This window comes from Corvus cornix, chromosome 2 (assembly GCF_000738735.6).
Source record: "Corvus cornix cornix isolate S_Up_H32 chromosome 2, ASM73873v5, whole genome shotgun sequence".
Classification (NCBI taxonomy): domain Eukaryota; kingdom Metazoa; phylum Chordata; class Aves; order Passeriformes; family Corvidae; genus Corvus; species Corvus cornix.
Window position 1 is genome coordinate 66,523,422 of NC_046333.1, and position 72,089 is coordinate 66,595,510.

Sequence of the window (72,089 nt, forward strand, 5' to 3'; positions counted from 1 at the left end):
TGGAGCAGGCTGCTCCTGAAGGACTGCGCCCCACGGAAGGGACCCTCGGTGGGGCAGTTCATAAAGAACTGCAGCCTGTGGGAAGGACTCACCTTGCAGAAATCCATGGAGGACTGTCTTCCATGGGAGGGACCCCACACCAGAGCAGGGGAGGAATGTGAAGCGCCCTCCCTCTGAGGAGGAAGGACTGGTGGGGACAATGTGTGATGAACTGATAACAGTCCCAGTTCCCCTTCCCCCTACATTACTGTGGGGAGAAGGTAGAGAATTTTTGAGTGAAGTTGAACCTGGAAAGGGTAAGGGAAGGTGGTTTTGAGATTTAGTGTTTAATTCTCATTATCCTACTCTGACTGGTTTGGCAATAAATTAAACTAATTTTCCCCTTGATTGGCAATAAATAAAACTAATTTTCCCTAGATCAAGTCTGTTTTGCCTGTGACAGTAATTGGTGAGTGCTCTCTCCCTGCCCTTATCTCAATCCAGGAGCCTTTTGCTATATTTTCTCTCCCCTGTCCATCTGAGGAGGGCAGTGATACAGCAGCTCCGGTGGGCACCTGGGTCAGCCCACCACATATAAGTTAACATAAGTTAAAAGTAAGCACAATTATGATTCAGGGTACACCAAATTTCCACCAGGTCCTGCCTATCACTTAAAGAAAAGTCCTAGGGAAATTCAGATAAACAGAACACTTATAAATGTTTTGTAAAATTTTGTAGAGATGAAAATGCAGTTGCATACCGTGTAGTATACAGGAATATAGGACTATAGGAGGATAAAAAATCATATATATAGGCTATCCTCTATTATTTTGTGTGAGTGTAGGTAGATTTCCGTTAAAATGTGAGTGCTTAATTTCTATGACATTAGTTTTGGTACAGGTGATGTTCAAGTCTTGGCTAATCACAGTGGGAGAAAAATCCTCACAGCAGATTCTTGACATCTTCTACCTTAAAATAGTGTGGTCACTACTCTCAGGAAAGCTGACCAGACACCTCTGCTAGCAGGCTCTGTGCACGCAGGAGTCAGAATTCCAGTTTTAATACTGAAACCTGCAATATGTTCTCATCCTCACTAAGGCAAATTTTCCTTGCATGATGCTTTTATGAAGATCAGCAACTTGAGGAAACAAACATTGCTCTAAGCTTTGGCAATGGCTTGTCCAAAACCCTTCAGCAAAGAACCAGTCACAAAAAACAAGACAATAATTCCCTTGTGCTGACATCCACTTGCAGTCCTTGCTGTAGCAGCAATTCACCTTCGCAGTGTTAAACACATTTCCATCCGTAGGCTGCCAAAAACCAGCATTTACTTTGAGCAGAAATGAACAGACTTTTGAGCACAACAGAACTTTTTTTTCCTTTTCTGTGTGGGTGTTTCTTTACTTGAAAGAAAGCTGTATGAAAGACAAGGAAAGTGTCTTTGATGTGTATGTGCCATTTTAAAATAAAGGCTTCCTCTCACATACTCAGAATTTTACCAAGAAGTAGCAATTACAGGATTATCTGTGACTTCAAACATGAATTCTTTGGATGCTGTTCTTGCCTTGCTTTGTTACATTAATAATTATGTTTTAAGCTGTCTGGGATTTTTTTTCATATTTACAAACTATAGTTTGGTAATAAATGTGCAATCTCAGGATTGCTCACCAAAAGGGGAGTTTGCTTTCTGTCTTGTTATAACAAGTTTCAGCAGGTAGCTAATTAACATAAAAGAAATCTTTCTTCAGTCCCTTTACAGGAAGAAAGAGGGTAGACATGCTATGAACTTCTGAATGAGGTTTTGGGGTTTGGCTTTCGTAAGACCTGATGAAGTAAGTGTGCTTATTCCTCCATAAAATTTGCATTTGAAATTTGGAAAAGCTCTCTTCAAGGCATCCAGAAAATCATGCAAGCACTGATCATCAGGCCAACTACCAGCTGTTATCAGCACTCATGCTTTGCTCAAGAAGATGGGAATTTTTGTTCAAATAGCTGGCTAAGTCTAACAATAACCCCAGTCAAGGCATTTAGAAGAGCTGGTGGCACAGACACTGCTGGGGAATGGAGCTGTGCCAGGTGGTGACCTGCACCAAGGAACAGAACAGGCAGTCTCTGCAAAGCCACAGTCAAACATTACAGAAAAGGACTCAACAATTGCCTCCTGAGGTGCCCTAAATACACATCAGGATAATAATATTCACCAAGGCCAAGACCTAGAAAAATGTTTCAGTACTGGAATTTAACACAGAAGAAATTTTGTCACTCCTGGGATTCCTTGGGAAGCCCCAGGAGAGGAGACACACAAATACAAATATCTATAAATCAAACTGGAGTCCAAAGGCTGCAAAGGTTGTTTAAAGTCACCTCAGCTTTCTTTTATGCACCTTGGTCTGTAAGTTCATCTTTCAAAGAATTTTACTGTTACAATAAACTCACACACAGTTTGGCTGAAAAAAAAATATGGGGGTTGGAACAGGAAGTAATTGAACATGTCAAAGAGTAGCTGGGGGTTTTTTTCTGACAGAGCTATTTCAGAAATGTTAAGGGTTTCACTGTCTGAAATGTAAAAACCATTCTGCTTCAATATTTTCTAGAGAAAATTGGTTTTCCCAGAAGGACAGTTTTTATTTTAAAATTCACCTATGACTTCAAAAAAATTAAATATTTAAAAACAAACAAACAAAGAAAAAATCAAAAACCCCACATTTATACAGCATGATGGAACAATTCAATATATGCTGGCCAAAGCACAGTGACTGATTGGACACATTCTTCCTTTTAATTTTTTTTTTTTTAGTGAGAACTGAAAACATTCTGTGCTGGTTCAACCCATGAAAAACAACATATCCTTTATTCACAGCAACAGTCATAACACCTGTGCAAGCCACAGAAATAGTACTGTTCTCTTCTTGAGGAAGCTGAGCACACAATAGGCCAGTGACTTACCTAAGATCACATAAGAAGTCAATATTATTGCAGAGAATTATTCCCTTCCCCTTTCCTTGTTAGTGAAAAGTATTAACAGGGGCATCAGAAAAAACTGTCATCTCATCCTGCCAGTCTCTGCAAACAAAAAGCCTAAGTGAAACAGGAGTTGGAGGTAGATCCTATCAAAGCCATCTTGCATCTACCATACTTAGAATTTCATTCTGAGAGTGCAGGTTTTTTGTGGCTTTTGATTTCTAAAATCTGTGAAAGCATTGAGCATATCAGAACACTCAGCAACACTTCACATCAGACTGAAGCCTCCCATGCTTTGGTTTTTCCTTTAGAGATTCCCAAAGCCATATTCCGTCTAAAATACTTCATGAGAATTTATGCTCGGTTACTTGAAATGCACACCACCAACATCAGACAGAATTTCTTTACTCTTCAATGGCAGCTGCCAGGTGATCCTGTAAAAACAGTTCTGAGCAGAACAGGAAGACCAGGGTATTGAGGACTCCTTGGGATTGCACGTGCACTCAGGAGTTTCAGTGCATTGAAGACACACAGCTCTGTCTCTCTGCTCTAGTTCACCCTGCATGTTAAATCTCTGCCCTGCAGGAATACCAGAAAGATATTTACAGAAGGAGGTCTCTGAACTATTTCATCCTATATCTAGGGAAAAATGGAAACCCTACTGCTGGGTGAAACAGTGCTTATACAGTTGATTTGCCATGATTGCTGCTTTTGCTGCTAAACAGCACAGCTTTGTTGTTGCCCCATGAGCACCAGGCTTGTACAAACCCCAACTTAATTCCAGATTGTGCATCTTCTACCACCCTGAGATTTTAGTTCCTTCCTGGACTCCTGCATTTCACTACTATTTCATAAAGAAGGAGGAACAAAAACTACCTTATCTAATCAGATTGAAGGACATCTTTTATTCTCCATGAAGAAGCATGACCACGATGCCTCAGAAGTAGTTTGAGTCTTTTATATTTACATTTTCAGTTTGAGCAAGCAGAAAATAATAGGTTTAGCTTTTGTAATTCCCTACATACCTCCCAAAAACACTCCAGTTCTATTATGACCACAGAAGTCCTTGCTTTCCAAATACAGGCATGTGTTAGATAAGCCTGGATAGAAACAGGACTAAAATGAGACCACAACATTCATTTTTATCTTTGACTCTTGGCACTGAAATGTGGGTCTAGAGAGATGCCACAAAGCCATTTTGAAAATAGTTTCCAGAGGACAAAGCTAAAATCTGTGTTTCATCCCACTTTGTCCTGCAGATAAAGATTTGTCCTAAAGTGTTTACAGATTGTAGAGAAAGCAGACATGCATTTTGCCTAAATATGCATGAAAAGATGATGGCAGACTGAGGAGCTGATCCTGTTATTCCAGTGTGCCATACAGATTAACACAGAACACTCTCTGCATTTTTATTTGCATAAATATTTTGCCTGTCCTGTTGAGGTGACCCGGAGTAAGCAAAGGCCACAAAATGTGCTTTTTTCAGTGGGAGAGCATCTCTTGAGAAAATAACAACGTTTGCACTGCCAAAGATTACGATAAAAAAGAACTCACTCAAACAAAAAGACTCCCACACAACTCTAGTACTGTTGGTACTCTTTTATAACAAGAGTTCTCTTGTGCAGAAATAGGAGACTGTCCTGTCACACATCCCAGGAACTGTGCACGATGCCTGTCTAGTTTAACATCCCAAAGACAACCACATGTAAGGAAGATGATATTGCACATCCCTGAATATTATGAAGGACTGCAGTGAAGACCAAGACCCAAATTACTGCTCCAGGAATGGCAGCCAGTGGTCAGAGGGAGGCGAAGCACCACTGACCTTGCCAGCACGTCTGCACAGAGTTGCACCAGTTGTAAAGCATCACAGGGGAAATGCCTGAGGTGAGTAGAGCTGCTCAAAGTACTTTGCAAAACGCAAAGTGTTATCATGGCCAGAACTTCCTGCAAAGCCACATTTCCGTTTTCTATTTTGCCAGAGCTGGGCTCAGGTACTCTACTCTAAACCAGACACGTGCACACAAGAAAGCTTTAAACAATTTACTTTTTGTAATTGTTGCGGGTTCGGTTTGTACCCGGGCGGAAACACCAATTTCGTGTAGTGGCTTGGTCCAAAATACTCATTACTGTTTATAAAAAAAAAGTCTAAGCCTAAGAATAACTATGAAACTAATTTCTGTTGTAGCTCCATCCTAATTATTGCCTGCCTGCTTGTTGTCTGACTCTATGCAGCAAAGAATATGTAATGCAAGACATACTTGATGCATGTTTTTAGAATGTTGAAGAATTATGTTCATGGGTTTCAAAATCAGTTTTTATAGGCAGCATCCTGCACTCTTTCATGACAACTGCTATAGTTCATCAGTAGTGTGTCAGACCTCCTGTCACACTCAAATGAATTGACAAAAAATCCCATTACAAAATGCAGAAAAGAAGTGCAGTTTCTGCCTGTAATCATATTTTGTAAGTATTAAATCCAGACTATGCAAAGCAAATTGTCAGCAATAAATTCAATACAGAAATTTAATGGTTGTAACAGACTGCAATTGTGTTTCAAATATTTTCCTAATTAATTCATAATTGTATTCCACAGCTTCCCTTTTTCACTTTTCAGTGTTAAGCAGTAGCCCCATCTATCCCCACCCATGGCATATCAGTGAAAGAAACGTAAGAACTGCATACTGAATCATATTTGCACTTTGAGAAGTTATGGAACATTGTCTGAAACACACGTCTCAGGACCCAGAAACACCACCAGGCCTACTGATTGAGATTTAGCCATAAATACTGAACATAACACAAGAAAGCAAGAGGACACTTTGCTAAAACAGCCTATTTGTTCCAACATTTAATAGTAGTATTTTTTTGTTTTGAGACTGCAAGAGCCTTCTATTACTACAAATAAGCCTTTTCCAGCAAACATCTTAGTGGAAAGAAAAGAAAAATCCTATAACTTCACATGGTAGCCAAAGTACACTGCAAGACTTACAGACACAGCCTTGATAAAATTCCCATCAGAGGCCTGCAGATTCAGGCAAAAACATTTAATGATGGAGACCACAGGAATCAGGGACTAAAAAGATGTACTAGAGTACAAGAGCCAAGTCCCCCACAGACATGTCACAAGAAAGTGGGTGACCCACAATTTATCAATATGGAAAAGTTGTCAAAGATTATGTCACAACAGGAAACAACAGTGGGGTGAGGGGGCAAATCATTTAGAACATAAGTCAGAAACAGCCAACATTGAACCTAAAGTTGAGAGAGAGATTCCCACTTCAGGATTAGGTGGTCTCAAGATGTTCACACACCCAGCTCTAAATCAAAGCAAAGGCTCTTAAGTGACTTACAATTGTCCAAGTTACTAGGAAAAATGTGGTAGAGGATACTAATATCTTAGAAAAGATTAAAAAATACTTAGCAGGTAGCGTAGTAAAAATAAGCAACAATAATAGACAGTAAGTAGGAAATCATGTGAATGTACTCACATGGTATCAAGCTATGATTATACACGGTACATAGAACAGTATCAACCTGTTCAATAACTAATTAGTCCTTACTGGGCAATGGTTAACTCATACTAATCATTTTATCAAATTTTCTTTATATGAAATGTGAATGCAAAAGTGCTGGTGGCAATCCTGGACATGAGAATAACTCAGTTAACAGGCTGACACAAAAATCCAAGGAATATCTATGAAACAGGGAGCTGAGCATAAATTCTATGATGTAAGCCTATGAGTTTTCAATGCATTAGGATTGGTCAGCAGGGTCAAATTTTTTTTTTTTTTCATTAAAAAAAAAAATATTTGAAGAAGCTTCAGACCTAAAGAAAAAGTTCCAGCTAAACTCAAGATGTAAACAAAGTAATAGATTACAGGAACATCTTCCTGTGATTTAGAGATTAGTTACCAGTTTCCAGTTTAGGAAGAAACAGAACATGGGTCCAACAAAATAAACAAAGAAAATACATTACAGAAGCGAGTAAGGTAACAGAGAGGTGGCAAAATGTACTAAATTATGTTAGCTAGCCAAAGCTAAAGAAGATTATTAGGGGATTTAAAAGGACCCAAAAACTCTAGGGCACCGTGTATTTGAAATTCAACACAGAAAAGGAATATTAATTTCTTTGGAAAGGAAAAAATTCTTTGTTTCGCACATGCAAAAGTAGCTACTGCATTGAAAAATAAAAGAAACCTAGAACACTGCAACAATAAAAGGAAAACAATTTGCACAGCTGTGTGAAGGCATCATAATCTTGACCACCTGCCTACATGAAAACTTAGTACAGGTTCCATTTATGGAATATCAACAACTAAATAGTAACTTTTGAAAATTATTACATCTCTTTGCTTCTAACAGTAACTTCGTTATGATAAACTCCATCTTAAATAAAACAGAGCAGTTAAAGAAAGGGCACAGAACTTAGTAGTGGTACTGAAAAACTTCCCCAGGAATAGAAATAAGGAAGTTTAACACTATTCCATTGAAAGAAACACTGACAAGAGTCAATGTAATGGGGAAAAGGATGGGTACAAAGAGGCAGTTGACAGTGTAGCTACTGGCTTAGGGTAACTGTGACTCCCTTTCCACCAGTCTCAGGGAAATTCAATCTTCACTCCCAGTTTGTTCACACACAGGTGCTGGAATCTGTTCTGCAGACATGAGCATGTGCAGCTGCAGCACGAGAAGTTTTATTCTTCCCTCTCTACCACCAACCCTTCCCAATACTTGGGGTTCACTGATGTGATATATGACTGCTGACAATCCTAAATGGATAGTTTTCCATCTTTATCATTGCATTTTTGGGACAGTGTTTTATGAACAAACAGGCTTCTTTCATGTATACCATCCTCTGAAATACCTGAGCACACAGCGATTGGCAGAAAAGACGTGGATATCTGTTTAGGTAATTATTTTTTTATCTATTTCATAAACAGCATAACTGTTATTAAGAAAATATTTATTGGCTATTGTTCAGAAAATATTATCTTTTAGTCTTCTACTATTATTTGAAACAATTCCCAAATTCATTAAGGTATCCTTATCCACAAAAACATTGAGGATTCAGAAATTCGGGAATTTCTGAACTAGCATGATGTAAGGACCACAAGACCTGGGTCACAAACAAAGTCTTTTACTTCCAAAGCAAGCTTCTATTACTGTGGGCACCGATTCAAACATTGCCTTAACAGGCAAGAAATGATGAGTGAGTTAACAGCACAGAATTGCCATGCTGAAAGACAAGGGGAACTGTTCAGTGCAGGTGCAAAATTCCAGGGGCTCGAGGCACATAATGTCAGTTCTCATAAGTAATCATCTTCCAACACTGCTTATTATTTCAGGTGCTCCTCACTCTTTGCATGGAAAACAGTTGTCATTATTTCGTCATCTGACCACTTTGGAGAGCTCTGTAGGATTTAGACAATGCTTTTAAAAAATTGCATGGATTATTGAATTAAACCAAATTGATTTGTTGGCTTGAAGAAGGGGCGAGAAAAAGAGCCTTATTGCCATTACTCAGTAAGTTTCTTACAGATTGTTCACTAAACAAAAATTACAGGCTTTGTTTGCATGTTGTGTGACAAACTTGAAACTACAAGTGTTTACATGTGCTGCACGCATACACTTTGGGGTTTTAATAGCTGGTTGACAAGAGATTAAAGGCAGAAATATGGCATTTTATTAAAGCAAACATATCAGTATGCCTACCATGATAAAATGATCTAGTTTTCTTCAGACACAAAAGTTTCTGTTGAGTGATACCTTTGAAATTCCTTGAGGGCACCCTATTATTCACTTTCCTCAGCAGAGAGCAGCTGCAAATGGTCTCCAATTTTCAAAGAGTATTGCCTGGTCATTCTTTACTGTCAAAATGAAGAAGAGCATAAAAGTTAAGTCAATAAAGTAATATGAAATGCTTAATATAAAAATTCAAGAATGAATGATTAACCATTAAAAACTTACAGTAGCTATTTCAGCCAGGAAAAAAAATTAACATTTCCCTTGAAACCTATTAACATTCCTTGTAAACAATATTCTTTCTTGAAATATATGACCTTTCCTAATGCTCTCCATACACATGGCATTTTTCTTACATCCACTTTACCTTCACTGATATGCAGCTGAATTCCTCGGGAGAGGGTGTTTAGAGCCCCTTCTTCTGATGCACTGAAAAAAATGTATCCTTTGATTGCATTCCCCTTCACAAATACACCTAACCTTCAGCTTTAGATCTTAAAATCCTTTCCTCATCTGAGAGTCCTGTGGCCTGTTGTGGTTATGACATGCCTCCACCATTCCAGCCACAGTCAAGCGTCGAGCATAAAATCGATCTCACTCATTTGAGTCACTGGTAGCTACATGTATGTACAGCAGGTGAAATGACACTACCCTGATGCATGTACCTGAACAGTACATTTTAAAGTCACACAATTATCTCAATTTCTTCTTCAAATGCTTACACTGAGCACGGCTCGTACAACCTTCTGCACAGGAAATATGATCCAATTTTTAGGAAGACAGCAATTCTCTCATTTCTGGGATTTCTTAGCCTCCAGCTTTTCCCTAAAAGTGCTGAATGTGTGAACTACGTATTGTGCAGGTGACCCTGAGGAAAAAATGACATGGAAAATGCCCATATTTTGCATTTGAGACTGACAGATGTATTGGTCTAAAACTACCAAAAGACAACTTTAGGAGTACACGTGCAGGGTTAGAACCTGAGATTCCACAGGTTCCACAATCACAGTGCAAGCTAAAGCAGTGTTAAGGTAATTTGTAGCTTGCTGGAAGCAGTTACATTATTAGAAAGTGTTTGTGACAAAAATGATTCAAACAGAGATGGGATTGGTAGGTGCAGAGTAGAGGTGAGCATCCATGATGCATGAAGTCCCAATATTCAGTCTCCAGTTGAAAAATGTGAAAGAAAGGGCTGGCTTCCTATGGGTCACTCATGTACTGCCACTGGGGCTATGATCTTCATTTTCTCTTTCTTACTTCTTCTTCACCTTCTCCTTCTAATTTATGGGATTTATGGAAACAGACCAACAGGCCAACATTCTGTGCAAGGCAGCACATCACAGTAACAGTGACTCCAGCAGACTTCTGGATTTCATGTCTACTGGACTTTGCAAGTAGTGTCTGACACAAAAAAACACACTTGCAGATCACTTCAGTTAGATCACCACCAGATGTGTGGGGGAGGCAACACTAGAGAAACACTGATTAGGAAAGTCAGGGTAACCACGGCTTGGAAAAATGAAACCAAAAATAATAAATAATACCACCAGTAAATTAAAATCCTTCCATTAGGAAAATACTCTCTCAAAAGCACAGCAGATCTCACCTCAGATAATGCAGATGACACAGGCATCCACTTGTAGTTGCAGCAGTTCTAGAAGGACAAGTAATACAGGTTATAGGGAGTTAATTGTATGCATCATTCAAGAGGATAACTTCATTATGGCTTTAGGCACAGGCGTCTTAATACAGATATGGACATATCCAAATAAAATTTCGGGGCCCTTCAAGGCAGGCTGAACAGGGCTCTGAGCAACTGGGTCTAGTAGAAGGTCATGGCAGGGGGGTTGTAACTAGATGATCTTTAAGGTCCCTTCCAACCCAAAACACTCTGTGATTCTATGATTCTAAGTTTTCTGGTTATCTGGGAAACTGGAATTCCCACTTCACTAGCTGTCTGTGAAATAGACACAGAATCTGTGAGAAAAAAAAATACATAAACCAAGGGTCATAAGTCACACCTCAAAATGTAGTATTTGGAAAATTGCACTAAAACATGGGACTCTGTCATTACTGCATGGACTGAACCCACACCAAAATAATCACAAGGCTAATTTACATATATCCGTAAAGAGCTTGAACAACTTCCCTGAAGTGCTGTTCAAATGTATCTTCAAATAAAGGGAAGATGCATCTACATTTTTCACTGCACAACTAAAGGTGGCCAAAGGAATATCATCTCACACCAGGTCTACAGAAGTCAGTGAACTGAAGCGAACCCCGCATTAACAGGCTAAAGCAAGGCCTTGCTTCCATGTTACAAACCTTAATGCAAACTGTTAATAATTACATGCTAAATAGATCTTTCAAGATCACAACTTAGAAAACAAAAAGCCACAAACATTAGTGATAGATATTGCATTTGAAGTCACATTTAAAACAAGGATGGTAAAATCTGCATCGTAACTGGTGAATCCTTTGATCTAGTGCTGCAGTTACTGCATTTACTCTAATAATCTTGGAAAAACACACTTTACATATACTCTGATTTCAAATAGAAATAGTAGCAACATTGGATATTAAAAGCCTCAAAAGACTTTTCCACAAAGCAAGGAAAAAATTCAGTGGGGTGTTGAATTTAATATGAGCATTTTAATCAAAGTAGTCTTAATTCAAAGAAACAAAAGTGAGGATTGCTCAGACCGGCTTGCACAAACCTATTGAAAATCTTGTATCTCTGCTTAAACTAACATACTTTGTTAAGTCCCACTGAAATTTTTAGCTCTTAGATGAAAAAAATAAGTCTTAGTTTCTTCATTTTCCTGACAGGAATCTCAGTTTTCATTGTCTGACATCATTAAAGAGTGCCACTCCCTCCAAAGAATGATTAAGACCACATAGTTTAGACCCTTATGGGTCTGGCCTTAGTGAAAACCGCAATGACCGGTCATAGGCCACTCAATCATTCCAGATTTCTTGTTGCAGTAAGAAATTAAACTCACCTGTGAAGTAGACACCCAATTAAACGGGATTGCATCATATGTATAGTAAAAGAGTGAGCAGCTCAGACATATGTACTGCTTAAACTTCACAAAATTTAGTAAAGCTTTAAAGTTGGAGGTCATTGAAACCACTGCACACAGATGGGCACTTGCAAGAGAGGAAGGAAGCCCCAAAAATATGACACAGGATGTGGTAGGCAGCAAATAGACAAAACACTCTAATAGAAAGCAAGACAGGTTTAGAAGTGGTGTGTGGTAATAATAAATTACATATAGTCTTGAAATGGAATGGAATAAGTATTGGAAAAGTTTAAAGGCAAAACAGAGATTGAGGATCAGATACATCTGAATAAAAATAGATGTGGATGATGCAGACCTGTACATTTGAGCTCACTGTCCAACGACCCTCTTATATAGACAGTGGTTATCTAGCCATGAAATAGCAGCACAATTCCAGAAAAACACATCTTGTCTTGGTTCTTACTGTAATTTTTTCTCCTTATACAGTATAGTAGAAGTGCAAGCACACTGTTACGACAAAATAAGTGTGCTCAAAAGTTGCTTTCATACCTTATCTTCTTGAAGATGTTCTAAACACCATCTACACTGAATAAAATGTAAGACCAGAAGTTGCTGTTAATCAACCTTTTCTGAAAACTTCTAACTCAGACTTCCTTCTCCCAGAAGAAATGTATCAGTCAGGCATGAGTACCCAGGATCATTTTGATTGTTTTAAATGCAGGGTTTTTTTCTAGATGAAGCTTCTGTGAGTTCTAGCTAAAAACTAAATTACATCCCTTAAAACTTATTATTGGCATCTAATTTGTGCTCATGAATTAAATTCCTACAGGTCATTTTCCTTATAAAGGAGCATTATAGAAATAGAAGAAAAATGTTAAAGGTCTGCTGTGACATATTTTTATGATTTCCTGTGATAAACAGCAGAAACCTTCTATACTTGAATCATGTTCCACTGCCAATCAGGCCACGTCCATCAGTGAAAACAGAAGCACTAATTTGACTGTTATCTAAACAAAAATGGAGTTGTCACAGAACAGAGCATTTATTATCATTAGGCATTTACTGCAAGCAAACTACTCCCAGTTCACTCCCTGTATAGTTTCTGTTGTTTGGCAGGTGGCCACCATCAAGACTGGTGAGAGTATGAACAGCTCCAGCACATTTGGGCATTCTACTTTACTCTTTTTGATGACACACCTTTATATTGCTTTGCCTCATAGACATGTACTATTGGGTGTAATTCTAAAACCCCAAACCTAAGAGCACTGAGTGAACTTTTCTCAATTTTAAACCAGTCTCATGGGTTTAGAGGGTATGGTCGGACACATGAATTCAGCAGGTGTAGCGCCAGGAGGGACACTGCACTGCAGCAGATGCTACAGATGTCAAGGCACTCCTGCATAACTAATAGCAGAAGCCCCATAAGAATTTTTTAGGATGCTAGTAAAATTTTCCTAAAACATTTTTGTAGCTGAGACAGTACAGTTCAACCTTGATGAGTTCCATTTTAGCTTGTCTTCCTCTATGTATTCATTTGTGATTTATATTCTTTGCCTCTGCAATGAATTATGGAGCCCAGTTCAGGAGGAACAGGACTGTACTCAGTGGAAAGTCACAGTTCTAACATACACTTGAGATGAGAAGCAAATCTCTAAGACATAGAAAACACCAGATCCTGAATCACACTAACCTTAAGCACAGCCTATTGCATTCCATTTTTATGGTACCTGCCCACCACAGCAGAAGCACTCATAATGTGAGAGAGTTTCTACAAAATGAAATAATCTCAGGAGAGGGCACAATTCTACTCATTGACATTTTATTCTAAGCTTTCTTCAATCAGCCTCATAAAGCATAGGATAAACTCCTTCTTTCCCATGAATATTCCATTCACAGCCTTTTGTAGAAAATCATTGAGAGCCGTCCTGATAGAGGGTGACATCTTGATCTCACATTGACACATAACATTGCATCCCATCTTCTTGTATCATAAATGAAAAGAGAGGCTGCATTCCACAGTCTCTGAATTCTTTCAAGACAGCTCAGCAATCTACGAGTGAAAGGTAGGATAAATTATTACAGGAGACTTCTCAGCATGGCTGTTCTAAATCAAATGCTGTCAAATAATTTTTAACTTTCTTTGATCTGCACTCAGTCTCTGTGTTCTTTGCTGACCTATAGCACAGACTCTCCTTGACTTCCACTCCTTTCTTTTTCAGTCTCTTTGCTCATAAACTTTTATTTTCCCTTTTTTTATCATGTACATGTAGAAATATATAAAAAAACCCCCTAGATCCAATGGCTTGGTGACTTCTATTTTATAGTTGCTTGGAAAAAAACCCACCAACCTAGTAAGTGTGGTAGGAACCTAAAAAGAAATGAGAAAAAGACAGGAAGTTAAATAATCTTGCAAGAAGGAAAAATACAATATTTTGGGCTGAGAAAGTATTCTCCCTAAGGTGTTTTATGGTTATCACACAAACTCTGTATCTGCTGGCTCCTACAATATATTTTGTAGGAGTAACAACTACAACTTAAAAAGCTGGACAGAGAGGAGAATTGGGCAGGCAGGAAAATAAAAAAAAAAAAAAAAAAAGAGTATTAATGAAGAAAACTAAATGAGAGCTAAAGGGGAAGCAATATAGACAGAGTAAGACAAATTAAAAAGGAAATTATGTGGATTAAGAAATAGCATAGTAAAATTAAACACATGAATCCACAGTAAATGCTGATAGCATTGATTGTGATTGCTACTGAAATGGCACCTAGGGGCTCCAGTGCAGGGTCTCGTTGCATTACCTTCTGCATTGCATTGTATGAACAAACTCCAGGCATGAAAGACACTCAGCTGTCTTGCCAGGGTGTACTAGATGAATGTGTGGACAGAGATAAAGAGAGAGGACACAAGGTAACAGTAGGTCAAGACACCATCAGTCTGAAATGTCACACTCTTCTGTTTATTTTGAGGAGAAATATGGAGCCTAGTCCATATGCCCTGAACAGAACTACTGTTCAGCTTTGCACTTCTTATACCTGAGCAGCTTCACACGTACTCTGAGATCCGGGAAAAGCAAACGTACTTAATTCCCTTACCAGTTCCTAAACACCTCTTTTGTAACACCTGGATTTTCAAGTGCCTCATCTGTGGTAGCAGAGCACCGTCACTGCTATGCACTGACTCTTGATTAACTGAAGCCATGAGAATTTTTTGGTTTGGGACATGCCCTCCTCTCCAGTTCTCAAAAAGTGCAATGCAAAATATCAGAACTAGAACAGTTCTTTGTTTTGCACTAGAGCAGGTAGAACATACAAGCAAGAATTTTTCCAACCTCCTTAAAAGTCTCCACTGGCAAAGACTGCATAACCTGCCATTCCAGGGATTAACTTAGTTACAGCTAGAGTGTCCCTCCTAATACCAGTCATTTTTGTTGATAAATGAACAAACTGTTTCCTATCATGACTTTGCTGGTCCTGGAGATGTGTCCTTGATACATCAGAAAACTTCTTTGAGTCTCTGCAAATTTCTTTTTTTCTGGAAAACAAGAGAAACTCCTTTTTTTAAAAAGGTTTTCCTTGGTGAGTTCTACATCACAATCCTTTTCTTTTTTTGTGCACTACCTGTTAGACTTCTCTTGAACACCCCACAGCCTGTCCATATTTATTCCTAAAATATAATTCCCAGAACTGGGCAAAAGCTCTTCCAATTGAATGACAAAGATGGTACAGGTATCTGACCTTATATTAAAGTGTGTTATAAAAGTTCATGCTTGTTACTTAACACAGGCATGAACTATCCCAATTAAATTCTGTTTAAATGCCAACTCAACTACAGAGCATCCTCAACAGCACCTCACCCTGCTACTGAAACCATGTTCCAAACTCTCATTGCTCACTGCTCTTAATACCAATTTAACTCCATCATGAAGTTACAGGAAATTTGCAGGACAGGCAGAGATGGCAACTCTAATTTCTTTTTAACAAACAATCATACATGAGAGCCATGACAAAGGAGGAATAGCTGCTATTTTACATTAAAGAGGGTGGTTGGATGCAGATACACCCTAATAGCTTGACTGAAAAGTTACTAAAAAGGACAGAATTTGGAAGTTGGGTTGTTTTCAATGGCCAGTGCATAACAGAGTCTCAAAGAGACCTGGACAACATCAGCTATGAGAACATACTGTGAACTGTACCTCTAAGAATTGCTCATACCCTTTTGTTACATGAACAAGCATCTTGAGGCTCCAGTCAGCAAAGAACACAGAAATCTTTAGGAAGTGTTTTCATAGTCCAGACTTACTTCCTTTCACAGTTTTCATCCCTTCCAACTTGCCCCAGGAAAGTTACAGCTACTGTTAAAGCAATGAAGTTACCATTGTTCAGCTTTGCACTGTTTAAACCTGAGCAGTTACTGGAGTTCATATTTTGTTTTCCATATTTCTCCTCTTATGCATTCAAATTCAAATTGACAAATGTCTTTGTATATAATTTTAAACCCTCCCCATCTCTAATGCATCAGTATCTTGTTACATTGCCTTTGATTTCATTGCTTGCAATGCTACTATCAGCAGCATGGAATTGCCAAGGCACTAAGCAGCCCAATTTTTCTTTAATTTCTCAGAAAATTGACAGCTTTATGAACTCTCTCTTTACCTATGCCCCATAAACATGTCAGGCTGTGGAAAACCATTCTAATTAAATCCCGAGGGATTGCAATGGAAGATTATAGCATCTTGGCAGGTTATTAAAAAACAGTTGTTCATATATACACAAATATCTGTACTAGAAGCTAGCATTTGACAGAACAGCCAAGGAATTAACCCCACTGGCAACTCCAAATAACGCTCACCAAAAAAGCCCAAAATAACAACAACAAAAACAGCCACCACCAAAAAAAAGGCAACAAACCACTGAAAACCAACACTAGCCCATAAACCACGAACAAAAGAACCCAAGCCAACCAAAAAAGCCAAGGAAGAACAACCAAGTTAATTAAAATGGAATTGGGTAGGGATAAAGGGGGGAGGTGCCTTTGTATTTGATTCCTTTCCAAAAGCTGCTAATTCAAACTGTCATCTGCAATCATCACCTTTCATCCTTGATTACAAGCATCTGATATAAAAGAAGGAAGAAAAACACTTGTAAGGTCCATAGACATGGCCCTGCTGACTCCACAGCCTTGAAGTAAGTATATTAGGGCGGATGGATAACGCAAATCATTTGATTCAGCATAATACTCCTTCTGTCTGCTCTGATCATCCAAGGGAATACATACGAACTTCTGATGGTAAAATGTTTGTTAGAGGTCAGTGTGTGTCCTTCCCAACAACTTCCTCAAATAATGATGCCTTTGAGAGTAACGCTTGCCGCCCCTGCTCTTGCACCTGAAAGAAGTTGTCCAAGCTCTCACCTCAGCAACAGATATTCAGGATTTAAATACCGAGGAATTTCTGGGAGGCTGTACAGAAATTTTATTTTGTAACCTGTGTCTGACTTTTTACAAATGAACAGTTTGCATTGTGAAAGCAACTTCCAAAATGCTGTTTTGTTGAGAGAGCCTCTTGAGCCACAGTTACAACACGCAGCTCTCGTCTCTCCCCTAGGCCTGCTATCTTCAAGGAGAGCAGCCTTGTTACCTGAGAGGAGGAAGGGAAAGGGAACAAATTGAATGTTATTGCACCAAAGATAGCTATGAAGAAACAAGTATAGCATCACTGAGCCAGCTGTGTAATGGGTTTTGCAACTAACTGGACTTCTGAGGAGTTACAAATTATTTTAGTATTTACTTTTTTGAAACATGTTCTGGTGTCAGCAAATATAATCTGTCATGCAAATGTTTAGTACATCACTACTTAGATTTTCTGGTGTTCCACGTTTATGTGAAAAGAATTTCAATCAACATCAAGTATGAGAAATATCCAAGACTTAAAAATCCTCAAAGACTGACACACAAAGATGCACTGATTTCACGGTCTCTGAGATGACAGAGAATCACACTCAGAGAACTCAAAGTTTTTATCCGAAGAAAACTATTTTAGTTGCACTTTACATAAAAGGAGCTTTAAAATAAACCTGCTACTCCAATGATACATGTGTGAAACACCAAAAATTCTGTGTATCAAACTGAAAGCCAAATGAATAAAGAACTTACACAGAGGTACCTGAGTATAGCACCAGATTGACTCAAGTCAACAAACTCAGAATTAAATATATCTGGTGTCATCTTTTTGTTGATGAAAATCACAGTGCTACCAATGACAGTGAAGAATCAAGTAAAGATAAGAATTAAAAGTTACATTTTTGGAGTGTGTAGGACCTGAGAGATGACTTTTTCTCCCTGCCATTTACTTGATTTATTCACTCATATAAAATACATAAGATATACCACACCTTGTCTGTTACTCTGCTAGGAAATTATTACGTAATTTAAAAAAATACAAAAACCTTCTCCAATGTTCACACGGTACATTAAAGGTACAGGGTGGCTACTGGCTACATTCCTGCCTTACGGGACATCAGGGCTTTATTGTTCTGCCACTATAAGGAAATATATTAACAGATAATGACAAGTAGAATAAATATTGAAATTTGAACCCTGATAAGGTTTTTTTTTTGGATAGGTGAATTTATATTCTAAATCACTTAACAGCTTTCAACAAAGTACCAATCTTCCTGTTATTGGTTTAATTTAAAAAGGGGATTACTTTCTTACTCTTATTGGAAAAAATATGACAGAGTATCTGTTTGACTGTGAGCAAGGACACTTTCAATGTGATAGGGACATTTTCCTCCACAAATTAATACATTTAATTTTGAAAGCTATTCTATCAGCCTATAGTTTTTATTCATGGTTTGTCTTGTGTCATGCTCATAAACTTCATGATAAAAATGCACAGATCAAACTATTTGAAGAGAGAAAAACCAAGACAGAAACCATGCTTGTTCTCTATTAAAAAAAAAAAAAAATAAAAGTTAATCTGCTTTCTACTTACACAAGTTCATTTTATTCAAGATGAAATGGAGTTTTTACATTTTTAGATAACTAATTTCATTTTTAGGCTACTCACAGTTAAGTGGTAAAAGTCTATAGCTACCATAAATGGTAAAATGGTGAAAGTCTATAGCTGAAGAAGAAAATTGAGAGGTGGGCAAATGCTAGACAAGGATCATGGTTACATCAAGTCACACAGTGGGGACGTCACAGCATGAACATCCAAGGGAGGAAGTACCACTTACAAAGGTAAGTCCTCACCTCTACCTACCTGAAACAATGCCAGAATCAGACACCTGAAACTCCTTTATCCTTTCGTAGCATCTCAGGTCTTCCTCTGAACCAATCAGCCACCAATTCACTGTATAGAATATGATTTTACTTGGAAGACACCTAATTTATATCTTCACATACTATCAAAAAAAGAAGACTACAGTCTTCTGAGAAAAAAAATGGGAAACAGTAAAACAAAAATATCCAGTATTACCTACTCACTTTCATATTTTATATTTACAAATTCGAAAGGGGTGGAATATTTGACTTTGGAGTAACTGCACGTAACAACTAACAAATAAGGCACTGACTGTATTGACTGCAGGATCCCTTCTTTTTCAGGGGAGAAAAAAAATCTTCAAAAATAATGAAGCCACTTATGTCTGAGTTCTATAAAAACACCCATCTTTCTCCAAAACTTAGTGCTAGCTGAGATAAATCTGCCTTCCCTGCTTTCTAATGGCTAGGTTTTGTTTACTGGAAAGGTGTGTGTGGGGAAGTGATTTTGATTTATGTTCCTGCAATCACAGGATGGAGAAAAAAAAGTCTTGAACCACAATCCCCAGTTCTCAAAAAGAATCCTTTGCTGGTTATAGTTGAGTGGAGACAGATTTACCACAGTCTAAAAAAAAAAGATTGCTTTTCAGAAAAATATTTACCAAAAATGCATGTTAAACTCATTTCTTGCTCCCCACTACAGGAAAGAAAACAAAAATGGGAAAGACATAACATTAATTATGAAATAATTCAGCTTTCTGCCATGTTGTATATCAAATCAAAGCTTAATATTTAAGAGTTAAGTCAGGACTTTTATGAAGACACCAAGGCAACAGAGTGGCATGAAACCTTGAGCAACATACTGAGCTAATTTGTAAAAAAATACAGACTTCTTGCATAATAAGGTGTACCTCCATCACCTGGTTGTCAGCATACCTCTCACAACAATATTAAAGGAAAGGAGAGTATAATTTAAGAAAGAGAAAAGGTGTTTGAAGCACAGAAGTGATCTTTAGTTTTACCAAAGGTGAATGCACAACCAGAGATGAAGTCAGAATTACTTTAGACTTTTTTTGGCAGTAACACACATTTATAATTAATACTACTATAAATTAATAATTATGATTGGTTCTCTGAAAGCTCTAAAATCAGGTTCAATCCTTCCTAAAAACCAGTGGTGACTGAACCTCTCCATGTTCATTGGAAAAGGCTAAGGAAGTTAAGTTAGCCTTTGCCAGAGGCTAGCAGTGTGAACATGAACAGTTCTTTTCCCTCTTTAATATTCATTTATACAAGTCAAATTCTGATCCCATTTATAATAACATAAATCTAGAATGACTCCCTTGCAGTCACTGGAGTGAGTTTAGATTTACTGCAGACTCTGTAAATAAGAACAGAATTTAGCCCATACACATTTAATTATCTTGTCTAACAGACTATATCTCTTGATGAAAGGAAAAAAAAAAAAACCAAGCAAACTGCCTCAGACTTGGGAATGAGCAATAAAAAAGGTAGCACTGACCAGCTCCTGCACCAGCAGGAAGGACCCCAGGAAAGTAGGTAAGTACAACCTAAGGGACAAACCTATTTCTTTATGTTTTCCTGGAGATCTTAAATTCTGTCAAAAGTATATTCAGCTCTGATAAATCGTAAATATACTGTAGACTTGCTCCATTTCCTAGGTGTGTTGCTGATTGTTAGTAATTTACACTCAAGATATAGCAACGATTTGCCATTGGCTTGGGGGAAATTGTTTTGCTGCCTATGATTTATAGCTATGATTTGCTTAAGAGTTTTATGAGGCAGTTTCTCCTGAATATGCCCTCAGTGAAAGGCCCCCAAGCAGAGGCAGCTTACAGAGACCCTTAGACAGTATCTTATTTCTCCTTCACCCAAATAACAGGAGACTGTTCAAATTTTGTATTACTTTCACCCTTCTTTCTCTTACTCAAAAAAAAAAAAAAAAAAGCACACCATGAGGCAAGGCAATATTGATACTCTATTGACTGAACACTAGGTTTTCATGGATTTCATGCTATGTAGCACATGTAGCACATGCCTGTCTCGGAATGATATATCACAGCATTCTCAGTGACAGTGACATATCAGTTAATCTGGGCAAGGTATAGTACTTGATATCTCTATGATACAAGTGATATCTGGTTACGTCTGCATCTCATGGGAAGGCATGTAGACCTTACAAAGCAGGAAGGTCTGACGATGGGGGAAAAGTGCCAAAATCTCATTTCTGAATACTGGAAGCAACTGTTAAGAAGAGTCCATTTACTTTGTCAAAAATATGCCCAAGAGGATGATCTGTGGGCTGTTACTGCTGCGTACCTGACTAGGGAATACCATATCTCATCAGTCATGTTTTGAACCTAACTCATCAGAGGGCTCAGAACAGCTCTCAGTACTATGACCTTTTTCTGTAAACTATTTCCCTCCCTTTTTTTCTTTGTCACATATTTTCTCCAAAAGTTCTAATCAGTTTTTGAAAATACATATGGCCAAAAAGTTGTCTGGATTTCCACAGATGTTCTATATTTTATTTAATTAGCAGATTCCCTTATGCTATTGATTACTTTTTATTGCTGTTGCATTAGAACTTCTGAAATAATGGGATCCCATTATTGTGCTGGAACTTGGAAAACATAGAACAGACTAATTTATTACAGCTTAGATGTAGTTGCATGTTAAACTTCCCAAGGTCAACACCAGAAACGCAGAAACCAACCTAACAATTGCTTATTCCATTTCAACACTTAAGTGGATTTAGAAGTTACAAGTAATTTGTTCCAAAATTATTTGTCCAGATCCCTGTCTTGCACATATGTTCTCAAAACATTCCATAGTGACTAGTGACACTCAGTGGCTCATTAAAATCCTCTCCAGTGACCCAAATAATCACGTTATGAAGGCCAGATGATGTCTAAGTGTGTCACACTGGAATGCCAAAACCTAAAGTACCTAAAATCAGCACTGTAAGCAAGAGGATGACTACACACTGAATGTTTCTCTTGTTTTGTTAGGTCATAAGCTAGACATATAAACCAACCAGGTTGCAGATAAAATATCATGCATGTTTTCTGGCAGAAACGAGGAATCTTAAGGATATTACTTGTCAAGCAGTATCTCAAGTACGTGTTTGGCATCCTACTTTTCTCAACACTACCATTCTGTTTTGTAACCTGAGGTGTGTCACTCATCCTCCAGACCCACTTAGTCTTATCTTGCCAGCATACAGGCAGCAGCATGGACCTGAAACATCCAGCAGAGAAGGAAGCATTTGCCTAATTCAGATAGCCTCAGGAGAGAAGTTCACAGGCTGGACCATGCACCTCCCTACATGAACTATTCAGCACCTTCTCAGAGTTTTGCTTTAGTTTCTGCTTGTAGTTCAGATTTCATGTTTAAACAGAAGGAATGTTGATTTGCTTATTAAACACAAATTTCTGTAACTTCAACGCTACGCAGTCTTTGATCACATATCATTCCCTTAAACTTCTAAATATAAAAACTTTTCCAGATGAAAATATCAACTCTTCTTTTATTTCTGAGATAACAGAGACATTGGGAACTGTCTAAAGCCCATCTTTCCACTTTGATCTTAGTGGCTGAGCATCATCGTTCTGATGGTTGGCAGAGCTGTGTGGGAGCACAGTGTTCAAAAGACCACTGGACACTCGTTTTGTTGCTATGCAGTAAAATTACTTGCTTTTATTCACTTATTGCCATGAAGGCTAAGGGAAAGTAGAGATCTGACATTTGTCAGTAATGCAATTTGTACTGTGCAAAACAAACCAAACAAACACAAAAATCTCTTCTCATGACCACAGAAAAAACAGGGGAATACAGGAAGATGGAACATTCTGCAGTGGTCACCCAGCTCATGAACAAGGGCCATAGCTCAAGTCCACATTGCAAATATTGACTTTTCTTTTCACAGCAAGTTGCTGCACTTGCTCAGCTGAGAATGGGCAGACAGCATAAAACGTAATGTGGTATCTGCCAGAAAAATCTTAGGGTGTAGATTTAAAAGAATCAAAGCAGATGAGGTTTAGGAATAGCTGTGAATACCAATGTTGTCTGCTACTGTAGATGAATGCAAGAGAGGGATGAACTTATGCTGAGACTACATATAGGTTCAGAAATTTATAAATTTCTGAACGCACTTATAAATATGTGCGTCATTCGCTTGTGTAAATCCTATTTACAGTAATGGTTTAAGGAACTACCCTTTTCCTTAGAGGAAATACTGCTTTACTAGAGAGCAAGAATTTATTTTTCATCGTGCCATCTCAATAGTATAAAATGGGTACTCCCAATTATAACTTAACGCTGTTTCTAAAAATATTTGCATAAATAGCAGTTTGACAGATCAAGTGTAAATGAAGAGCTGTTGGGCACATCAAGACACACAGTGCCACATGCCTGGGTTAATCCACATGCTTATAGCCAGAAGAAAAAAACAAAGATGAGAGTATGTTCCAGTAAATATTGATGCTATCAGCTCTGAATGTCAATTATATGTATTTCCCTTTAAATAATTTATAATCAGTGGTAAACCACAAGTCACCTCCAGCTACCATCCATAAAGTATAGTTTTCTACACTCGGTATGCAACAAATTCATTTTGAAGCATGTCTGAACTTTTTTGTCATGAGCATCAGACTGAATGCCTGTAATAAAAATGACAGGTAAATAAGAATAAATGGTTTAACGTTAGCAAGAAATAGGGCTCTGCTGTTTCACCTCTGATGACAGAATCACAAGTTTAGCTCTCCCCTGAAGTTAAATGCAATGTTCTCTCGCATCAAACCTTTAACGCCTCTTTTTTTTTTTCCAAGATTGCGGCAGCCCAAATGCAATTTGAGCGAATTCACGAAACGCACTTTGTAAACAGATATTTATTGCCTGCAAGATAAATAGTCAAAATACATCAGATTTATTGATGCCTTGGGAATACGGTATTATGGCAATTTAGAAAGGAACTGTGAGCAAAACCACTGCAGGAACTGACTGTGGATCGGTCTGCGCTGAGAGCGGGAAAAGCAGCAACACAGGAAATATACAGGACACATAGTGTTTAGGATAACATGGCTAAACCAAATGCACTGCAGTTTTTGTAGCAAACATTTTCAACAGGAACATGTACATCAAGTGCCTAGAATTTATTTTTTTTTTAAAAAAAGTATTTTATACATTAAGGGAGAAAGAAATACTTTTGCAAAGAGGAGGGGAATAATCCATTCTACTTGTGCACTTTGGCAGGGAAAGTAGTGAGATACTTATATTTCAGCAAGTGAGATTTAGATACCAGTGAAAACTTTCTAATAGTAGGAACAGTTAAGCTTTAAAATAGACTGCCTGGAGTGATTGTGGAATCTCCAGTTCGAGGTTTTCATTGGGATATTGGACAAATATCTGTCAAAACTAATACAGATAAACTTGATTCTGCTTCTTGATACTTCTTCTCAGCCTTATTTTTCATTATTCTATGAAACATTTGCAAATTGCTTTTTTAAAATCATCGTTAGAATTGTATTTCACATTTAAAATAACACATGGAAACTCTAATGCTGCAGAATGAAAACAACTTGGATTTATTTTATATATATTTTAACTGCCTCTAAGACCACACAAGAAGTAGTACCCTTATTGATTATACTACATATCACTGAAGTGCAGAAGGCTCTAACCTGTGAGTTGTGAAGCAGGTGTCCTAACGGTGAACCTATGGTGTCCGAATACAACAGGGCCGATACGATGACCAAGATTTTTTGATATTAAGAGGTCTGGGACACTCCTAGCAGTGAAGGAGTGGTATGCTGCTGTGTGAGCTTGATCTTGTCACTGATACAAGACTTTAGAAGAGCATGTGAGCTATATTTTGCCCATATGTGTATATATAGATACACTGTATATACACAATATATACGCATTGTACACAAGTGCAGAAAGCACACTGTAACAACACTGTAGAAATTCCTATCCACTCACCTCACTTACAACATGCCTATCATCAGGAACTGTCCTCTCCCTGGCTTGTCTAGTCTGTATAAAATCTTGTCTCAGATTTCCTTGATTTTTCCAATCCACCATACTGCATTCAGCATGTAAGTATACACCTACCTGTTGTTCATTTGACTACTATTTTACTTCTAAAAAATGCTTTAAACATTGTCCCTGTAAGATAATGTCCTTAAGAATATTATGTACAAATGTTCATTTTAAACTAGATATATCTTCTTTACTGCCAGGTTGCAAAGACCTTTTGTTTTAACAAGCACCCCAATAAACATTTATCTAGGTCCCATGGGTGCATATTACAGGTTGCCAGTGCTTCTGAAAATGCCTGAGGTTTTTCAATAACTATTTACAATATTCTCTGACCCATTTTAATTTTTTTTCCTGAGTTTCCTAGAGCATGGTGTCTCCATTTTTAAATTTTAGGGGGATTAGATACATTTAGTATCTTATGGAGCATCAACTAAACCTCAGTGCCTAACAAAAAATCCTTACCAGTTATATTCAACCCCCCTTCTTGTGGGCCAACAAACATGATGTGGAAGAAGCATCTTAACAGCATAATTGAGCCAGTGTGAACTCAAGCTGGTTGGTATCCTTATTGTAAAAGCTGTTCCTACCCTGTTCACCACTAAGCTAGGTGTCCTCTTACCAATTATTCCTTTATTTGAAATTTTTACATGACAGCAAGAGCCGGAAAACTCTCATGTTGCATTTTGGAGGTACACTCTACACAGAAAAGAATTTGTGATAAAGAGTCACTTCAGTACAAATAATACTGAACTGTTCACTGCACACAACAGGGACACATGAAGAGAGTATGCACAGCCTAACTTTGGGCAGCACAGTCAGCTAGGCCAGTCGTCAGCAGAAAGAAATCATTCACTTCATGGGACCACAAAGCAGGCTCCTGCCCAAGATGCTTTGAACTGTCCTCTGGGGCAGTTTCTTTTTCTACCAATTAGAGAGGAACCCAGGGCTAACTAACTAATAGTTTACTACCTCAGTACACCATATAATGGGTCTAATTTTCATTCAGATTTTTACAACAGGTTAGAGATGAAAAGTTATCAACAGCCATGGCTTCCTAGAAGACATTTCCTTCTCTTTCTTCTGCTTGACTCTGAAAATCATTTCCACTCTTGTAACACCTGATGTGCGCAGGCTCCCCAGGACAGACAAATCCATGTGTAAGCAGACTGTTTGTTTCGAATTAGAGAAAAACTTCCTTGAGTCATTCTTCATAAACCAAACAGATGACATTAAAGGAAATAGTGGATAATCTCCTTTGGCTTAAAAAGGGTAATGAACAAGTGCCAAATAGATTTTCACTGATAATACAAACTGATTTGAAACAGGCTGGCTGCACTCTGGCCTGCAATGTTCTGGTTGGTGTTCACTGCTGTGTACTTAATTTATGGACCATCTCCTAATGCCTAGAAACTGCTCTTCATGGGAAAAATATCTATGCCTACTTTATATCTATATATACCTAAGAATCCTTTAATGAGAAGCAATTCAGAGAGGCTTGTATCCACAGGGGTGGTTTAGAGAACTCCTCCAAAACTTTCTGCAGCTCAGGACTTCTGACTTGCCCTGTCAGATGCTCATCCTGTTCAGGTAATGTTTGCAGCCCTTCAGTATTGCCTCACCAACAGTCCTTCCTGTGCACCTGGAAGGCGCTTTCCACCTGTGAGCAGAAGCTGACTTACATCATCCAGCTTTCCACAGCCAGCCTGATAAGCTCCCTGAACTGGCTCAGAGCTGGAGCTCAGAGATTCAGAGCAGCAGCACAACTTTTGGGAAATCAAACCAAAAACCAGGCAAAGATACCCCTACAATGTCCTGCAGCTTAGATGATCCAACTCATCAGGAAACAGGGATTTATAAGTGATTTTTTTTAATAGAGTTTTTATTTTAGTTTACAATGAGCAAACAAATTAAGAGTCTGCAAATTCACTGGGTTAAAACAATAATCTTGCCACATAGCCATCCAACTTGAAAGTGACCTCCAATTGTTGTTTGGGTTTGGGTTTTTGGTTCTTTTTAAAGACCCAAGACTCAACCCCTGACCTCCCCCCAGTATCTTTAAAGATAAAGATATCAGTAAAGATAGAAGAGAGTAAAATTTGGAATGTAAACCAAAAAATAAATTAATAAATAAAGAGAGTAACACCATGTTCCCTCTACTCCTCAAGTCCTGACCTGGCTAGCCCGTCTCCTGGCTAGCCAAAGCAACTGCCCAGGTATATCAATACAGGGAAAAATCCTGTTCTGCATAAGGAGTCCCTTCACAGACAAAATTTTGAAGACGGAATCTGTGATTTAAGGGAAGTGAAGACAGAAATTTAATTTTTTAATCATTTCTAGCTTCTCTCTTCACAATGTCACTTTAAGACCCTTTCGTTTTCTTCAGTATCATTCACCTTGAGGTGGAACCAGAGCAGGAAGCTGAAATGCCAAATGACTGGAAGAAAAACTGTGCTTGTGGTACTCCTGACCACACCAAATGCAAAGAGCACAAAGAGCTCATTTTCTTAATTCTCCCAAACCCATTTCCACTCCAAAGAGCCATAGAAAAGCCTCAGATAAACATCCAGATCTTTGATTGTTTATGCAAACTGAACACTTCACAGGTTTTTGGAGACTAGCCCATCACTAAAAGGAATAAGAAAAGCTTTCCATACCCGGAATCCGAGAGCTTTTGTCTCCTTCACGGCTAAGATCAAATACCATTTTTTTTTCCTCTCTTATTTTCAGATTTCCTCCAACAGACAGAAAAACAGACAAGTGCACTCTATGATTCAGGTAAGGGTTTTTTTAAGAATTTACAGATTAATATAAACAAAACCAAATTATAAGTGCAGACCAAACAAGTCACACAAGGAGCCCAACGCTATAGGTCAAATTCCATTCCTGCAACAATTTTACCCAAAACAGATGTATAACTAACCTTACAAAAACATGTGAGTCCCTATTTTGGCTGCTGGTTAAGAACCTCCTGTGCAGTCTATTCCTGTCAGGGACAGAAGTAAGATATTCCAGACAAAAAAAGTGACCCTCAGAAGCATAAATACAAAACTTATTAACTGCCTCTAATTCTCTAAGCACACAGGGACAGTGAACATTATTGGTTAGGGATATTCAGCACTTAAAATATTTGGTTTTCCTCTAGCACAGCTCCCCATCCCCACTAGCCTTAAATGGAGAATGATGCAAAGATTCAAGCCCAGGATTATTTTTCCACAATGCACTAGATTTTCTAGACTACTCTCAACTCCCAGATGATGCATGTGTCTCAGAATACAGTAAAAGACATTTTAAAGTTCTGATTCCTGCAAAAGTTACTAAGTGAAAACCTGAAATTTCAAAAACTATAAACTGGGAAGACCTGTAATAGATAAAACCAAAAAAAAAAAAAAGAAGAAAAACACCAAACAACAAACGAGTGAAAAAGAGTTTATTATGGGCTTGTCTTCAAAGTATCACAGGATATCTTCTGTCCCACCCTACTCTCACATCATCAGCTCACTAAGAGGTGAGTTTCACTGACAGGCTTCACAAAAAACACCCAAATCCACAACACAGGCAGGCAGAGAGAATCCTCCCCCAGGGGGCAAATTCCTTCCTCTGGGCAGGGGCTGATAAAAGCATTAAGAGGCCCAAGAAAGTTCTGTGCTGTGAGTGCTTTTGGTGTATAGTCCCAGGCTGGTCCAGAGGAAAAGTTTAGAATATCTCTGAAGTTCTGTTAATGTTTTTATACCTCCACACTTTCCCCATGGAAACTGAAGACAGCAATTGATAGGAAATAGAGGGAGTGCAAAGTATCTCATGGATGCCTGTTAACAAAGGTCCCAGGTCTTGTCTCTCTCAGAAAAATATAAGGAGAAAATCCTGCATCACAGCTAAGACCTCTGTTTTATCTCAAAATTAGATAACCTGGAGTTAAGGGCTAATGTGGCTTTTAGGCAAAACAAGTTGAAAGGCAGTTGTCCCAGCTCAATATGTATTGAACTGGAGAATAAAGATCAGTGAAGCATGAAAGGTATAGCATAAGAGTAGCCATGAACCTAATTACTTGAGTAATTGAATGAGAATATACCCCACCCTAATTATAAGGAATAACATTTTTAAAGTAAACTAGCTATAAGATGTCAATATATGATAATCAAAAATATGCAGCATAGCTCTTGGATTTTGTGGGATCAATACCTCTCCTTCTAGTGGCATTCTAAATTGCTTCCTTTGCATGGATCACTATATCATCATTTAACAACCTGCACCTAGTCCCACTAAAGAAAAAAGAAATCTGAATTGACTGATGTTCATGATTCACTCTGCCAGAGTGGCACTTGGTACGCTCCTGTCCTCCCAAGGCGTGGATCTTGCTGCAAATCCAGGTGCACACAGGCGTCCCATGAGACAGGGTTCTTAGCCTCTTCTGTGGGGTTCTGTGATCTTCCTTCAGGAAGGAAGATCTTGCATCCCTATTGTTACTGCTGACAGTAGAATTTCTGTTAAAGATGAGCTTTTGTTTGTTAAAAATGAAATAATTTTTTTAAAAAAACTGTTTCTCTTGTACTGACTTTGTTCAAGGCCTATTACACACACAGCATCTTTACAGCCATGCAGCAGAACCATACAGCTGAGACAAACCCGTCTCCAGAGCCTGGGCTGTCAGTTCAGACTTCTTTCCTTCTTTCCCTCCTCATGTTTTTATGTTTACTTTATTTGTGAGTGCAAGAAAGAACAAGTAGGTGGAGGGTTTAGCTTGGATTGGTCAGAATCTGCAAGGGTCAGAGGTTTCAGATCTTCTCCTAATCGATTTGTGTGTGCCGAGTTTCATAAGGGACAAAATGTTTTATGCTTTCTCCAAGTGGCGCAAAAGCACAAGCCTGGTTTCCTCGAGTAACAAAGATTGTTTCTGAGCAGCTTTTCCCGAGGCACCGAGTGATGTAAAGGATGATTGGCAGAGTGCGTGGCTCTGAATAAATGAATAGCACACATATGTTCTTTTTTTCTCTCTTTTCCTTTTCCCCGCTCTCCTCCGAGAGGCTTTTCAGCCCCGTTTCGGAGCGTGCACTTGCAGAGCAGCACCTGCGTTTTGCTGGCTTCTTTCGAGAGACCTGGCGGGCTGACACTCCCACGGCGAAGGGCTCGCTTAATAAACGCTTCTGAGGCAAAAAGCCATTTTTTTGGGGCTCGTTTCCGGCCCGGGGGGTCGGCGGGCGCCATCCGCACGCCCACACTGCCACCTGCCGGCACCGGCCGAGCACATCCCTCTCCTCCCGGTACAGGGGCGAGCAAAAAAAATAAATAAAAAAGGGAAAATGAAGTTACCCTTGTTGCTTTAATAGGTGGAAATCTTCGTAGTAGTACCCCGAAAAGAGACAACTGTCCCAGCACATCTGGCCAGAAGTTGTTTTTTGCTGAACGGTGTTGGTGACCCAACTTGCTGACTGCATCCAGTTGAGACAGCCCGGCATCCTGCTTTGTGCCCAGCCCTAATGAGCTCCGACACTTCACATTGGGTTTAGCAAATAGATGGCTACCAAAGAATCATTTCCAGTTATTGTCAAACGTGGTTGGAGACCATATTTACTTTTTAAAGACAATTATTGATCTGCAGTTGCACAGAGGCCATCCATTTCATTTATCCCCTACACCACTAAGAACTGTGTCACAGGTTCCCAGTTTAATGGAATTAGATCAGTTGGGCAACTCAAAGTTCCACATGAGTTACTTTAACTCCTCTACTGCCACACTGCCCTTCCCATGCCATGACTTACTAATACTCCTACAAAAGCTGCTAGATCCTAGCACTGTTCTGAAGTAGTGGTGCCTTCTCAGACACCAGAAGTCCAGAGGTAATTGTACCTTAGCTCCTGGTCTTGGAACAATGATGCATGAATCAAACCATGAAGAAAAACAAAAAAAAATTTTTTTTTAAATCCCAAACAAAAACAAAGATCAGAAGATCTCTCACCATCTCGTTGCCACAGTCACATTCAAGACTTGTGCACAGAGTTGAAGAACCATAATTGAAAAAGAGCACTTGAATTATCACTGAAAAAAATGGCCATGGTTTGAAAATAGAATTTTATTTTAAACATGTTAACTGATCTTGTTTTTTGTGAGCCTTTCTGTGAGGAAAATTTCCTCCATGCAAGTGTTTACAGTAAACAAATTTGAGGCCCAGTACTCTAGTTGGTTGATGAAAAAACAGAGTGGTATTCCACAGTGAATTAAATTCTTTTTGTAGGGAAAAGGAAAATTCTACCTTCCTTTTGGGATGAATACCATAGAATAATGCTATGTTTCTGGCCAAAAAGTCTTAACAAAGAACCCGCTGAAAAAACATACATCAAATTATTCTGACAAGTCCAGTAGACCTTCAAGGTTTACAGAATATACAACTCATTGCATTTAAGCTGTCAGATACAAAAATAACATCAATACCATGTAATTCAGGTGACCAATCATGCAGCCAAAGTATCTTAGCATTTCACAGGATGACAACAGGGACAAATCAGGTAATGATTCATGGGCTAAAATGTGTTTTATCTTTACAGTTAAAGCAGCACAATGGGGAAAAAAAAAAAAAAACCAAAACATAAAATAGATAAAATAACCCTCCACAAAAATCCCCCCAGAAAAAAAAATTGCAGGAGAAACATTCTAAACATTCTTGAACCAGCTTTAACTATGACTTTTGTGGCTGTTCCTGTGTCAGAAAACAATGCTAGTGGTTCTTCAAATGATTTGTGTTCAGGTAAAACACCTCCATCAGTAAAATTCTCACTGACCTCAGCCTATCATCCCTAGTTACAGGGACATCAGAACTACCCATGCCCAAAAGAGATTTCTGTATCAACTCCAGGTTCTTTCTGTATCAGCTCCAGGTTCTTTACACTGTACCCTGCATTCAGCGCCTCCAGAACTGGACTTAGAGGATATTAAGCTGTAGGAATTTCATTTCCAACTCATTCTGAAGATCCCTGTAATTCTATTAGATGCTCTACAGCAGTCCACCTCACCCAGCAGCTCAATAAGAGAGAATTTTTTAAAAAAAACGGTAAACTGTGCAGGTTTTTACTTGTCCTACTTGCTGAGTAGTAATGCAGTTATCCAGGGAGGTTCTCTCTGCACCCTCAAGTTTTGGAACTCCTGTGCAGTCACATCAAAGTAGCAGCCTTGCCACAGCAGCTCCTCTGCTCACACATGGACTAAAGGGCTCACAGCTATTACAGTAACATTTACTGTCCTCACAGCCATTACATACCCTGGAGCCAAGCAAGCAGACCAGATGAAATATCTCCTTTCTGTAATCACATGAACTTATGTGCCCTCAAATTCCCAAAAAAAAAAAAAAAAAAAAAAAAGGCTAAAAACACAACTCAAAATTAATCACCACCACCATAACTGTTCAAAACTAAACTCTCACTCCAAAAATTCTCACCATAACTTCTGCTGGTTAAATCCCATGAGGGTAATCAATATTTCTTACTCGCTTTTAACATGCTACTCTTAAATTTCATGAGCTAACACATGTAAGTTTGAACTACGGATAGAAATAACTAGGGCAGAGAAGGTAAGTAATTCCATGTATTTGCAATAGCAATGTTCTGGGAGTTTCACTGTCTGAAAGAGAGTTGGTGTACAAACAGAACATAATAAATACAGAGATCTCTTGAAGATCACTATATAAGAAAGTCCCTAATAAATGGTAGACAAACCCTGGGCTCTCAGTAATATGCCTGCTCTGAATCTCAAATCCATTTTGGTTACACGATATCAAAAATTATTCTTTTCTTGAGCAGGCCTAACAATATCAGTAAAATTACATGGATTTTTTTTCCATATGAGACCTTCAAAAAATGTGTGAAGCATTTCAATTTTTATTCTATAAAACTGTCTCAAGTATTTGAAACAAAAAGTTTCATTTCCGTGCTAAATGTTTTAAATGAAGAAAAGGTTAGCAATATTTTCACTTTACCAGAGCTATCCTGTCTGTTCCAAGACCATAGCATATTGGAAAATGGACTATTTAGCAACTGATCTACATTCATTCTTAATTAAAATTTAAGTGAAAATAATCAGTGAATATTTTAATGAGAAAAGAATATGGGTCATTTTTGAAATCTAGGTAACAAAAAAAACTTTCTCCCAAAAATAAAGGGGAACAATGAGTTTGTCAATTAAATTTACCCATTAGTTGGGTTTTCTTTTTTCAAACAGCTTCAGTAGAAGTAAAATTACTCATCAGAAAATCTGAGTATTATATTGCCAACATTTAACTGAACAAGCCTGTATTCTGTTAATTTCCCCAATCATCTGAAATGACCTCATATTTCAGTTGACAGAAAAAAATGTTTGTTCTTAAGGTTCCATAAAATGTTTGGGCAATTTGTGTTTCTACACTGCTCGCTGAAAATTTCACCAAACTCTTTGCACTGCAGAAATCAGCAAACTAACATTTTCAAGTCCCAGAATACTGAAGCTTTACAGGGGCAGTGCTCACTCCTGCATGGGAAATGGAAGTCCTCAGAAGCAGCCATTAATATTTGTAGGCAACAGGTTCAAAATTATTGGTATAAAGGGAATATTCCATGTCAGTTACTTTTCAAAGCCAAAACCTGCTATAATTTACCTGGGCAACACCCCTGCAATACACACACAATCAGTGAATGACACAGCCTGTTTGGGGCAGAGCCTCTGCTCCTGCTGCTCAAGACCATTGCAGGAAAAATGGGGCTCATCTGGAGATTTCCCTGTTCTTCACCTTAGGTCCCCTGACTGCCAGAACTGCAGAGATGAAGGAAAAAAGAACACGGGGTTCTCCAGTGTTATGGCTCAGGATTCTGAGAAAAGGTGCCTTACTACTAAAGACAAGGTGTTCACATCATTTGCACCATTGCTTAATTTGGCCCAGGTACTTGTTTTCATCACTATTGGGTCAAATTGGACCCCACATCAGAAATATTTGATTGCTCTTTGATGATCCTCCTTTTAAAAGGGCATTGTAAAAATTGGCAGCAATTATTTTCATCTCATAACTATGAATGATTCTTTTAACAGATTCATAACAAAATTTAACACAGAACATATTCCAAAGCATAACTCATATCAAAAGTGCTCAGTAGCAAATGAGCATACTGTCTCACTAAGCCTGACTTTCCTTTGCTAAGAAACACAGCACTGTAAACTTCTCTACAAAATACTCCTTCTGAGAGCCTTCTAACAAAAAGGTCCACATGAAATTATTCTTCAGAACTAAAATTTAACAGGGATCAACAGTATTATCCCCACTGTTGTTTTTTAGCAGTATCAAAAAAATAAAAAAATCAACCCCACATCTTGAAGAAACACAGTTAATAGGAAAAAAAGTTTCATGATCTTGGAAGAACAATATTTCTGCAGACATAATTAGATGCCAAATTCACAGTACACAGACATTAATAATATTCATAGCTATATAAAAGTGTGACACCCCTTGGAAATCAACAAGATTTTGGCTTATGCACAAAGTCAGACCTCTAAATACTTGTAACCAGTCTGATTTACTCATTTACACCAGTGAAAGATCTGAAATAAGTAATATTATAAAATTTGGAAGCACAGATAAGTTTATCTGGAGCATCACAAGTTCAGGTACTTGTTTTACATTCTTAATTCAACCCTGCTTCAACCCTGAAGTCATGAATGCATCAGACTTAATTATTTTAAGAGATAGTTAAAATGTTGATAACGCCTTGGTTACAGAGGATTACCAAAACCATGAACTTTGAAGAGTGCCCCAAAAGCTAGAGGGAAATGAAAATAATTGATTTCAATCACAAATTTATAATTGGTACTGTTACTTACAGACTGTGGCTGCTGGTACAGTTGGGCTACTACACACCTAAGTGAGATGGCATCCTCTCCCTTCCTAATGAAATATGCTGCCCCGTGTCTGTGACTAAACTGCAGGTCCTCTCCCTTTTTTCACCGTGGTCTGGGTCCAAAGTATGCATCCTTAGCATACTTTAACTGGCCCTCAAGTGTGAGGCATCCTTGCATGGGTTTCCCTTAGAAAATAGCCCAAGTGGTAGCTGAAGACAGATTATTGCAAGCTGTGGTAAATATGCTGGCCTGCATAATCTATGTATCTATCAAGATTAAAGCCCCAACAATAACTGTCTCTGCTGCAAAGTTTAGACAACTTTTTCTGTAAGTAACTGAATAAAACTAATGGGGTCTGGATTCCTGTAAACTTGTTGAATCATCTAATGGAACCCAGAAGAACACCATAGTGCATTTGTGATGCCTTTCTCTTTTGCAGATTCCCAAGAGTCCAATATGTGAGCTCAGCTTGCAGTCACTTTGTCAGCACAGCTGCCAGCATCAACTCCCTCTTCTTCCATACAGTCCTGAAGCCCATGGACCCTTCATTCCTTCAGAACTGCTACTCTTCTGAAAACTTTAGCTGAAGATTTCCAAGAATTTGGATGTCATGAGGGTGGCCAAGAAGAAGGATAAACATAGGCAGAGACAGACACAATGACCACCTCAACTTCCTCCCTAGGAAACCAAGCTAAAAGAGAAAACACATTTTCAGAATTATGCGCTGAGCTTCCTTCTGTCAAGTGGGTGGCTCTTAGTTTTAATGTAGAACACTAACTGAATTAAACCTGCTTTGATTAAATACAGCTAATTTTGAAACCTGTGTTGGAGCACTGCAGTGCTGAGTGCAGAGTTTTTAAGACACTGACAAGAACGTACTGAATTTTTTTTCCAATCTATTTCAATTACACTTTTATAATGGCAGAATAATGGCAAGATTAGTCTGTTTTATCATGATTAAATCTTGATTAACATATTAAATAACCATTGTACACTAATTAACTCTATTAAATACAATGTCCAATACATTGTTCTACTTCTGTAGACTTCCAATGAAAAAGTAACTATCATTAGTATGGTTATTTCTTATACAGTGTTTTTAGGATCTAACACAGAGTTTCACTATGGACTAAATACCTAAAGGTATGATTTTGATAAGCTGTTTGGGAAGACTTTATTTTGAAAGAAATTTCCAGATAAGTTACAATATGAACAGGGAAAAATACATTATTTAAGAGAGCATTTCCAAACATGCCCTATGCAATCTGAACACTGAGGATATAAAATTTAAATCTATACTCTTGTAAGGACAGCATGAAGTTGAATTTTAGATAACTTTCCAGTTCAATTATGTGAAGTGGCATTACAGTATTTTACAGGATGCACAAATGAAAAGCCATTACCAAGGATTTGTCATTATTTCACAACTGTGAACAACTCTAGGCAAGGCTTTTAACCAGCAGTTAAAAACTCCCTTGTGTCTACATCTTGCAGTAACTTTTTATTCCACTGGAAATACTTTAAACATCTAGTTTCCTCTGTCAAGAGCACTCACAGGAACTCAGACATCTGCAGTCTGATTTCCTTGTATAACAAACATCCTCTCAAAATACAAAATGAGAGCAGCCGTCACTGTAAGCCAACACATTTATGCCAGGTTTTCAGCCAACTCTTAAATACAGTTCGGGGGTTTTGTGCACAAAAACATATGGAATGAACTGACATGAATAAAAAATAGATTTTTAAAATCTGCCTATCCGCTTCATGAGACATTTCAAATGTGCAATGGGTGATGATGCAAAGTGCTCAGACTCAGACTTGTCTAACTCCAGGCACTGAGCTGAGGCACCTCCACTTTCTTAAAGGTCACTGAAGGGACTCATGCACCTCCACACACCAGTTTAGAGACTATGTGTAAAAACAAAACAGTAGTCCCTGCTGTGATAGAAATGAGCAATAGTTGCATATGTTGCTTCCAATAAAAGGCACAACTGTACTTCAAGAAGCATAAATGCACAGCTGGGATTTGTCCACCCCAGTACTGTGTCTTTTCCTGCTTCTCTTGGTTCAAATCCTGTAACGTAACAAAAAGTACATTGTAAGACAGCAAGTAGACTTCAGCTTGGTGCTATGTAGCACCTTTCCAGATAAGTGCATCCACACAAGAGAAACTTAATGATGAGCAGAAGCCAACACTGTGCCAGGAAGCTGTAAGGTTCCAGCTCTTAGGCACCAGGAGCCAGGAGCTGGGGGTGATAACACAGCTGGCAAGGGAGGGTTTCACCAGGCAGGTGGCACATGCCATTGCTCTCAAGTAAAGCAAGGGCCATGGATGGTGGCCAGGTTCAAAGTGGAGATCAAGAGGCAATTTTGAGGTGATGAGGCAGGTCTGAGGTCAAGCTAGGAAGTCAGATCAAGTCCTGTGGGGTAGCCAGGACAAGACAAAGCCCTGTGGTCTCTGGGAAAGGTCCATGGTGACAAGTCAAGTCCAACGTCAAACCAAGGAATCAGTCCATGTGCCTCAGTTCAGATCAACAGGGCCCTTGGCCAGGCACAGACATAGCTGTGGCTGAGCTGGGGAAAGACACAGTAATAGCTCAGGCAGATGCTGAAGATCCAGGGATGGTTTTAAACAGAACTGCAGAGCCCACAGGTAGAGGATATGGTGTGAAAACCCAAATGCCAGTGTTTCACATGTTGCGAGGACAGCATTTTGTCTCTCCCCAGAAATGATGCACCAGACATCATCTGCCCATCACTTCTCCATCTGCCCAGAGTCCTGAGCACAAGAGAGACAGAGGTGCCAACAGCAGGCAGGTCACCCATGCCTTATAGCAGAGGATTGCCCTCAAGAACAGTCCTGCACCCCCAAAAGTCCCAACCAGCACTAACACAGCTCTGTCTTATCAACTGGGTGCATCCAAGGGGAGGGTCTCCCCCTTGTCACACCATCACACAGACCTGTGCTCACCCTGAGACCAGATGCCTCCACACCTTTTCCTAATCCAGGAAAAACTGTTGCACACATTGGGACTCCAGGACACTGAGAGGTCTGCCCATGTAGGATGCAATTATGTTGAATATTTTCATATAGCTCGACAGAAATGTAAATATCAGCAACAAATATCTTTGTCAGATTTCTAAAGAATGAACAATTCTTTGTATGTACTCATTCACGATTGTTTCTGAACATGATCTCTGCCTTCAGGCTGTAGGACAATGCCTTTTTAGTGGTCTCCATCAAACTTTGTTTGAAATTATGTTAGTAATTGGCAGAATTTTTTAATCAGATCACCAAATGACAACATTAATGCACAGGATATACAGTCATTGGCTTTTACTTTGAATTTCTTTTATTGTCTAGAGTAAAAGAATCAGCAAGAAGAGGAACTGGTTACTACAAAAGCATGATAACTACTTCAATCCCTTGCTAGAAATATACAGTAATTAATCAATTAATGCAGATCACATACATCAAGGAAAAGATACAGTATATAGGATGAAGTCAGCATAATCCTTTTGTGTAGTTTTATGAATGATCTTGTAACTCACTCAAGTTACTTCAGATTTACAGGAATATATAAGCAGACAGTAGAATCAGAACTAAATGAAAGAGCTGGTTCATATTAATAACATTTTAAAAAAAAAGAAGTAATGGTTTCTGGTGGACTTAAGAGATTTTGATTTTCACCGTGAAATAAAAATGCAACATGACTTTCCACAGTCAGAGTTGAATCAGAAAAGCAAACTTATTCAGCAAGAGCCCTTAAAAATTAATTATGTATTCATGCTCATGTAGCTTTAGCACGTGTTTACAATTAACCATTACCTTGAATGCATTCAGGAATAAGAAACAAATTCTTCTGAATTTAAGAATAAGTTAAAATGGTCACAAAAACGTTTGATCTCTTAACACTCTTTTTAAAATTGAGCTGTATCATAAAGGACATTTTGGACTAATTAACTTAACTACTTAACTACTGCTTCTGAAAGGGAAGTACTTTCAGACCCTCTAATGAACCATTTCATGTATTACCATTCCTTGCCATCATTTGCATTTCCAGTACCCAAGTCTTTGTTATTTCTTCATCAGAATGTTTGTGCATTTATGTATATATGCACATTATACAAAAAAATTTATTGTTGTCTGCAGCTGTATAAAGTTTAAGAAAAATTAGCTCAGCTCAAAAGTCTTTTTTTAATTCTCTCATTCTTTATAGATACTTATTAATGTTTCAACTCACAATCTGGAAGAAAAAGAAGCCAAAAAAAGCCATATATTGAACTTAATTTTAAAAGGAAGTTATTCATGGGAAATTTGAGGGAATAAACCCCCTTTTGATAACAGCTTATGTTTTATATTAAAGTGTGTGTTCACCAGATAAGCTCCCCTATCCACAGGTTTAACTGTAAGTCCATGAAAATAGATTATTTGATTCCTTGAAAACAATTCAACTGAATCAATTTCTAGTTATCTTTGGTCATGTTCTTTAAATTAAAAGAAACAAAAATTTTATTATTCTATAACTGGCTTTTCATCTGAAGAAAGTATCATGCATTTATAATTTTGAACACTGCTTAACTTCATATTTTTATCTGAAGGCTTTCCCTGATGTTGTGTGCAGTTGTGTGGCATTGATTTCAGAATAAGCTTCTGAGTCAAGGTGTGATCAGTTATATAGACAGGCTCACTGCACTTTCTTATATCTGAAATATCCCTGGAGGCTTTTACAATTTCTCAATGTCATAGATTTTAATCTTTATGGAGTGAAATCCAAAATTATCAAACACAAAGTATCTCTCACTTCAAGTACAGTACATGGTAATCACAAGAACCCCATAATCCAAAATACAAGATGCATATAGAGACTAGTCCACAGTCTATTGAGGTCAAAGTCCATCCTAAATTATATTATTCCAAGATCATGAGTTCATTCATTTGCTATGAATCTACTCTCAACATTCCTTCTTGGAAGGCAAAAAAAATATATTCCATAACAAAAACAAGATAATTAGATCTCAAACATATTTCATCTTAATGTGTAGTATTTCCTTAGAAGTCATAATAATACAAAATAAATTAAATCCCACATATATAATGAAGCCAAATCAATTTTTTAATGTCTCTGAATGCAATCATAAGTGAAATCTTTATGTTTTTAATACCAAAAGAGGAATTAAGACCTGCTTAGACTGGAAAAACAAATGTTGACTAAAATGTTGGTAAGAATTTTAATACAAAACTTGTGAACTCATGCCTCCTGGACACCCACGAAAACATCCCCTGTAGCTCAAACTGACTCAAAGTTCTGTGACTCAAAGCATTTCTGCAGCAATGAGATTAAATTATTAACCTGAACTGAGTTGCAAAACACAAGCACCTGTGCAGTTTGACCCTAATCACGCTGCTTTTAGACTGGAACTAGATCTTACCTTGCTGACACCATCACAGAAAATGACCGAAAATAAAAAGGTTAAAAAATCCCAAACTGATATTAACAATAAGAAAGTTAAAACTTGTTGAACTCTCCAGAGCTTGTGAGGGAGGGTGAGACAGGGAGATACAAGTGCTTCAATAAATCATAATGGATTCATATTTAAAGTTAAGTTGACACTGCTGCTAAGCCACCGGATTGGGATTCAGGTCTGGGCTTCACTGCTGCCTGTGTCATAGACACATAATGTGATTTTAGATCACCCGCCATTATCTTAGTTCATTTAGATATGGGCATACATATTTACAAGAGATTAATTAGGTGCTTATGTGAGGCAGGTGCTTAAAGCACCTTCCTCAGTCAGTGCAAATCTTACTCTGTCTCCAATACTACAGCATAAAATGGGAATAAAGGCATCTTGCATACACATTTTCCTCTTTGTATTTTCCACATTTCAAGGGCCCTTACCGATTCCCTTGTCCCCCGTTCTCTTTGTACATCACCTAGCACAAAAACTCAGGATTATTATAAAGCCTGGGGACCTTTAAATAGAGTGATATACCAGTAAGTACTTAGTACACTCTCAATAAAGTCTCTACCAGAACAATTTCTCACGGTTAGCAACAACCTTTGGTGAAAGACAACATGTCAGTGTACTCTCAGGGAATTTGGACAGTTTTCTAATTAATTTCTGAACATTTGTAGCACAAACCAAGCATCCATAAATTATGCTTAGAGTATTTGGAACACTTCCAACCTCATTTACTTCTCTTCTACCTCTTCTTTCACTAGAAGAGTCAGATATGTTTAAAATCATACAACAAAAAATATTTCTTTTTAGAACACTTGCAGCAATTACCATTTTTATAAAGCTTTTTATTTTATGCTTAGGGTTTGTCCTCAGCTGATCTTGTTTCAGGTCAAGAAGTGACCCAACAAATGCAAGAAGCAGATACTCTAGACTTCCTTCTCAAGTGTAGCTCAATATAAGGCATGTTAATGGTAAAGTCTCTTGAGAGCATTTATGAGACAGAAACACTTGAAGGAATTATTCATACACTTGTTTACATTAGTACTTATAGCATTACCCTGAAAATGAGCTCTTCACCACATGAAATCCACTGTACCTATAAAATGTTACATCGAAAGCAAACCAATCAAATAAACAGTGCAGGACTATTTCAGATTATCTACTTGCACTGTGGCACAATCCTACTTAGGTCTGTCAGTTTAATTCAGGACTTAAGTGAAAGGTCTTGGTAAGAGACTCATTCGAAGTCCACATTGCATAGCTCACAGCATATCGACAAGACTTCTCCTTTCACAGTGCTGTAGGAAGTAAGGCCAAGGTTGTCCTGCTGTGGGTCCCAAGCACATCAGTTTTCTCAAATGACCCATTTTATTTGCAGATTTGAGAGTTAAGGGGGAGCACCAGGTACTTTCTGGAAAATTACTTCATCTAATTGTCAGGTATTTCATTAAGAAAAACACCACCAAGACAAACTCTCCTCCCACAGCTGGTTGTGGGGGCTTCCTTCCTAAAACTCAGAGGTCGCCTGCCCTGACAGCCACAATTATGTAAAGTGCTGCAGTATAAAGCAAAGACTGAGGCAGTCAAATCAAACAACCAGATCCATCTAACACAACACCACTCATTTCAATTCCACATCTATATTAAACGTCATCTTTACTATGGTCTAATGCTGCCTTCACACTACACCTCCTACACAGCAAGCACTTTCCCTAGCTCAGTTACCAGGCTCGGTGTATAGACCCTGTAAAAGTCATTATGGCAATGTAATTTCTAGTACTTGCATTGTCACTATAGCAAAATCTCACAGGGATCAGACCCACTTATGGTCTTAACTAAAACTAGCCATCTGACTTAATTAACGTTTAGAATTCATCAAACCTTGCAGGGCTCATACTGGGCTCTGGGGCAGCTTGGCAGTGCTCACATTGGACTCCTGCTGGGTCTACATCTCTGGTAGCAGCGTTTTTCCACTGGATGACACACTTGGTGTTAAAGCATAGGAAGAATGAAACTAAAAAAAAAATCAGTTTCACAATATCTCCACATTATGCAATGCACCAGACAGCACAGGCAGAACAGGAGGCAGAAATAGTAAGAGCAGCAGGAACTAAGAGAAACTCACATTACCCATATATATTTGCTCCATAAGTTGTAACCCAACAACAGTTGTATCTTTGTTAAATACCTTTCTGTGCAATACAAATTCTGAATGTGTTTTTGTTTCTCTCTATATATGCACATTGATATTAAAAGCAGCAAAAAGATTTGTTTCTGTGAAGGTAAAAGAGATGATGGAAAAGTTTTCCATAATTAGGAGTGATGTCAATAGGGAAACAGACTTCCATTTGGGCCATCCAAAACATCTAGATTTTTCAAGACCAAAGTTCTATGCTCAGAGCACTGAACACTGATGGACAGACAGCTGCTACTCATGGTCTTGACTGCTTCAGGTGGGTCTGGGGCAGACCTGTGGAACTAGGTCTCTTTATAACCTCTTTTTCCTTTGTGCCCTCATAGCACACAGTCTTCACACAAGCCTGCTTTGCATTTCTTCCTTCTTTGTACCCAAGTGGCAAGTTACCAAGTAATACTCAAGTAACCACCAGAGACACAGCATTCTTTCAGTGACCTTAATGTGTGATGGCTTGATTAATTAAACTTTATGAAGTGTTTTATTTTTCTGCTCTATGTGAAAATGTGGTTGAATGTAAAAAACCTGTTCATTAAGAACTATCATGAGATTAAATACTTCCAAAATGTTTAAACACAATGATATTGAGAAAAGAAAGTGTCAGCTGTATAAATATACTTTTCCAATGTGCAAGGTGCAATATAAAGGCAAACTTCAAATATTGAGCATGAATTTCCACTACAATTTGAGTTTTTACCTTCCTAAAGCTTCAAAAATTATTTTGTACTTTGATGTTCTCTGTTCCTCAGGGAATTAATTTAATTTTTTATTATTATTATTATTATTTATTATTATTATTATTATTATTATTATGCAAAGCACCTTAAGTCCTACATTTGGTGATATTTGAAGACTCTAATATTGTTAAGACACAAAGCCTGTGCATTCTTTTCACTGCTTACCAGTGGCTGCAGGCACTGAGAAGGAGCAATTCAAGTGCATGAGAAAGACAAAAATATGAAATTTCAACACAAGTCTTTGCTGAGAAACTATTCATTTCCTACAGGACAAACAACATATTTGGGGGCAGTGAAAATATGACAACTCTATCTATCAATCCAACCAAGTTTATCGTGAGGTTTAAGCATTTCTTAACTGTCAACCTATAACACAGACCAAGAAATAATAAACTACATTCTGAACCGTCTGCCAAAAGCGCACAGGGAAAAAAAAAAGATACAAAAGATGACTTCCAAACCATAAATAATATTTTTGCAGTCATACTTGCATCCTTATTCCTGAAACCAATTTAGAAAACAATTGGACAGGGCACCCTGGGAATAAAGAATCATTTGCCATTAGACTTTAATGTGTGATTACTTAGCAATGTAATTGAAAGCATGACTGTAGCTCATTGCCAGCTTTCTATTGCCAGGAGATTACATCGTAAATGATACAGAGCATTTAATGTCATTTTTTTTTATTCCATACTTTTTGTGACAAGAAGTTTTGCTTAATATTTGAATTTGTTTTTCTTTCTCAAATACTGCAGGATCAAGGGTTTGTGGGAAGGAGCTGCGGTGAAGGAGAGGTGATAGGTCTCATTTCATCATTAACATGAGAAAACATAAGATGCTAACTAATTGCCATGATTGCATTGGCAGATTTGTGGTAGAGGCCAATGTCTGAATTTGGGCATATAAAACTAACACAGTGATGTACCTTTAGGACTCTATTTTTGGCTCTGATTCTGTGAATTAGAGTAAAATCCAAGAACTAACAGTGCAGCCTATATCTGTTGGAGCAACTTCCTAGAAATGTGTTGTTATACTGACTGTACCTCCTGGAGACCTGACCCAAATCATCGTACTCTACAAAGCCTCATGGTGTTTAAATGCTTGGTCTTCAACCAAGGTAGCCCAAAGCCGGGTGGGCTTTTGGAGGAGTTGTGTCCTTTTACACCTGCAGAGACCCTAGACCTTCATTAAGAAGCTGTACTGACAGCTAAAGAAGAGCTACAGAAATTCAGGGCTCCCCTTTGCACAGAAAGCATTGACTCAGCAGAGTTTCCCTCACTTGTCTTTACACCCTTTCCGTCCAAGCGTCCTGTGACTTTAACAACTCTCACAACAAAAGTTCCAAAGGCTTTGCTGGTAAGGGGAGCTTGTTCTCCCAGATCATGGCTAACATGGCTAAGGCATCCTGACTATGTAACTCCTTCCTTCTCAGAGCCCATCTAGTTTGCAAAAATGACTCTCAAGAGAAAATAATTTAAAACTTCAAGGGTTTTGGAACCCTGAGATTTTTGCCCAGATAGACTGGGGTACAAACCATGCCTTGCTGGTCCTTGTATAAAGAACCTATGTCACTCCATCCACATGAGCCCCATGTCCAAGGAATTTGCCCAGCCCAGCAGTCCCTCTATACATACACCATAAACAAACACCATCAGACAAGTTCAGTAGAACCGTGCTGCCACAGAGCAATCATCAAATGCTATAGCATTCATACTTGATTGTTTGACGCCTTCAGATCGCCTGAGACATACATTTCACATTTTAAGGCCAGGGGTTTCTGGGATTTAAAGCCCACTCTGACAAGAGAATTCAAGAGGGAGTTGTGAGGAGTTGAAATCCACAGTGATTTCCTCTCCCTTGCAGCCCATTCTCACACGTTTTTCATCAATGAGCAGGGAATGGAGCTTGAGTAAGGATTCTGGCATTTGGCTCACAGGCTTTGTTTTGTCTTTATCCTATTTTGCTGAATGTCAGATGACCACTGAGGCAATACAGAACTCCAAGAAGAGCAAATGTTTCAGAATAGGAATTATCATTCACGGGCAACAGTCTCTCTCCTCTGTCACACCACTAGTACTGAAACCAAGAAGGAAAGAATACAACATTAACTGCAAGGTGGAAAGCCTTCCTTCCAGAGGCTGATTCTGTGCTAGCTTTCCCTCCAGTAGAAAACATGACTGCATCTTGAGAGGGGCCCTTCAACTACAACATGCAATTAATTTTTCAAGAAAAACTTTTTATTACAAGAGTTCTTATAAAAATCATTTGCTTCCCAGCTGCTTTTACATAGTTTCTTAAACTGTTTTCATAGTTTGAGTGATTGGAACAAACCAGATTACTTCCCTCTAATTTGTCCTAGTGACCTACTGTATACATTGATAAAGGGGTATTTTTTTCTGCCTATAGCTCTGTTTTCACTGAAGAAAGCTATGCCAGTTGCATTAAAATACTTTTAACCTATTCAATTCATGACAGTGGAAGTACCAGAGCCTTCTGGGCTTTGTAATGTAATAGCATCCCTTTATCACGTTGAATAGTTTATTGGAACCAGCTTGTACAGATGATTTAGTTCACCATAGTGAGGCCACAACTGCAGGGCTCCAATCTCTGTTTGGGGACTCTTCTGTAATTTTCAGTGTTTCTAGTTTGGCCTTCAAATGGGTTTTCTTTTTGGGGTGTTTTCTGGTTGTGTTTTTTAATGGCATTAGAGGGGTTTGTGTGGTTTCTGTGGGTTTTTTTCTCTTTGCTTCCTTTTAACTAATTTTTTCATATAAATTCAGCCAAAATTTTCAAATTTTGCCCTCTTTCTAGATATATTCTTAAGATAAGACCTGATTCAGATAACATGCATTTTGTGAACACATGATGGCCACTCATTTTCATCAAAACAGGAATTGGTTTTGTCCAACACAAGGCAGAAGCATTTGCTAGCTCTATTTTATATAGAAATACTAATATAAGAAATATTACTAGGACAACTGTCCTTACTCTGTAGAAAAGGACAACCATATCAGAGATCTGAGACTGCACATGGACTGGGTCAGCTAACGAACCTGATGACTTCATGTAGCAGCCACCACCAATCACGTGCACCTAGCATGGCTCCTAGCATAAGTCTGTGAATTTTAACCTACTTTTTGCTATGACAGGCACAAATGAAATATGATGACACACTTGTCCCAAAAAATCACTTTTCACGTGCTCAGAGTAGTAGATGGCCAAACTATGCAAATAGCCTGTTGATCATCAAGCAGTACTAAAGTGTCCGGAGTTGTCTGGAACAAGCAGACTACGAGCACCGCCAATAGAATGTGCATCTGTGAGCAAAATCCACTTCACCTTTACACTATCATTTGGGCTTAAACCATGACTCTTTGGCAGAAGAGAGCATTCCTTCCAGGGCATTTAATGGAATCCGGGCACATGATAATCTGCTGCTGATCTCATAATACGATTCTGTGTTTGGGTATATTAACAGTCACATAGATAAAAGACTCTCTTTCAGCCTACAGATGAGTATGCAAAAAACATAACTTTCTACAATTTTTGTTATTACATTTACATACGAAAGCATTTTAATTGCATTACAAATCAAGATTTACCATGAATATATAGAAAACATCCAAGCAGTCTCTGTGTTGCTTCGAAAATTTTTCCTAAATGGTAGGCTTTCACAAACTCTAGTCCGAGGTTTGCACTGGTACCAAAGTGAGATTCTTACCTCAAAAATATGTAACTGCCTCCTCTACCTTGAGCTGCTAAGCAGCATGGATTTGACTCAGTTTCATTTGCCTTTGAAGATTTCCTAAAAACACTTGCCTAGTGCACTTCTCCATCTCCTTAGTAATTTTGATAAGGGGAAGGCAAAATACAGGGAATTTTGCATCGTTTATGTAAAGACATTCCATGATAAGAAAGGGGGTTGGGGGGTGGAAGAAGGTAATTTTGAGTCTGCTATTTTTTCCCCTCCAGAAGAAAATTTGGCAGTAGAAAAGTCTGAGGCCAAACTTATAAGGCTTGCTAAGCACTGCAAAAGAAAGGAGGAGTGAAGATGAGATGAAGGAGAAGACACTAATTGGTGGTGACTTTCCAGATGCGTGCTGGCAGAAAAAAGAGAAGTCCTGCAATGAAAGGACAAAAAGCAACAGTTACAAATAGCAACAAGAGAAATTCCAATTGTATATGTATAAAAATATTGCTCACAATAAGCATGGCTAAGCACTGAAACAGTTGCCCAGAGAGAGAGAGAACTTTGCACCTTGAGAATTTCCAGATCCTTTTCTAAGTGCCTGAACATCCTTATCCAAAACTGAACAGGGGAAGCTGAGCAGCCTTGAGCAAGCAAGACTAAATGACCTCCATAAATTCCTTCCAATCTGAATTTTCTATGATTCTTCTATTCCATGTCTACACACTCTCAGAGGAAGGGTGATAGTAGGGGTATATGGTTACAGGCTCTACAGTCACTGATACAAAAGTTAGTGGGTACTGTCACCAATACACAGTGTCTACCGTGGCTGAGAAAATTGAAGAAATTCAGCCAAAGACACCAAATGACAGACCCCCAAGAGAAAAAATTATTTCTGCTGTCTGGTGTACAATAATTATGTCCTGATGCAGAACCAGAAGAAATCTACACTGCTCTTGGAGAAGATATTGTTCTGTGTCTTAGAAAATGCAATCACAGCAGGCACAGAGATGGACATTCACTAAACCCAGAAGATGAAAAAAGAATTCATCATGTGTACATTAAAGAATTTCAACAGCTGTCCTTTTTTATGAGAATATTCGCCTCACAGTATTGTCACATCAACAAAGCTTTCAGTGTCTACTGTACAAGTACCAGTTGTGACCATCAGATACCCAGATCAGAGCTAATTCATTCTGAACTCCTGCCATTCTCTTCCTCTGCTTGACTTCTCTGGATCAGAGGATGCAAATTGCCCTGGATTCCATCAAATCTGAGTAGTTTGTCTAATATGGACAAATTTCTTCTGGTGACATCCTGGTAATTGAGACCACAAAACACATTATTCTATTGAGCTCCCATCACATATGAATCCAGGTTCACAGAATTAGAAGGCAAAGACACAATTCCAGTTGACCACGGAGCCTCCAGTATGTAAATTAGATTTGGCTAGTTCTGTGCAACAGAGCTATCAAGTAAACTGGTGAAACATACCATAAGAAACCAGATACAACAGCCTGAAGTAAACTACAGTTGGTTTGTCAAACTTTATAAGTACAGTTATGCTGACTGAAAAAAATTATCCCTGCCAGTTAGTCCAATTTGGGGAATTACTGGGGAATGTTAGCTCATGACTCAAAAGTTCTGCCATAGTTACAACACATGGAACGTATTAAGTGAATACTCCAAAATTCTTGTGGGATTCATTTTTTGTTATAGGTCATGACAGGATTTTTTATTTTCTCCCTTACAGCTTTTTGTCTTTTACTACCCGTATCACTGTACACCAAGTATAGACTGGTCCTGGAGAACTCTAACCCCTCTTTCTAAACTACAATGCATCAAACACCGCAACCTTCCCCAGTTCAACACCTATAAACCCACCAAAACCTCAGCCATACTACTTTGTGCTGATTTATTTCTCCCACATCTGAAGTGAATCAGTACTTGGCTGTCTATGGAAAACAGTCTTACTGCAAAGAACACATCACTAATTAAGCACTGGTTGATTTTAATTATCTGGACAGCTACAGAGAGGCAAAGTAATCTCCTACAGTACTGGCATAGATGTTCATAGCCCAATATGGTTTATCTATATCCACCTAGCCCCATTGAACTCTACAGAAATTGCTCTCACTGAAGAGAGATTCCCTCAATTTTAAGATACAGTCAAGATGCCCAGAATATTTTGGATTATCAAAGAGCCTTCTGGCACATTTAAAATAAGAACAGCAACATTAGTTTCATCACCATCACTAAACGCGATAGTGGGAAATTACATCTAGGAGCTGGAACTGCATCAAAAAGAAATTCCTGTACAGCATCACTGTATACTCTTAAACCACTGCTAGCTTTTGCCCCAGAGACAGGATATACTTCAATGATGTGTGAAGTAATCTCTGTATACTTTGCACTTAGGTTTACAATTCTCTTTGTCATTCCTCAAGATAAAATGGCACTAGCCAGAGGAAAGAGGACATTTCAAGAGTAGGGTGGTTTGTGTTGGTTTTTCAGTTTTGTTTTGTTGGGGTTTTTACCTCTATTTTTTGGTCCATGCGTCCAGTTGGTGGAGACTGGTATCTAGTCTTCCTTCTCTAAACAGCCTTCTATGGAGTTGACTGCTATGGATAAATGCTCCTCATCCTGGTATCTGCCAGCAGCACATAGACAGAGGTTTTCCCCATTATCATAGAAAATTCTCTGAGTAAGGTTAGACTGGATATTGGTAGCTTCCTCTCTGCAGTTCCACTCCCAAAGCATTAGAGGAGTCATCCCCGTAATTGTTAAACAATGGAATAATTTCCTAAAACTGTAGCAGCAACACTTTGATGGACACTGTAGAAGCAAACTAGCATAATGTGGTTTTTATTTTTTGAAGTTCTGTTACATGTACTGCAATAAAATATCCTAATGAGATCTCTGGAGACATATATCCTATTGAGGAACATGTGCTGAACAAACCACACCAAATAGTATTCCTTCAGTATGCTGGAAAAAAGGGAAAACATTTTTCATTCATTCACCACTCCAGTTCAATGCTCTATCAACTGGCTGCTATTGGCATGTCTGCTCTGGTAAATTTTGCCTCTACTTGTTCCTGATACCTCTGCTACATAAAAAGCCCAAGCACAAATTTAAAACAAAGTAAATATCTAGGTTTCACACCAGATTGGTCTAACACACTTACTTCGAGCACAATTATCACCTTTTATGATTTGGTTTAATCTCCTCAGAAAGAGGTCTAAGGTTGGCCAAAATCCTATGAGCTACATACAAGGCACTGGGTACATTCAGAGACCAGCATTTCTATAGCTGATAAAATATTTCCACACAGCCAAAAACACCACATATTGCTGAAACCACGCTTAATGTTAATCCATTTTACAGTAAACTAACAAATGATACAGATGTCTTCCTTCATCACACCAGTGTTAAGTGTGTGATTAATTCATATGAATTTAAAAGTAACTTCTAAAACACCTTGGTTAGCTCTAACTTTTAGCCAGTAAGTCTCTTCAGAATATAGTTGCCTATGGAGCTATATAGATCCACACTATGTGGAGACTTTCTCTCAGGAAGCTTGGTAGACCTCAAAAATTAAGATCAAAACCTTATATTTGGTATCCACAAAACCAGTATTAAGAGTGGCTAACTCTTAGGACTATCTCCCTTTGAGATGGATAGACACCATTTTTTGGTCAGGGTGTCTCTTTAGAGTCCTACTGATGGCATCAAATGATGACTAAAATCATCAAATTTCAAATCATCCCTAGCGCCGCACTGCACAAGGTGATGAGCAGCTATGATGCAGCAGAGGTGATATAATGCAATATCTGTCAAAGCAACATTTTTCCAGCCCCTATTGACACTGCTTCATTAAAGTAATTCTCTCCTACTGACATTACTGCAACAGTGGCAACCATAGAGAGCTAACATTTGCCAAAAAAAAAAAATCACAAAGTCACCAGTAGACACAATGCAAAAATAATTCACAAAATGTTAAATACTTCTGTCCATCAAGAACCTGCACCCTTTTGACAAGGACCTTATTTGAAAAATACTTGATGGTCATGATTTGAGTTTGAAAAATGGCATCTTTTTTTCTTTCCCTTCTAACTGTGTATATGCATGTATCAACATCGATGCATCTGTTTCAGAAGAAAATACAATTAGGAATCCCTGTGGAAAGCTGCCTTCAGTTGTGTCTTCACAATTTATGTCTTTGATATAGATTTTAGTGACACAAACAGTATTATTGATGTTACCATCTACAACAGAGACCAAGTAAAATATTTTAAATAATGAAAAATGCTTGAAGATTCTTTCTTGTATGCCATAACCAGAAAATCAGCATTAAATTGAGAAACTCCTCTCACTTCAGATACTCCTCTGCAATTAAAGTGTACTGTCTCTAAATGGAAGAAAAGAATCAGTCAAGAATAATCAAGTCTCTAACAGGTTTTGGAAAGGTACAGAGCTGCTGTAAAGATTCAATTATGTATTTTTTTTAAATAAAATGGAATCACTTAAACCTGATAGTGCATGCTGACAAGCTACAGCAGATTGACAGAATAGTTTGGACAGAATATCAATCCAAAGGTGTTGAGGTGAACATTGTCCTTAGTAGAGCAGGCAAAAATAATTTAGGAGACACTAGGATTTCACATAGAATCTGATCAGAAGTTTTCCAGTACGATTTTTTAAAAATAAAACTTCTCTTCAAAAAGGTAAACTGTCAAAACAAGCAAGCTTCTTTGAAGGGAAGGAAAGGTTAAAATTATAGTTTCATTATTGACTTTTTTTAATATAGTATCCTGTGAATTTTCCTTTCAGAGTGAGGAACTGAAAGGGGTGAAACACTGCAGTGATTTGGGAATTTGATAGAAGTGCACTACTTCAGAAGTGGAAATAAAAGACAGCTGTTCCTACCCATCCTGGCCCAGGACACTTGGACATCCTCTTCCTATCTTCCCTGCTGTCAAAAGTGCAGTGAGGGCAACAATACACTTGCACCAGCTTCAGTGTGCCAAGTCACAGGCAAAGAGAAAAGTAGGTAAGCAAGAAAACAAACAAAAAAATCAAGAGCACCAACTGCCTCAGGGAGGGAAGGAAAATTAGGCTATTGTTGTTATGAACTGTTCCTAAAGATACTTCAAAAATGTGCTTAAGGGTGTGGCATAAATCCTTATTAGGCAAGAAAATGAATGCCATAATCCTCTGAACACTGCTTCTTGGCTACAAACATTTAAAACCAAAACACATTTTTTTCACATTTTTATCTGCTTCTTACCTGGCCTAATATACCAATAGTTAATGAGAAATTAAAGATCTGTGCCTTTGGTTGTTGTTGCTAATTAAAGAACAAAGTAGAATATTTTCATCTGCATCCATGATTTAAACAGTAGTTGAGCTTAAATAGGAATTATCTAAGGATTGCAGGGTTTGTCCCACTATGTTACCTATAATTACTCTTAACCTACATAAGTAAGATAACAGTATCCCCAAAGTAAATGAGATGTCAGCCTTCAGCTTGTTTCAACAGCCTGCTCAACCCATTGAAGGTACCGAAAATCTCCACTGACTTCAATGGACTTTGGATCAAACCCGTAAGTCTTTAAAGTATTTTGGATTAAAGTGGATTTTGGCAGTTCTCCAAAGAGAAAAATACTTAAGAGCAGCAGAGGGGTTCCTGGGAATTGTTAGATGACAGGTTTTCCTATAGCAACAGTCTTTCTTTACAGTATAAGTGTACCAAGCCTGGCATTCATTGAAAAAAAAAGCAGTCCATTATAGGAATCTATTTGTTTTAGCATAAGTATTGTGCCTATTTAAGTGTCTGGGTATTTATCTTTAGGGGCGAGAAAAGCTTTATGGATAGCTAAACACACTCTTAATGCAGGTTAAAGTATCTTCTCTTTAATGTTTTTAAGGTTTAACTTTAATGTATGGCATTATTACTTTGTCGAAGAGAAATTAAACATTGTGCAGTGGAATCTAATGGCACATGATGTATCTAATCAAAGCTTAAGAGAGAGAATAATGCTTTATGGATAAGAGCTGCCACTCAAATTGCAGCATTTGGTATTCCTTTAAATGAATAGATGTTAAGATAATCACCATTTCATGACTGATATCTTAGTATTGTATTAACAGTCACACATATATGCAGGTCACAGCTTCAGGGCTTGTGTTCCCCACCTCTGCACCCCCTGGACTGTTCCAAGTTCTGGAGAGAAAAGTGAAGAAAGCACCGTGTGATTTGTAAGCCTTGAAATAAGAAAATTTCTTTCATTTGTTTTTATCATTCAATCTACATAATGATTTTCAACAGGCCAGCTTCTAGATGCTGTACGGTGCTTACCTCTCACTGACAGCAAGTGGTGGAGATCCAGTGAACGTCAATATTGTCAGTGATTTCACTGGAATGAGCTGTAGGAGCATTGGATTGGATGACATTTTCCAGGCCACCAAGGCTATCTCAGCTGCTAAGTCAGGCAACTGAAGCCCAGGCATGGCCATTACATTACTACTATCAACTTTTTTCATTCTAACTTCTAAAGGATTTAGAAGGTTTTGGGTTTGTTGGTGTGGTATTTGTGTTGATTTTTTTTTCACTCCCACTCTGCCTATCAGAGAGATGTTCCAGAACCTAAGTTCTCGTATAGAACAGAAACGTCTTTCTAATTTCCATTCTATTGAATTTTTGGCTGTTTTATATCCATTTATTCTTATGCCAGTGTTGTTCATTCTTCCTTCCTGGCTTTTATTTCCTGACATATAAAGACAGCACTGATATCTCCCCCCAGAGCTTTAGGCATAAAAGGGTGATTGTGCAGTAAAGTCTAGAGCTGAGCAGCAGAAGATACATCCACTGCTGAGCTGTTCATCTTTCCTTAGGGTGGTGGTGTGCCAGCTTCAATTAGCCAACTTAGTTATATACAAGAATACAAATCAGTCCTTGTCTAAAGATGTTACATTTTATATTGTCTATATTTCTTTAAAACCTACTAGCTTCACATCCTTTTTATTTTGCAGCTTTGGGCGTTTTTAGGGGCAACAACTGACAAATTTCTACAAGAAAGTATTAGTGTCCATGTGATCACAGAACATTTAAAGATGAAACTAAAATGTAGAAATTTCTCTGTGAGAGAAGAAAGCAATGGAGAAAATTGACATTTTTTGTTTTATTTCTTACCAGAGATGAACAATTTCACTTTTCTATTGGTCAGTACAGCTGTGACTGAGGAGTTCCTGCTTCATCAGCTACCCAGCCTGGCTAATCAAGTGAACAAGGACCATTTCCATGTTTCTGACTTTCAGAGGTTATGTCATACTTACTGATATGTAGAAATTAACATGAATAGCTAGAAATTAACATGAACAAAGGAGAAAGTGACACAGTTCCAGCAAACACACCAAAAAACTAACAGAAGAAAAATCCCCAGCTGCACGCCTCTTCAGGTGAGGTTAAATGCAAAAGAAACTGTAATCAAAGTCAGAGGAATTCTACTCATCATCTACTAAAAATAGTATAATCATCCAAAGATCTAAGGCCTTCATGTTCTGAAAAGCAGGACACAAAACATGCTAAATCAAAGACTGTTTCCTTGGAGCACACATTTTAAAGTATTACCTTTAAGGAGGCTAAAAAGTAAGTTTCTTATTCCACTCCATTAAGAGATCCTCCCACTGGGCTGCCATCCAATTGCAATTGATACCCCTTATAGTTCAACACCTTGACCTTCTTGACACAAAAGTCTCTTGGTAATTCTGTTTTAAGAGATGCACAGATGAAAGAGACCAGGCAAAAAAGAAGTGGGAGGGAATTGTACACTAAGCGTCAAATGTCACTTTATTGAATCTGGGGAAAGTGTAAAATTTCCACTTCTTTCCTCAAGCCTACATTGCAGCTGGAATGAACAAAAATGAGGATGTACCACTTTTTTAAGAACTCAGTACTTGCGTGATGCCTGCCAACACTGTCTGGAAAGGCAGTAGTCAATCTGCTGAGGTGTGCTTCCCTAAACAAACAAACAAAAACCAGAAACACTCACAGAAACAAACAAACAAATCCTCCCCTCCTTCCCTCCTGCCTCCCTCACCCCCCCAAAAAAACAACCACCAAAAAATTCCACCACCCATTATGAGTTTGTTCTATAATCCAGAGTTATGGATGTATTTATGGCTTTAAAAAGACTGTATAAAATCTTTCTGAACAATTCAGCAGATCAGTCAACCCATTGATAAACTTTCAATAACGTGTAAAAGGGTTATGGAAAGACCTTATATTTTCAGATAACCAAGTAAGAAACAAAACCACAACAAAATTAGTAGACTGACACACTGGCAATGTGCCATGAACTCAGGCATCAGAAAATTTTCCTCCCCACTCTTCCAGATATTTATAAAAATATGCAAGTCAAGGATTCTTACGCTCATCTAAGGGGGACCTTTCTCAATGTTCCACTCACAAGTGGATGAATACATGCACAGTAGGAAACAGGCTCTCAGTGGTTTTATCCCCTTTATGAATACAGTGCCAACAACTACCTAGTATCAGACTATTAGCAATTATTATACCATCTAAATATAAAGAAATTTCAACCAAGAAATAAAATTCAATAAGTAGAATTAACCTTTTAACCACTACATAAATATATATACATATGTCTATAAATGTTTTTTCTTATTCTAGTCCCTCAGCTCTATTTCTTATGAAGCTGGATGAGTCACCTAAGTGATTAGCAATTACATTTAGGCAATAGTATTTCCCACAAGTGTATTTCAAACTGTTTAAGTGTTTAACTTAAAAATTCATAAATCTACCCATGAACAACACTAATACACTACCAGCTTTACTAACAGGCAAAGAGACACAGAAGATCAATTTATTTAATCCTTGATCAAGCCATACTCTTGGAAAAGCCAACGATATTTTGGTGCAATAAAGGTGTATACACAACTTATCAGATAATGTTAAGCATATCTAATACCACCCACAAAGTCAGTGACTGTAAATGTCGGCAAATGTACAGAAGTCTGGGTTTTACCTTAGTACCCTGAGTAAGTTGAACTGTATAGCTCTAAGTTCTTAAATCACCTGGCAGGCCATTTGTACTTCAGAAGGGTGTGAATTATGATTCTTTGACTCCTTATGTTTTCTTCCTTACTGCAGAGCTGCTCTAATGACTTATATCTTGGGCACTACCACAAGATGGATGTTTTAGAGCATTTGCAATGGGAAGGGAATGTAGTAGTGATTCTTAAATGACTGCAAGAAATACTTTCAGTGTTTTAGAGCATGAGGATGAAAATACTTAACAGGATTCTTTAATTTTTTTTTCAGCTTTCCTATTATAAAACACAATTAATTAAACAAAAGGACCTAAATCGGCAATATGGAAAGTGAAGGCTACAGAGATATCTTAGTACTGATGTAGCATGTTAATATAAATGCAGCCCTTGCTAATATTAAAAACGTGCTTATGAAATATAAATGATTTTCTTTACATATAGTAGTTACCCTTGTAAGTATCCAAATAAGTGCAGAAACAATTTTCAAATAACACTTTTCTTGAAATATGTACAGTAAAAATTATGATATTTGTTATTTGTATTGTGTTGATTCACATGTCCTTTACTCTCTACCACAAATTTAATATTATCCATCTGTGGATCCATCTATTTTACAGGTGCAACTTGTTCTGGAGATAAGGCAGAATCAATTTCCATTGTACAAACAGCAAGAGGGAAGGAATGAAGAATGACTAGGAAAAAACCCTCATACTTTAGAAATTGATGCTGGAGAGATTTGCAGCTTCCAGGAACTAAAGTTCACTGTGAGTTTCTTTCCAAAACAACTTCCTTCAAACATCATAAATTCAATGCAAGACAGGCTTCGGAAACCCAGGTAAAGAAAGGTTTGTGGTCTGAACTAAATGAGAGCCAGACAAGGACCATCAGTAAGGATTGTTGGTATTTGCACTGTGTGCCTAAGTTGCTCTGCACTGGCAGCCTTACAAGAAAAACTAACAGTTTACAAGGAAAACTGAGATATTTTGTCTCCTAGAAACATCCAGTCTCTACCTGCTCCAGACAGAAGCAGGGAGCATGAAATGTGAATGTGATTTCCCTTGGGACTACATATTACTACAAAAGACTGAGGCTAGATTCTTGACAGCTTTCTAGGATCTCATCACTTCGATCAGCTTAGAAGATTTCAAATCTCCTTGCATGATGAATTATAGATTAAGAACAGTATCTCCCATTTATTTTGTCCCCATTTATTTTGTCAGATCAGACCATGACTCTACCTCATATTTTCAAAACAATCAAAAGAAATCTTGGGGAAAAAAAGAAACCAAAAATATTAAAAAAATAAAGCAAAACAGGAGAAGGCCAACTAAGCCATTAATCTGTTCACCATAAAACAAAAACAGTTCTTAGGATCTAAAGTCACACGCAGCCAACTAGAAGAATCATAAATCATTGCCTCATAAACACTAGAGGCAATGGCTTGGTTGCACTGAAGACAGCAAGGTTTCTGCTACTGATCTTCAGCTACTGAGGTTTCACCTCATCTTTTGTGATCTCCTGGAACTAGTACCTCATATTACCACACTAGTCTGTCTAAGACAACATTTCTGCAAGCAGAAGAAACCCATAATTCCTGCTCATTCATAGCAACCACAATTCAGTTAGTGTAACAGATGCCAGGGTTTAGCTAGGTTATCATCCGAAACAGGTTTAACATAGAGCCTATAATCAGCAGGATTCTTGGGAAAACAAATAGCCTTGAAGGGATAATCACTATTTGGAAGTCAAGTTATGTAAAACATATTTTCCCCTGTGTTATTGCTTCAAGTTGTTTGATTGCACCTAGTATGTGTAAAGAGTGGAAATTATAGAATCTTCACCCTGAATGGTTTAGGCTCTGTTGTTGTAATAGCTACTTAAGTTTTAAAGGGTTTTCTTGCCTTTTTCTTTTGGTCTTTCTTCATGCAGGTAAAAGCTGATAGGAGCAAAGCAATGAGGCAGGATAAAGAAATTTGCAGCCAAGGAAACTCTGCCAATTTTCTAAAACAGATGCCAATGCTTTTGGCACCTTTTTGTAGTTGACTAAAAACTGAGTCCAAATTTATCATCAAAGAGCTAGCCAGGCATGCAGATTGCACACATATCACCCTCAAAGGGAAAGCCTACAAAGTTAAAAAAACTTCACAGTATCACTCTCTCTTAAAACACAGATCAAATAACCCTCCTTCCCTCCTCCCAGCACAGACAGCACTATCTAGTCCAATATACACACAATTGTATTTCTTTTTACTCTATTATTATCTATGTATATTGTACACGTAACAGACAATAAGATACACCAGAAGTAAATATAATAAATCCACACACACCAGTGTGTAGCTACTATTTACCCCCAAACATTCCCAGTGCAGAAACTGAACTAGAAAACGGGACCATCAATAGACCAAATATCCCCGCTCTACTACAGACAAACTACTTCTTTCACGGTTTCATCCTGTCAGGAAGAATGCCAAAGCCTGGGTCCATGACTTTCTTCAAGCAAAACATTTCCTCACATGTATTCTTCAAGCAATTACTTAGAATTGCACAATATGACTACAATACCCCTACCCCTGGCTAGCCACGGTCTTCAAAGTACGTGTATTGTTGGATCAAACCCAATTTCCCACATGCCTAACTTTTGTTTATAAATAATGTAATTCTGCCTGTGCTTGAAGAGAGGTTAGGGAATGGGAGGTATGCATAAAAGGGTAACAGCCACTGTTTTTTACACTTCTGTTTCTTTCGCCCTTATCTTTTCCTGCATTCTCAGTGTCAGCCAATAGCATGGAGCAAGCAGAAAAACCTTCACCTTCCAATCTGGACACAACGGTCCTGCTGCATTCCTAAAGCAGGCTGACAAGGTTTTCTTATGGAAAGAGTTGAAAAATGGAAGACATTTCTTAGAAAGAGCATTTTCTTGTACATACAGGAAATTAATACTGTTTTTACAGCTGTAATGTTTTAATTTTCTGACACGAGAGTGTGAATTCACCTCAGTCATGCTAGGATTACATCCCTGAAGCTTTGTATTGCATAATCATAATATGTACCAGAGTCATAATATAATGTGCATAATCATAGTATGATTAAATATATTAAAGGTACAAAAGAATGTCGAATAACACTGCTTTAACATGCTCTTTTAACAGACCACACCATACTTACTATGAGGCAGATGTTCAGCTGGGGCAGACTGTTATAACTCAACTCAAAACTAAGAAGTTAGCTATACTTAGCTTTGTTGAATGACTGAGGGGAAAAGAAAAAGGAGAAAGAAAAAAAAAGAGGGGAAAAAAAAGAAAAAAAGAGTCTGGGGATTTGGTTTTAGTTTTGGTTTTATTTTTCTGTAACCACACTTACTTGACAATAAGAGGACAAACATTTTGAGAGTCTGATGTGTGTGCACAGTACACGCACACACACAGAATACTGAGTCCGGAAATGTTTCTGTACAGATCATACACGTAGCAACTTTCCAAGGTTCTGCTTGTTCTCTTACACAGGAATGTATTTTATAGACAAATAAAATATTATTCCTTTTTCATTATAGTTATCATTTCAGGAAAGCAGAGTGTTGCCAAAGTCACTTAATTTTCACATTCATTTTACAAGATGGAGATTACACTTTAAACAGATAAAAGAATCTAAATGAACTAGAACAGGCAAATACATTTTGTCAGTTTTGCTCGAATGTTATTAACTCAGGAGGTGAAGGTCATGCTTCATGTCCTTTAAAAAAAAATAGCTTTCTTTTAAAATTGTATTTCTACTGTCTCATTCTGTAGAATGTTTTCCGAGATGGCTTTTCAATTTTCTCTAATTTTCAGATAAATAGACATACATACACCCCAAAAGTAACCTAACCCAAGACAACTACTTTAATAAGATACACATTCTCTATATCTTTCTTAATGCATCACACATGCAATAGTCTCCTAGGACCATGTCCTGCCCTCTGCTATACAGACAGCTTATTATTCAACATATGCAATGAATCATTAATGATGCACACCCGCAGAGGGGAAATCAGAATTAAGCCTTTAGTTGGTGTGTAATATTTGCTCTCAAACTTCATCTATCAGGAGCAATGGTACTTCACTTACCATTGCCAAAAAAACAAATTGGAAAAAAAAAAATTAAAAATTTATAAGGTCTATACCATTTCTGTCTGTGACCTCTACACCATGTATTAGGGACAGGTGTTATACTGAGTGCTTTCCTATTTCTGCTTGTGCATAGATGTAATCCAAGAGTTATATGTTCACGTGCTCAACGTCCATCTTTGGGAAGGGGCTATATTTCAAATACTCTCTCTCAAACAACCTCTATGCTCACAAAAGATTAAAAAGAAAAAAAAAAAAACAAGACAAAGAAATGGCTTTCTAAAAGTACAACTCAGAAGGCAATGCTAGAATATAACAATGACTCTGAGTCAGTAGTGACTGAGACAAATGATCCATTTAGCTTCTTCTGCTGTCTTGTCAGTCATCCCTACGGCTAAGGCAGCAGCACTTTTGGTTTTGTTTACAGGTATGACAAAGAAGCTTAGCTCTTTTGTCTACTTCTCTTTCATTACCAAACCTGAAAAGACTGGAAGGGGTGCCCTGAAAAGGAGAACCTCAAAACGTATCCAGTTCCCAGATACCAAGACTCATAACAAGTCCCAATTTTCATTTTGCAACTCCTGGAATTATTTTTCTGTCACATATATGTGTATTTATTTTTATGGAAAATAGGAAAAAACTTTTAGTAATTTGAACAAAACCTGCCTCTAGAACTATAATGTTTTCTTAGACAACTACTACTACAATATTTTGTCATAGGTGTCCAATTAAAAAAAAAAATAAACTGGAAAAAATCATAAAAATTTAACACAAAGAAATTAAAAACTCTTTCAATGTTCCTTAATGTTTTTTCTCTACATAGGTACTTTTGTAACTTGCTAAGCATGTATTATGGAAACCAAAGACCTTTCTTGATGTGCCCATAGACTCTTTAGGACCAGACTCCATACTACTAATAGAACAGCACAGTAGAGTTAGACCCATTCATCTCTTTGCAGGCACTATTTGGATTCTCCGCATTAAAGCCTGGAAGTTTGGAGATGGTGCCCTCTTGTAATCCTTCCAAAAACTTTTGAGGAAAGGAAGCAGAAATTATAAGAGTGTTCTTCCAGGATATCATACACCCACATACCAAGCCAAGCCCAAAATCCCTAGATTTAAAATGGCTTTCATCACCTGTGCCTCTAACACCAGATGTATTGGATTTACCACACATTCTGCATAATTGATCAGCATCAGATCTGCACATCCAGATCAATTAGGTGTGCAATTAGCGTTCTCTGCATATCATGCTGTACTTTGTCCATTCTCTTTCAATGGCTTAAGACACTTTTGAGAGAAAGTATAAACATTAGGCCTGCATCCCCTGCACCTGAAGCTTACCCCATATTTGGATAACCTTCAAACCTGGATCCCAGGAATGAAATATATTTGTGTATGAAATTATGTATATGTTCATGTTGAGACAGAAAGGATGAGTGATACTGATGGTTACACCCCTCTTTGAAGGTGCAGGCAAGTAGTTTCCAATAGCCACACCTTTCCTAATGTACATCTTCATCTTAAAACCTAAAGGAACGTGAGCAGCAAGGAGTTTGCTGCAACACTCCACAAAGCAGTATCCAGATATGAAAAGGGTAAAGAATACATTTTGTGATTAAAACACACCTATGCCTACTGCTGCCCTAGAGTGGGGTAAAGGAGAAGGAGGGAGGAAAATTTTTAGATGGATATAGATTGTTGTCATAGCCTGAAGAATTATTTAGTAGTACAGTACATGTTTTTATCAGATCTACAACCAAAGATAAGTTCTTATTAACAGAGATAAAGTAGCTAGAGAATAAAGTGAACTGCATCAGTGCTGGGTAAAATTCACATCTCAGCCCAGGGCTAGCACCTTGAAGAAGCACCTCACTTGCTCAGTTCCTATAGATGATGAAATTAAGCTGAGAGGAAGAAGCCTGTGGGATCCACCACCTCACAGAAACAACTTTTCTGTTAAAAAACCTCAGCAGGCTGCTGGGCAAATCCTAATCCACGGTGACTTTATGCACAGGTACCACGCTGCTGGCAGATTAACAGATTGGTTTACAGCAAGATATTTTGGACACCTAACTGAGTCCTCCTGGTGAGCCCCTCCTGAGCTTTCTCATCTGCTACCAAACATGAGACAGCTGACAGGTTTTTAAATGATGAACTCCTATGGGTCACATTACTTAATTATACAGTACATCCAGGGATACGCACATGGGTCTTTTATGGTAAATGATATGACTGTCTTAAAAACTCATTAATATGTCATTAACCAAGCAGACATTTACTAATTAAACAATTAGCCCCTCTCTTCTATTCCTTTGTTCCACTCAGAGATGCTCATTTACTGTGATCCCCGATCCCCCCTCAGATTTTTTTTTCTTTTTTAATTTCTTTTTCAGGAAAACTTAGTATCTATAAAACATTTCCTTTGCTTTTGTCTCAGTTTAGTCAAATGGGAAACCAAAACAAAGTCTAGATTCCCAGCTGGTGAAAATCACCTTTATTTCATGGAAGTCAAAGGAGTTATGGTGATTTACCCCACCTGAGGATTTTGCTCCAGGCTTCCCAAATACAAGTAATGTATTGATTTCAAATGCATGTCTACTCTCAGAATATGCAGGCTTTGCCTGTCCAAACTGATACTGATTTTTACAATACTTCCAGAAATGCATCCAACAGATACTCTGAGCTGCATAATTATTAAATACAAACAAAACCCCCAACACCAATAAAGCGAGTATAAATATGCAAAGATCAAGGCCTGGAAGCAGATTATTCTGCATCACCATATGAAGTTAAACACTAAAGGAACACGCTGTATTCTTACCTTTGAAATTCAAAGGATTTTTAATAATTTTACTTGAGCTGTTTTCTGCTGATAAATGTAGCTTGATCATGTTTGATGTGTTTTAACTGTGTAGTAAACTCTGATACAAAGAAGGATTATCAAATATCTCAAACTGGAATATAGTGAGTTTCTTTCTGGAGACAAATCCCCCATTTCTCCTTTATGATCAGAAGGTAAGCATTATTTTATTTCTATTTAAATGGCCATCTTTTTTACTGTATATACAGTAGTTTTACTAATAAACAAATAGCTGATATATAGATGCTGAAAGAAAAAATAGTGAAAAGAATATTTCTTTTACTTCTTATATTACAAGTGTTCTAACTCCTATAATTTTATTTTCTCTTGCTTGCCACAAAACAATCTTTCAGGAGCAGCAGATCATTTGCAGAGGATTATAGAAAGGGTTCAACCAGGCACTAGCAAAGGAAGAAAGACAAACCGTTTAAATGACCTATCCTTATACTGATAACACAATGAAGAATTCTGCCTTGGTTCTGATCCTTCCTGCACTGTATCTTCACTCAGAATCACACAAAACTGCAGATCAGGTCCTAGAGGTCTGGGGGATCACTAGCCCAAATAAAATACAACTTTAGCTACAAGGAGAGATAAAAACCTTCCCTTGGGCTTTCACCTACCATCACAGGTGAGCAATCTGTGGCAACTGGAGTCTGGTATAGTCCAGTAGCATAAGTCACCAGGGATGATGAAGTATCTTCAGAGTAGTGTCTTAAAAGCAGCTTACACATCAGCATTCACCAGAACCCAACACGCCACCAGAAAAATGCCAACAGCTTTACTGCAGTGGAAGATCTGTCCCCAAAAGTGTGAGATAGTCTGTGAAAAGGTCAAATAAATACAGTATTTAAGACCAAACAAAACCTGAGAAAGTTCTTGTTAAGGAGAAGGATTCTGTGCACAGTCATGAGACAGAAGTCTTCTATATTCTCTGTGGACAAGCAGAGCGTGGGTAATGATAACAAAGAGGTCTTCCACACTGCAGCATTGAAATGCCTCTTCCTGAGCTGGAAGGACAACAGTGAGGGCTCTGGAAAGGTCAGATGCCATCCTCCCTGGTTATAAGTCCTGACTCCTGCCCAGTCACATATTTAGAACCAGCAGCCCTTTGGAAAGCAAGCTTGAGTCCATTCTTGCTGATTTATTTCTGTGGTCTGTGAGGGATCAGTTCAATTACACCCAGCAGAAACTCCATCATATATTCACTGTCACTGACTGGAGGTGCTTTCAGGCCACCAGGAGCACTGGCCATCCTGCAGAGGCACACCATGTTGCCACTCACCACTACATGCAGCCTCTGTGCTTAACTCCAGATCAGTTAGGACAGGAATACAACATAAAACCTATCACAATGTAGACTTCTCTCCTACACAATATCTATTAGGCATTAATTTTGTGGCAATAGCTCTTTTGCAGCAACAAAAAATTATGAAGAAGCTAAAGCCCAGATGAAAATTGATATCTAAGGATCTAAGGATAAATTCCTGACTTTCAGATTATGGCTTTTTTTATGAAAGATTTCTTCCTGTATTGCCGCTTATTTAGATGGTAAGGGCAGTGTGAGAATGGAGACACACATTTTGAATACGATGTAAATCATGCATAATTTTCATAGATTTTCAAGAGGCCTTTAGATGGAAGAAATATCTGTCTTCTACTGATTATTAGAATCACCTAAAGGTTTGCACATTTGCTACTAGCCAAGCTACCCTAATTCCACAATCAGGTAGTGATTAAATATTATGATGAAACCCTATACTTCGGATCTTCATTTTCATCACTGCTACACAGACAAGAACACAAAGGCAAGGAAGCTGCAACCCCACTCTTTAATAGCTGTTGCATAGAAGGACAAATTTCCAGAACTGGAAACATAGAAGAGCAAAGTGGTATTTGCGTGAGAAAGATTTTCACAAAGGAAAGATCAATCCCCCCTCCACTGACTGAAGAGAAAATTAATTACTGCAGTTGGCAGAGGATAAATGATTCCAATTTACAGAGTTGTGTAATTATAGCAGCTGCAGAGTCGAAGACTGGATGCTAACTTTGAACCTCCACCCCAACATGACATTTCTACTCGCATTTAGTTCTGCCACTTGTGAGCATGTTGAAAGTTCTCTCACTGTGTCTTCATAATTATATGTTGGTTCAAAAATAATCATTGGCTCCATTGCATAGACAAAACCTTATCATCTGGTTAGCAAAAGGTATGTTGTATCGTCTTTGAAGTGCTGAAATCCCCACAGTGGAAAATTTATTAGGGGAAAGTGATGTTATGGCAACACAATTAATTCTGCCACAACATGCAGAATTAACTACACTGTTAAGAATTAGGGATTCAAAGAAGAGTTCAAAGGAAGAAAAATACTGTATGTCAAATCATGAAGTATAACCTTTTCATAAGGTCTAACAACACCATATTGTAAAGAGGGATCTCAGTGAGACATCTAGCTAAAGAAAAAAAAAGGAAAATAAATGGTTAAGGAGATGGGGAAGCATCTTTAGTGTTGTACTTGTTTTTCTCATGGGAGGTTGTCAGTTATGCTTGTAGAGAGAATTCTGCTCTCTTTTTGAAGCCAAGAGGAAAGTTTTTAATCTCATCTTTAACTTTAATCCTTTAAAATATGTAAGAGATTTAGACGTGAACAGGGTAAATTTGGCAGAAGATCCTAGCTATGGAAGTAAGGTAATTTCTTTCAACTACTAATTGCCAAGGGTGTTCAAAGCCTGCCACCTAAACTATCTATCAATTCCAGCTACAAGCTGCAATCTACTGATTTTTTACATTTCTTTCTATTGATCAAAAATATTTAGAAAAGTCACCAGCTACGAGTGAGTGAAACGATGTGATTATTACAGACAGGGATGAGGGCTCTCTAGTGCTGTTGCTTTTTTCAGAACAAATGAAGAATGAAAGACATTTTCTCAAGAAATATGCACAATAGCATCTGTGGTGACTCTGTAGTTATTTTATGCACCAACAAGAAAGGAGCTAGTCCTCAAGAAAAATTTCAGAAAGTCTTAGAAAATTGGCAACTGAGCCAAACATTTCGTTTTTAATATGAGGAGACTTTTGACTTTAACAGAGAGTTTTGTACCATCTAAAGGTCACATAAGCCTCATGTACAAGGCAACCTGATTACATTCCATTACTGAAATGCAGGTGTAGAAGCCAGAGTACAACTTTTTCCCCTAAAGTACCTGTACATCCGTACATACACTGAAAACACCTGCCATGCACAGCCATTAGGCTATTTCAGTTGAACTGAGGTGAAATCCCATAGTATACTCTAAGGCTGTGGTCCTGTTCTATTGAGCACTTCCTAATGGGAGTAAAAAACATTTCATTTTTGGGGGGGTTTATTTCCAAAAGGCTACAGCAAAGTTGGAAACTGAAGAATAATTTTTTTTATGTGGAAAATTGGCACTAAGTAACAACACACCTTGACTAAGGTTACACAGAAACGCTTGGAGAAGCTGAACATTGAGCCAAACAGCTGAAATCTCCCTCTTCTGGTCATGGTCAGCCTCTGGTTTTAATTACCTGGGTACAAATCTACCAGCTAAAAGGAACTAACGGATTTACACCTCTCTATTTAAACCACCCTTATTTATTAGGCAAATTTGCAGTTTTCAATGCCATTGCATTAACAAACCTAGAAGACAGCTGAGGCCTGTTTTAAAAAGGACTGATTCAAAATGACTGGAGATCTTAGGTTTTGGCCGTGTGCAACTACAGTACAGCAGATGAAGCAATTACATAATCAGATAGGCTTGGCCTTGTCTACTCTTTGATCAATTCAACATGTGCCAAATCCATGTCATATGAATGAAAAATCTAATCCAGAACAAAATGACTATGTCATAGGAATAAAAAGCTAATCCGAGGGGGCTCACATCTGTTCTCAGTCACATCAGACCCAGGACAAGCTGAAATGCCATTGAACTTGATGCCTTTTATGCCGGTACTAATAAGATTAGGATTTAACTTCCTCTTCCCTCTCTTAAATAATGTACAGAGTCAGCATAATTAAAAATCAATATGAAAGAAAATAACTGCTGCAATACTCAATGCAGATATAATAATTTTAAAATACCATAAAAACATTTGTTTCTTTTGAATCTAGTTTGTATAAGGTCCCATTGTACAGATGAAACACTTCATTAATATACCTCAAATAGTTATCACAAAACTTTTTTAAAGCATCACTAGCAAGATCATGAACACCAGTCGTGGGTATAAGATATGCTTGATGAAACATTCTGGAAATCTTGAGCAAGCATTTGGTATATTTATACAAGTTATACTCTTAAATTATAGGTTAAACTTCTGTAAGGATATTAACCTATGATATAGGAATCTGTATAATTGAAAAACTCCCAGAGAATTCAGTAAAAATGTTGCCTGAATAAGGTATTCAGAACCTTCCAGAGATATGGAGGAGCTAGTGTTACCAGAGTTCTGTCAGGAGCCAGTCCAAATTTGTGTGAAGTCAATTCAGACAACTTTGGAACACCCCTCTTAAAAACATGTTTATTCTTGAGCAAACAAAAAGACGGAATTTAAACAAAACACTTTTTACTTTGTCTGTGAGTTTTCCCCAAGCTTCTGTCCACACCACTGGCAGCCTTCTGTAGCTGGATTTTGCTTACCTTTATAATACTATGATTTGTTGCTATGGAAATTATAGCCATGTCACAAATAGAAATTTATGCCTTTGTGGAAAAAACAATATTCTAACCTAGGAAAGCACAAATATCCAAAACTGAAAAATGACAAAAAATAAAGAATCTTGCTGTGAAAACTTTGCTAATGTTGGATTTGGAATCAGAAAGAAGCTTGAGTATATTTGCAATTTCAAGCTATTGAAATGTCCTTGTGTGCATGAAGAACACATTGGGTGCATGGAAGTTTTCTGACTATAAGTTTACTACCTCTGACTGTATTTAGTCAGAAAATAAAAATAGATCTATACTAACTGGGCAGATTTAACAATTTAAATATGAATAGAAACCAGTATCCCAGAATCAAGAGTCCTGTTCCTTTGAAATATATATTGGGTGTAAGAATGAGTGTAGGGAGACTGTCTTAGCACCCACATTAGAAGTTTTTCTTCTCTTGTTTCCTATTTACCTGAAAGACAGGAGATTCCTTTATAAGGCACTTTTTAGAGACTCAAGGCAATTCTTACAGCGCTTGAACTAGAGTCCTGTTCTGACCTTCTGGAAGAGAACTGGGCTTTTTAACATTTTATTTTTTCTGCCTCCTGTTTTTATTTTTTCTGTCTCCTGTTTTTGCTGTGCTTTCTATGAATGCTGCTGGAATCTGTTGTGGCCATATCTGCAATGACAATAACAGTAATTTTGAATGCTTATTGATCTACTCTTTTTTCTTTTCAATAATCTATAATAACGTCATCTGTGTCATCTCTCAAACCCCACTTGATGTGATTATTTCGTTTTATTCTGCATACATTTCTTCCCTCTGATTTTCTATTTCTATGATAATTCCTTGTAAATTCAATTATTTATTAATTTTCTGCACATAGTTTTCTGGATCTTTCACTGCAGTGCTAATGAAATCTAGACAGAAAGCTCAGAACCACATGACTTCAGATAGACAAAAGATTCTATACTTTTTTTTTCAATAACATGCTATTTGTGCTGCTTTCCTGCAGGAATGCTTTTCAGTTGAAACAAGCTAAGTCTCATAAAAAAGAGCATGCACCAGAGAATTAAGACAACTAAGAGGATCTCTAGCTGCCACGTTCAAGAACTGCTAGAATTCACAACTTCCAGACAAAGACTACTGTTCATTTTACTCTCTGAAACCATCACCCTGCAGAAAGAGCACAAGCGTGAATTTCCCTGGTTTTCCTGCAGATCCTTGTAATTCAAAAGATTGGGCTCCTAAATTCTTTTGTCCTTCATCAGAAATGAGAACTGGATATGGTTAACATATAATAAGGATGCTTTATCTTTGTGAAACTGGAAAACATCATTCCTCATGTCCCTCCACATTATCCTGAAATATGACCTCAGTGTAATAGATTTCATTGTGGGAAATTTATTCCTCCTCCTTTGTTTTCTTTGCCTCCCTTTTTTTGATCCCCAAACCAGGAAGGAATGGGACGGAAAAAATCAGGAAAAAAAAAGCAAGTTGAAAATCAGACAGATGCAGACTATGAACACAAAAATTATCCTATTGCAAACCTCATGATAGCAAGCAACCCCATAAATAAAGCTTTCTGGTCCATTTAATTGCTTTTATTGTTGTCATATTCTCAGTTAAACTAATTCAGCTGACCAATATTTCATTCACACAAATGTTTCCAGAAAGCTTAAGTGTAGCAAAGGCTTGTCCAAATAATTATTATTGTTGTTGTTGTTATTTATGTAATTATATTATTTAATAATAATAACAATAATAATATAATACACTGGAGGAAATGAACAGTTATATTTCTAAAAGCTTGCAAAGGTTAAAAAAATGTCTTCTTTTGTATAATTATCATCTACCCAAAAAACCCAAAACAGACTGTAACTGATGTACCAGCTCCTGAGAAAAATCACAAAAAGCAAATGACAAATGCCATTTGTCAAGCAATCAATGTGGTTAAGTTTTGATGACACAAATAATTACCTAAATAAATTAAAGACTTCACTCAAACATCAATCTTAGAATAATCTAACATTGACTTTCAGAATTATCTGGCCTTTCTGGCATGGAGTTGAAGGATAAGATGCTGAAAAACAGACAGAAAAGCAGAGGTGCCAGCTGGGGAGGGGAAAAAAGCCTTTTTGATTTAACTAGAAAAGATGTTTTATATATTCGTTGAAAAGAGCTTTGGTAAAGTGGGAGAAGGTGAAATACTCTAAAAACAATGTAAATCACTGGAAAATTGGTAGAGTTGAAGCAGCATTCATGAACCACTGAGTGAAACAGTAAGAAAATGAGGCAGCAATCAGAGACATTATCAGGTACAGGATACATAAACATATTTATGATATATAATGTAAAATTGATTTCATAGAAACATATTTATTTTTCTTGCAATGAAAAGAAGTTAATGTATTTAGAGCATGAGGACAATGCTCTGCTACCATAAGAAAGCATCCTTTACGTACTGACACTCAAAGGTTTTACCTGTCCTTGAAAGCTGTCATGCACCAGCTGTAATGGGTGCCACTTTTTCACTCTTCTTTCACTTACTGCAGTAGGCTAAAACCTAATGTCTGGGAGTAAATATGAAGCCAAACAAAATTTCACAATTATGAATGTTTAATACAGCTGGTGTGAATTTTCTTGGCAGCAGTGGGTATTTCTAGTGATCTGTTTTGGTTCATTCACAGCACTCTTCCATGTTTCTGTTGCTAAGCTTCTATAGTTACCTGAAATCTTTTATTACATGCTGCTTTCTTTGACCAAATAATCTAAGTGACAATTCTTTAAAAGGAACACATATAAAAGCACAAAACAGGTAATGTGCTTCTTATATTCCACAACAGTTTCTCCTAAAAAGTCCACCAATTTTTTCTTTTCCATTAATGGAAGTGGAACTGTCCAATTCAATAGTTTTTACACATGATCCGTAGGCAAGTTCTAAGGTGAAGAATAATGAATAATAAATTAATTACAAAAGGGCTTGGACTTTTGTGTGGAAATGTTTAGAGATCTGAAAATCAAGGAACTTCAAAAGTGACTGTGCAGCAATATATATATTACTTAAAGCAGATGAAAGTCTCCTCTTTGAGGGGTATATAATGTTACACAGATGACAATTACATCAAAGTCTGATGCAAATTTCACTTCATTGTTGACCTATTTCTGTCCTAAATCATATAAGAACCATGCAAATATTCACTTAACTAGTCCCTAAATTTTACAGAATTTCAATAAGCAAGACATGCAATTATACTAAGCGAAGCTCCTTGCTTGTATCAGACATTTGTTAGCAAGAATGGTTTTATTAAGAGGTTGCTCTTTGCTCTAGAAGCACCCTAATTTTATCACATGTATTTTCAGTCCTGAAAGCAAAAAAAATCATTGTGTTTCAAGTTAGTTTCATTGCAAACCAAAACATTTTGGTTTAGTTAGTTACCGTTCTGCACCTGCAGTAGCCCTCAGTTTAATACACAGGCTGCTGTCCCTGCTCGGAACTACATTTCCTATCAAAGAGCGGCCCAGTCTTTGATCACACAACATGAGCCATTATGGGAAACCCTACAGTGCTGATGGGCAAAAGCAAGTACAGAACACAGAAGCCACATGACAGCTCTCATGCAGTGGTAGAGCACTTTGGGTAGGTGCAGTGTACCACTAAAGCAAAACGTGCACCTTTCCACTTCCAAGTATTTTGCTGCTTTTGTATCACTTCTAAACCAAATGTAATGTCTCACAGAAGTGGTGTTCCGCTTTTCAGCTCCACATGGGGCTAAAAGAGTGTTTTGATATATTCAGCCCAATAGAGTGCTTTGAATATATTTTTGGAAGAAAAAAACAAAACAAAGAAACCCCTAATACAATAGTTTTTGAATTGCATTCGTGCTTTATATTTTTTTGCTTTATAGAACTTCATTAACCTTCAATTACCTGTCATCAGTTCAATTTCCTGAAGCTTGAGTAAAGTTTGATCCAGGTTCTGAGTTCGTTGACTTTTTTATTCATTGCTTTCTATTTATGTTTAGGACACACTTTTTTTTAATGTTTTAATGACTCAGGACAATTTTTTCATCACCAAAACAAAGGTGAAATTGATATTCAATTTTCTAAACTATTTTTTAGTCTTCAGAAGTGCACTAGACATTTCATAAGAGGTATGAAGGGCATCAGTGAGCCTGTGAAGGTGAACTGCAGTTTAGGCCATTACACATTTTATGAGATCAATTAAAGAGGGATACAAGTTTCAGATTAGATATAATTTTATATCTTAATATGATTACAAATAAAATTATCTGCTCCTCCTCAAGATATTTAATACCAACATAATATAGCACATTTCTCCATTCAGTTTGATTTGTCTGATCACAAAAAACTAAATGAAGCTAGCCTTATATCTCAGAAGGTTTCAAGGAC

At 37.7% G+C, this 72,089-nt stretch overlaps 3 long non-coding RNA genes across 3 annotated transcripts; all 3 read left to right on the forward strand.

The window, feature by feature from the left end:
* Positions 1 to 4,541: 4,541 nt before the first annotated feature.
* On the forward strand, positions 4,542 to 36,633 carry LOC109145051. Its single transcript, XR_002046191.3, has 3 exons — positions 4,542 to 4,827; positions 27,760 to 27,807; positions 35,321 to 36,633. It is a non-coding gene; the product is annotated as an uncharacterized LOC109145051 (long non-coding RNA).
* Positions 36,634 to 54,111: 17,478 nt separating this feature from the next.
* LOC109145052 lies at positions 54,112 to 58,567 on the forward strand. The gene is made up of 2 exons (XR_002046192.3): positions 54,112 to 54,427; positions 56,659 to 58,567. It is a non-coding gene; the product is annotated as an uncharacterized LOC109145052 (long non-coding RNA).
* Positions 58,568 to 62,862: 4,295 nt separating this feature from the next.
* LOC109145053 lies at positions 62,863 to 69,168 on the forward strand. Its single transcript, XR_002046193.2, has 2 exons — positions 62,863 to 63,165; positions 68,692 to 69,168. It is a non-coding gene; the product is annotated as an uncharacterized LOC109145053 (long non-coding RNA).
* Positions 69,169 to 72,089: the final 2,921 nt, after the last annotated feature.